Raw genomic sequence first — 72,089 nt, 5'->3', positions numbered from 1 at the left:
TTTTCTTTGTTTCAGTTTTAACGTTTTCTTTACATGGTCATAGATCTGCTTAGTTCTGACTCCATATATGACAGGGTTGAGCACTGGCGGTACTATGACATAAAGATTGGCCAGGAGTATATGGATATAGCGGGGAACATTTTGTCCAAAGCGATGTGTCATGAAGGAAAAGAGGGCTGGTGTATAGAAAGCAAGAATCACAAAAACGTGAGAACCACAGGTGCTAAGGGACTTGAGTCTGGCTTCATGGGAAGGAAGACGAAAAACAGCACGGAGTATCTGAATATAAGAAAGGGCAACGGCTATGATGTCACACACTAGATTACAAATTGCACATAAGCCATAAACAATATTGATCTTGATACTAGCACAAGATAGGCGAGCAAGACCCATGTGTTCACAATATGTATGAGGGATGACATAACTCCCACAGAATGGCAATCGTAAAATGAGAAATACAAATGGAATCACAAAAATAAATGCCCTCCCTAACACAGCAAGACCAATCTCAGAAACAACCCTGTTGGTGAGGATGGCACTATATTGGAGGGGGTTGCAGATGGCTACATAGCGGTCATAAGCCATTGTCAAGAGGACTGCTGACTCCATAAGTGTGAAGCTATGAATGAAAAACATCTGGGAGAGGCATGCTTCAAAGAGGATCTCCTTGAGACCAAACCAGAAGATCCCAAGCATCTTAGGGATGGTAGCTGTGGAGAGACCCAAGTCAATGGTAGCCAGCATGGCCAGGAAGTAGAACATAGGCTGGTGTAGACTGCTCTCAGCCTGGATCACGAACAGGATAGTGAAGTTCCCTATGAGTGCAGTGAGGTACACAGCACAGAAGGGGAAGCCAATCCAGATATGGAGAGTTTCCAGTCCTGGGATTCCCAGCAACAAGAAGAAGGAGGGGTGAAACTGGGTCTCATTGGGAAGGGACATCCTGCTGGGCAATGCATATGTCTTCAGAACTGTAGACTCACACAGTCTATAGGACGCCAGATAGTTTTCTGTAGCTCTGAAGACCTAAAGATAGTATAAGAATACTTCATTAGCTTCCTTCTCTCATTATCACAGTCATCACCAACAGACAACCCTCATTTTGACCATTTTAAAATTCTGCAATCTCTAAATACAGTTATGGACATGAATTCCACTTGATGGAATGGCAACGCAAGGCTTAACACACATGATGGATAATAACATTTCAAAAAGCATGGAGATTAATCAAAATTTATAACAAAATATTAAAAATTACTTTAAAAATTAAAATGGATTCATTCATTAGTATTTAGTCATGAATACTATAAAATAAGGTAGGGATAATAGTGAAAACAGCAACATCAACTACCAATTATTGAGGTGCTCCTACTATTTGTAAGACTTTTTGCAAAAATTACTCCTAATATTTAAAAAAACACCTTTTAAGAAGAGTACATTTTACATATAAATTGTCTAAAAATCAATGTGTTTAAAAGATTTATCAGAAGTTTAAAATGTTTCCAAAGGAATATCTGGGAGATTAAGCTAGAGAGCAAAGTAGCGAATGAAAATGGAAGAAAAATAGAAATAAAAGCTATGCCTTATCTTTGTTCTACTGTACACAAACACATAATACTCCACACATATTATATAAATACACAAACATTTTTAAAACTCACAACATCTACCTGAATAAAATATGTTAGTATTTCTCATTTACAGCTGAGTGAGTTACAATTTTAGGAGTTTAAACTAGATGTCAAAATGCCAATCAAAAATGAGAGAGAAAATTAGGAACATTAGATGTTCCTAAAAAATTAGGAACATTGTTAAATCAGGCACATGACAATTCAATAATTTTCAAGGTTCCCTGTATCTTTCTTTACATTTTCATGTAGTTTGCTTATAACATTTGATAGGAGATTTCCAAAGCATCTATGCATTCATGTGTTTAATTATTTTGTAGTGAAAAGTCTCTCTTCTGATTATTTGAAGATTCCATGGCAGCAATACTAATTACGACCACATTTTCAGTAAGTAAGTTAGGATATCATCTAGGTGCTGATATAAAGAAGGGAAAAAAAGAGTGTAATAAACATGATGTGGAGGAAGCAGTTGAGTATGAATGGTAAACCTGAAGAGAAGCAAAGTTAGGAGAAGGAGGCACTCTGTGGCAGTTGTGACAGAAATAAAGTCTATTTCCCTAGGGTTATGTCATTGCAACAGAACTGTAAACACTTTCAAAGGATATGGCAATGAATGACAGGAGGAGTCAAAGTAGAACTCATTTATGGAGGCAAGTTGTTCTGTGAATCCCATGGGTGAATACAAGCAAAAAATGAAAAAACATTTTCCTTTCTTTTCCAGTATACAAATATGCAACACTTTAAAAGCTAATGAAAATTTACTTTGAGTACTAAAGGGTAGATTTGATTGCTAAAGGGTAAAAATAAGCTACTTCTCTGGCTTTTCTAAGAAGGAAGGAATAATACTATATTATTCGATTGATAATAATTTAAGTGAAAATTATATCTCCCTGGACATATATAATCATAACCTATGGTGGTGCAGAAGGTAAATATCAGGGAAGTAGCCAGAAAGTGATATGATTAAACCAAGTGGAAGACAAATATAGACAAGGAACACACACACACACACACACACACACACACACACATATTAGAGTAGAAACAAGGAATATATAGAAAGGAGTAAGATCTGACTTCTCAGCTATATAAACTTTAATGTTCCTGTGGACATTAAATAGTTTTGCTTCAGTCAGTCAGTTCAGTTGCTCAATTGTGTCCAACTCTTTGTGACCCATGGACTGCAGCACGCGAGGCCTCCCTGTCCTTCACCAACTCCCAGAGTTTACTCAAACTCATGTCCATTGAGTCGGTGATGCCGTCCAACCATCTCATCCTCTGTCATCCCCTTCTCCTCCCGCCTTCAATCTTTCTCAGAATCAGGGTCTTTTCAAATGAGTCAGTTCCTCAGATATATAAACTTTAATGCTCTTGTGGACATTCAAAAGTTTTGCTTAGCTGATTGTTAAAGAGCAAATTTTGTAAAATCCCAAGAACAACGTGTAGCATCTATGGGCATGTGAAAGTGGGAGGGGATAGTAAAGGTAGTCTTTACCTGTTGACAAGCCTTCAGGAATTACAACAGTTTAGATGGGACAACAGTCTACAGTGAGCTGGATGTGTTGAAGGAAGGGTTGTTAGTGATCTTGGTTCTTGTCACTGAAATTGAGGACATCTACAATCTTGTGTTTAAACCATCTTAAACTTTCATTCTTGCCCAGAGGTATTCTATCCATTTGATGTTACCATGAGAACACCCTGATATTTTCTCCTTGACTCCCTTGTATTTAAATTGGTAAAAATATCAGTGTTATGTCCAAGTCTCTAATGGACGAAAGCACATAAACAATAATGGAAAGTTCCATCAAACAAATTTTAAAAAACACCCTTCAAGACATAATTGAGATATATACTTAGGGTAATGGTGAATAACCTCATACAGACTAAATATCCTTTTGTTCTGTGTTCTTAAACAGTATAGGCTAATAGTATATATAGTGAAATATTGTACATATGAATAATCCACAACTTCATGTCCTAACATGTATGTATATTACCAAATGATGATGAGAGAAAGAAACTGGCTATTTATATAAAAGTTTAAAATAGTAAAAACTATTCTAGAGTCTAAGAAGTCTGGATAATTGTTACTTTATGGAATACTGGTAGTCAGCATGAGTGGGACTCCCAGGGTGTTGATAATGTCTGTTTATTTACTTATATACTGGTTATACAAATGTAATCACTTTGTAAAAAATTGAGCCATGCTTTTATGATGTATTCCTTGTTTATGGATATGAAAGTTCAATAAAATACTTTCAAAATATGAATTCTTTAATGCTGAAAGAATATATGTCATTTATTTTTGTATCCCTGACATCACTTAGTACAGCCTATTGCATAGTAAGAAATCAATATTAAAATGATTAATGGTCATAAAGATATCCTAGGCTAGATATAATTTGCTCTCTAATCATGTTAATAGTTTCATGCATGTATGTATTATTCATTAAATACTCATTATTGGATGCATTCTGTGTTGGAAACTTTTCTGAAACATTTCAAATTTGAGGTTTGTGCAATCATGAATAAAATGTTATGCAGTTGATCCTTGAACAATTTGAGGGCTGTGGCACCAACTATCCTTGCAATAAAAAATAACATGTAACTTTATTGTTACCTTTCCATTTCTGCAATTTCACGTTCTCTGATTTAACTAATCTTGGATCATGTAGTACTATAGTATTTATCATTGAAAAAAAAAAACTTACAATTAGACTCACAAAATTCAAAGATCAACTGTATATAATCTGATGTAGTACTGAAAAACAAGGATATTCAAAGGAAATAAATTTCTAAAAATTAATAAAGCTATTCCACAAATAGGGAAACAAGTTCTACATCAATATGTGAATTCAATCATGTAATCTACTCTTAAAGGGCTTCCCTGGTAACTCAGATGGTAAAGAATCTGCCTGCGATTCAGGAGACCCAGGTTTGACCCCTGGACCAGGAAGATCTCTGGAGAAGGGAATGGCAATGAGTACGGTATTCTTGCATGGAGAATTCCAAGGACAGACCATGGGGTATTAAAATAAAATGGAATAGAGTTTCTCAAAATTATAAGACATCCTTAATCATACATACATAGCACCTCTCAGTAGCAAGATCAAATGCTTCCCTGTAATCATCATCATTGTGTGAGGCAATTCTATAAACGTAATTTTGTAAGCTCTAGAAAGATAAGTCCTGTGATATTGAACATTTCATATTTTATTTCTATTTTCAATTTCATATTTTCCTTTAAAGACATCTGTTCTTCTGATTAGTAAATACTGGTGATTCTTAACCATCAGCTTTCACTCCTGCTCTTTCTCATTTAATATTTCTAAGTAATCTTATCCACATCCATTGCTTTAAAAACTTTCTTTATAATAAAGATTACTAAATGAATGTCACTAGTCCTCAGGACTGTGACAAATTCAGATTCATATAACCAAATTCCTGAGTAACTACCTTCACATTTTCATATGCAAAAATATTACAAATAAAATATTTCTAAAATTGAATCCCCAATCCTGCTTCTACAGAACTCCAACTCTAACTTCATCTTAATTGTGCTGTTATCAGTCTCAGTAAATGGTATTACTATTCAGTTATTTGTCCAACCCAAAAATATGAGTATTGCTCTTTTCCCTTCTTCACCTATGGAAAAAAGATCAACACTTGATTCTATTTCTAAAAATGTTATTAAATATAATACCCTTGTCTCCATCCTAACTGGGATGGTTTAAACCATCGATAATTTTTATAGCACAGTCCTTTCCAGTGCATAAGAGCATGAGCTCTACACTCAGACTAATTGTGTTAAAAGCCAGCTTCATGATGTATTCACTCTAGAGTTGAGAGAAAGTAAAAATTATTTCTTATTAGCTGTGTGGGTCTGCACAAGAACTTTAACATCTCTGTACCTCAATTTCTTCATGTAGAAAATAGAAATAAGAAGTGTAAATAAACCCTTAAAATTAATCTCTATTTAGAACATATAATTCTTTCAAAACACTTTGAACTATATTTCAAAGATACTTGCTACCCACCTGTCTTTAGATATCAGGCAGACATTTTTTTTTTTTTTTTCTGAAATGTACGTTGAATAGATTTAGGCTGAAATCCAAATAGATGCCTAGGATTACATGGTCCTTCCTAAATGTGATAATATTCTTTCCCTAAACTCCATCATTTGTCTCCTTTCCTCAAAACTTATCCCATATCTCTTTTTCTTTCTTTTCCATTCTTCTTTCCTTTCACCCATCACTGTGTCCTATAGATGCAGTCTAAGTTGGGGGACAGAGAAGACTCACTAACTAAAACTATCACAACATTGTTAATCAGCGATACTTCTATTGAAAGCAAAAAGTTAAAACCAACAAACCTACCAGACTGAACACCAGGATCAAATCCTGTCTGTTTTGTCTCAGTTTGCTCAGTCTTTATGAGGAGATTTTCATGAGAAAATCTCCCAGAGCCAGCTTTGTAAAGGACATAAGGTCTCTGAGGATTCTAGTTTCCAATCTGGCCCTGAGTCATGATTAGAAAGCCATGATTACTAAGAAAAAGAAGACAGAAAAAAGTGAGGTTTCTTGATTACCTTGTGAATCTCCATTAACCTTTCATTATCCTGCTCCATCTTACATCATACAATAATAAATGCAGCTCATTCTCTTACCATCTCAGATCTTCATTTAAGGAGACAGTATGATTTTGTGTTCAAAAACAACGACTCACATCAAAACACTTCTGTTCTACTATTTATCTATTTATATGTTTACCAATCAAAAGTGATATTGGATCTATTGTTTAACCTCTTCATTTTATTTTACTTCTTTTTCAATTGTTCTTTATGTTTTACTATAGCAACTCACTTCTCATTCATAATTAATCTCAAATTCTCAATAATTTACTCAAATTCTTTTTATTGACTTTGCTTGCTTGCTTGCTAAGTCGTTTTAGTCGTGTCCGACTTTGCGACTCCTTGGACTGAATCCCTCCAGGCTCCTCTGTCCATGGAATTCTCCAGGCAAGAATACTGGAGTGGGTTGCCATTTCCTTCTGCAGGGGATCTTCCTGACCCAGGGACTGAATCTGCATCTCTTTCATCTCCTGCCTTGGCAGGTAGGTTCTTTATAACTAGCACCACCTGAGACTCTTGGTCTTATTGACTTTAACACTGCAATCAAATTTTGAGTTATATTCAACAGGCAGAATTAATAAAATTTTAATGAATTTTTCAAATGTATCAATAATTTTAAGCAGATGTTCATAATGTGTTTTAGATGTTTCAACTAAGTCGAATTATTATATAAAAAATAAAAACTTTATTAGTGCATTTATTGACTTACACAGTCCTCTTGCCTTATTTTTTCCCAGAAATAGCAACTAAGCAATATATCACAATCATTGGACTTGCAGAGGCTAGGTAATGCCAATAAACTTTTTGTGGGTATTTGACCAATACCCACAGTACTCAACATCTTGTTTTAAAAGAGGGTCCAATGTGTGGGGGTTAATAATTTGCTGTGCTTGGGTTTTTTAAACACTTTTATCTTTGAATTTGGAAGTAGTGACAGATTTTATTTTCTAGGGCTCCAAAATCACTGTAGACAGTGACTGCTACCATGAAGTTAATAGAAAATAAACTCCTTGGAAGAAAATCTATGACAAACCTAGACAGCATATTAAAAAGCAGAGATATCACTTTGCCAATAAAGCTCCATCTAGTCAAAGCTGTGGTTTTTCCAGTAGTGATGTACAGATGTGAGAGTTGAACCATAAAGAACACTGAGAGCCAAAAAATTGATGCCTTAGAACTCTGGTGCTGGAGAAGACTCTTGAGAGTCCCTTGGACAGTAGAGTTCAAACCAGTCAATCCTAAAGGAAATCAATCCTGAAAATTCATTGGAAGGACTGATGCTGAAGCTAAATCTCCCATACTTTGGCCACTGGATGCAAAGAGTCGACTCACTGGAAAAGACTCTGATGCTGGGAAAGATTGAGAGCAGGAGGTAAAGTGGGTGACGGAGGATGAGATGGTTGGATGGCATCACTGACTCAATGGACATGAGTTTGAGCAAGCTCCCCAGGACATAGTGAAGGACAGGGAGGCCTGGAGTGCTGCAGATCATGAGCTATGGGATCCCAAAAAGTTGGACACTGACTGAGGGACTGAACAACAGCAATCTTTGAATTTATATTCTGGAATTGAAATCTTATGTGAAAATGAAGCAGATGATAGGGTTTGAAATCAGACATATACCTTCATACCTGCTATACCCATTGTATCAGACTCACATACAATCATACCTGCTGTACTCCTCCTATCTCCCAAGAATGATATTTTGCCACTTGTTACCCTACCCTGGCCCAGAGACTGCTGCTGCTCTCTCTTGCCCTTGGCCTGCTTTAAATTCTGAAGTTATCCACACTGGTAACCAGTACTCCACTTCATAAGACAGGGGCCCTGTGTTCCTGTGCAAGTTTTCACTTATCCGACAGTTATCCTCACAACCCAAAGAAAGAACAACAGAAGATAAAAAAGAACCATAAATGCTTGAAAAAGAGAGATTGTTATGAAATGAAAATATCTCCTGCCATTACCAATAAATACGATATGTAACCACCATCAGCAATTTCTGGCCTCCAAATGTGAATGAGGGATCCCCAAACTGTGGTCCAGCGGATTCTGCCGCCACCACCCCAAGATGACTGTGGAAGAGCTGGGGGAATGCAAGAGAAAGTCATCTGCCACTTCAAAAGGTGAACAGGGAAACAGGATTGGCTCCAGATAGCTGAGGTGCATATGAAAGAAATAAATTCAGTGAGCCCAGAGGCTTGCATCTTCCCATACAAAGAATGCTAAATTTGATGTTCAGACTGCCTGCTCCTTCTGTTGCAATGTAGCATAGAGCCTGACTTCCCCTCCTGCCTCCTTGGAGCAGTTTTCTGAGTTACTAGGATGCTGACTACTAGGCTCAGAGTCCTAAACATTCCCACCAAATAAAAGAACTCTCTACTTTTAGGTCACGTCTTTTTTTTTTTTTTTTTAAGTCAACACTATCAAAGAAAAACAAAGCTCTTTATTTCCCTCCTGCATTTTCAACAAGGACCCTGTCAGAGGAGTGTGTAATTTCCTCAGTTTTGTCTCATGGCAGCAAAAATTTGAAGCGATAGATGGAGCAGTGTCACAGCTCAGTTTTATTTAGAAAGCAAAGGAAAACACATTCTCAAGGTGTGAGGGCAGGTTGACCCAAAAGAGAAGAGAAGAGAAGAGAAAAGAGAAGCCCTCCTCCTCAATTTTGGCTCTTCTTATTAGACGTCTTTTTCTCCTCCCCATGGGCCTGCCCTATGTAAATTGGGCTAGCCAGGAGGGCTGTTTGTTTTACCTGAGGTCCTCACTTAGGTCCTTGGACCTTCCTTTCTATTTTCGGGGTCTTTTCCCTTCTTTGTCTTTTAGCCACCTCCATTCTGGACTCCTTTTTCCTATACTAACTTCGTAACAACCCCAAGAACTTCACTTTGCACTGGGCTTCTCAAATTCTGCAGCCAGCAGTGGTTAAGACTGAGGATCACATATAATATCCTGCAAGTTCAGGGCACTGTTATGGACTGAAAGTTTATAGACACTTGATGTGTTGAAACTCTAACTCCCAATGTGATAGTATTTTCAGATGGGGATTTTGGAAGGTAATTAGGGTTGGAGCAGGTCATGAGGGTGGGGCTCTCATGATGGGATTATTTGCCTCATAAGAAGAGCTTCCCTGGTAGCTCAGATAGTGAAGAATTTGCATGCAATGCAGGAGACCCAGGTTCAATCCCTGGGTTGGAAAGATCTGCTGGAGAAGGGATAGGCTACCCACTCCAGTATTCTTGGGCTTCCCTGGTGGTTCAGCTGGTAAAGAATCTGCCTGCAATGCAGGAGAGCTAGGTTCGAGTCCCAGGTTGGGAAGATCTCCTGATGATGGGAATGGCTACCTACTCTGGTATTCTGGTCTGGACAATTCCATGGACTGCATTGTCCATGGGGTCACAAAGAGTCAGAAATGGCTGAGGGACTTTCACTTTCAAGAAGAGGAATGGCCATATGTGGACAGCAAGGAGGCAGATATCTGTAAGCCAGGAAGAGACCTCTCACAGAAAGCTGAATAAGCTTGGCCCTTGATTTTGCCCTTATCTGGTTTAGAAATGCAATTGAGCAAACTGTAGAACAGTTATGATTAGAATCTGAGCCTTTGTTTGTATGGCTTCTACATCTTCCACTGAAGTATTATAATTTTATGTGCAGAGTCTAGCCTCAACTATTTGCTATGATGACTTTCCATCACAACTAGGAATTAGAGTGATGAACATAATTTGTAAATGGTCCCCTTTTTCCTCTCAAACTATTTTTTCTAAACAACATTTTCCAGATTCTTCTGAGGAATACACTTGTTCTCTCCTTCAAACTCCTCTGAGTTTTACCTGAATACACCTGAATGCATACTGTCTCCCCACTTTTGTATTTCACAAAATAAACACACTAACAAAAACCTAGAAGAAAGAGGGGAAGACGAGGTAATTATTTGGAAGAAAAATCTTTTGCTAAGCAGAAAGGGAAGTAATGAGGAGAGCTGTGAGAATATTTGCAGCCAGAGCACTACCTAAGTCAGTTGTTGGAACCCAGAAAGCATTAAGAAAAAGAAGGAAGACAGAAATCTAGCTGTATTTTGATACTTCAACTCAGAGGGATAGAGTCCTAACTTTATGGTGGCTATCCAGTTGTGTTGGCAGATTGAGGTATTACTGCTAAAAGGAATTGAGCCCCAATGAAGTCAAAGAGAAGAGCAGAAAGTTCCCATACTAGATACTTAGTTCAGAACCTTATAACACTGTGAAACAGGTGGAAATTCCTAAGTGAGAGTTGAAATCTTAGAACTTACAAGTGGGAAAGTGTACAAATGTCTGGTTATAGAACTGGAAAACAAGTGAATGAATAATATCACCCTTTGAGGATTGTAGATCATCTGGAATTATCTATATACATATGAAAAGGATTATACCAGCACAATAAAGCTTATAATCTGATTTTTCTCAGCTCGTCCCTGTAATCTGTTATCCTACCCAACATCCTGCTAAAGCTGAAACAGCCTTAGTCAAGTTGATAAACGACCTCGTCACCAAACCGAAGCAAATGCCCCTGCCCTCATCATAACACAACTCTCATCAACATATGAAACTGTTGACCATTCTTTCATTTGAATCTTGATGGTGTATATATCCAAAATAAATTAAAACATGATACTGAAAAAGATAGCTGTTTTCCCATGTTTCTTGCAGAAATATTCACAAGGGTTGAGATATGAAAAAAACAAACAAACAACACAAAACCCTGTTTGCCAACTGAGGATGGATAAAGAAGATGTAGTGTATACACACAATGAAATATTATTCAGCCAAAATAAAGGAGAAAATCCTATAATTTTTGACAAAGTGGATGCACCATCAGGACATTAAGTGAGAGATAAGTCAGACAGAGAAAGACAAATACAATATGATATCACTTATATGGGGGAATCTAAAAAAGCTGGATTCATAGAAACAGAAAGTAGAACAGTGGTTATCAGGGACTAAGGATGGGAGAACTGAGGAGATGTTGGTCAAAGTTACAAACCTGTATTTAGATGAATAAATTCTGGGGACCTAATGCACTGTACAGTGACTACTGTATTATAATAATACTATATTATGTACTTTAAAATGGGCTTCCCAGGTGGTGTTAGTGGTAAAGAACTGACCTGCCAATACGGGAGACATAAGAGAAGTGGGTTCAGTCTCTGGGTTGGGAGGATCCCCTGGAGGAGGGCATGGCAACCCACCCCACAGGTTCTTGCCTGGAGAATCCCCAGGGACAGAGAAGCCAGGAAGGCTACAGTTCATAGGTTTGCACAGTCAAACACTACTAAAGCAACTTAGAATGCATGCATATACATACTTTAAAATCTCTAACAGATTAGTTTTTAACTATTCTCACCACAAAAAAGAGATAACTGTATGATGTGACAGAGTATTATCAATACTAGTGTAATAATCATATTACAGCATATAAGTGTATTGAATAAAGTTCTACACCTTAAACCAACACAATGTTTTAGGTCAATTATATCTCAATAGAAATTAATTGAGATTGTATGGATAAGGCAATTTGTGCATGGATTGTGATTTCACAATTTATAATAAGAAGTATTCAGCTTTAGTCCTTGTTTCTGGCACAGAGCACTTAAAACTCGGAATTTCCTAAATGATAAGAGCCACAAAAGTGTCTTTTTTATGTTAATGGAGTGACTTTTAGGCCCTCACCTAAAATGGGGGTGTGGGTGGGGGAGATGTTTGTTAGCAGAGACAATCCTGAAATTAAGAGGATTGTAAATTTCCACCTTCACCCTCTGGGAGGGGAGACTCTGGGAGCTAGAGATTGAGTTCAATCCCCAATGGTCAATGATTTAATCAAACATTATCTGTGTAATAAAGCTCCCATAAAAACACAAATGATGGGATTTGGAGAACTTCTGGATTTGTGAAGATGTGGAAATTTGATGAGAGTAGTATGCCTAAAGAGGGCATTAAAGTCCAAGGGTTTTAGGAACTCTGTGCTAGAAATAGGAACTAAAGCAGTGTCCTCTTAAGTAAAATTTTTCTCTGAATTCTGTAAGCTGCTCTAGCAAATTAATTGAACCCAAGGAGGAGGTCATGGCAATCCATCCCGGTATTCTTGCTTGAAAAATTCCATGGACAGAGGAGCTTGGCGGGCCACAGCTTGTGAGGTTGCAAAGAGCTGCACACAACTGGAGTGACACAGCACACAAGCACACAAGGAGGAGGGCATGGCAATCTCTGATTTACAACCAGTCAGTCAAACGTACAAGTAACAACTTTAACTTGCAACTTGCCACTGAGGTCAAAAGAGTGAGTTTAGAGCTTACAGTCAGCCTACAATCTGGTCTGTATGCTGGTCCGTCAGAAGCATGGATGATAACTGGGCTTGTGACTGGTATTAGAGGTAGGGCAGGGGAAAATCCTGTAGAAATGGATTCTGACCTGTGTGATCTGATGCTATCTCCAGGTGCATGCATGTGTGCTCAGTCACTCAGTCGTGTCTGACTCCTTGGAAACTCATAGACTGTAGCCCATGACAGACTTTATTTTCTTGGGTTCCAAAATCACTGCAGATGGCGACTGCAGCCATGAAATTCAAAAAGAAGTAAAGCTATGATCAACCTAGACAGCATATTAAAAAGCAGAGACATTACTTTATCAACAAAGGCCTGTCTAGTCAAAGCTATGGTTTTTCCAGTAGTCATGTATGGATGTGATAGCTGGACCATAAAGAAAGCTTAGCACCAGAGAATTGATGCTTTTGAACTGTGGTTTTGGAGAAGACTCTTGAGAGTCCCTTGGACTCCAAGGAGATCAAACCAGTCCATCCTAAAGGAAATCAGTCCTGAATAGTCATTGGAAGGACTGATATTAAAGCTGAAATTCCAATACTTCGGCCACCTGATGCAAAGAACTGACTCATTGCAAAAGACCCTGATGCTGGGAAAGATTGAAGACAGGAGGAGAAGGGGACGACAGAGGATGAGATGGTTGGATGGCATCATTGACTCAATGGACGTGAGTCTGAGCAAGCTCTGGAAGTTGGTGATGGACAGGGAAGACTGGTGTGCTGCAGTCCATGGGGTTGCAAAGAGTCGGACATGACTGAACTGAACTGAAGACTGTAGCCTGCCAGGCTCCTCTGTCCATGAGACTTTTCAGGCACGAATACTAGAGAGGGTTGCCATTCCTCCTCCGGGGACCTTCCTGACCCAGGGACTGAAGCCCCATCTTCTGTGTTTCTTGCATTGGCCAATATTGAATCAAAATGGTAGCTATACAATACTGAGAAGAGAGATCCAAATTTAATGCAGCTATTGCTTTATACATCATGTGGCCTGGATCAGTCCCAGCCATCTCAAGGAGTTAGGATTGAGAGCTTAGAACCAATCCTAAGAACCCTGTTGTGAAAAGTTTTTTAATAATTTTAGAAGATAAAAAAATAATAATAATAATTTTCCTTTGAAAATAAACAATACTAAATTTGAAAGTCTGGGTCCAGGATCAGGATGTGGGCTACTTATGTCTGGTGATGTTCTATTTCACTGAAAAAGGAGTTATTTCAGATCTCAGAATTTCATTTTTTTCCTCTCTCCCAACCTTAGAGTGTTCCCAATACAACCAAAGTGTCACTCTGGAGGCTGTGACCACCAAACCATAAAACCTCCCACCTAAGCAAAGGGAGTTCAAAAAGATGCAAACTTCTCTAGAAATCTCTTCAGGTAAGTTAGTTTTTAGAAGCAAAGATCTTTTTCTGTGGTCAGCTGAGCACAAGAAAAAGAATGGTAGGTGGTAGGATAGGGGGAAGCAAGCAAAGCTTTCTGACTGAGGGGAGGGGATAAGGGAACTGACTATAAGAATGTGTTGGTATAATCCTTTATGTACACTTGAGCAGCTACTGTCCTCATTTCTCTAATACAATATTAAACATTCTCTGTGTGCAGCTCATATATTTTTTGATACTTGTGACATTCTTTCTGTGCACTAGAGCTCTTTGCTAACCTGACTCTTAGTCTATTTACTTATCTAGCAAAATTCTCTTTGTGTTTTCTTTCTCACCATCAACCCTTTCCAAACCAATATAAATGTTGGCGAAACGCCCCCATCCTGAGATTATATTCAACACAGAGGGAGAACTATAATTGAACTTAAACTATTCAGAAATGATTCCTCACCAGTTACATCCTAGTAAAACACAACCAAACAGCTGTCTAATTTCCTCCAACTAGAACACAGTCCTAATCATTTCAGATGGGACAATCTCCAAGTATGTAATGCAAATATCTGTGAAAATGTCTAATGATAAGGGTAATCCAATGTACTTCATTATAAATATAATGAACTCTATCAAAATATTTATATGCAAGTGAACTGAGTATCAGGATTTAAAGTCTGCCCTGATGTAAGAATTACCTGACAAGTAGAGATATGCAGAACCAAGTTCAGTATAGCTCTCCATTTATCACGTTCTCATCAATAGGTTAATCAGTAACTGTAGCTACTTTTTTGATGAGCACATTATGACCCATGTAAACCTTGCAACAACCAGTGATGTCAATATTTTAACCTCATCTCATAGGGAAGGAATTTCAGACTAAAAGAAGTGTAATTACTTAATTAAATTTACATGGCAATGAGCAATAGCATTTGGCTTCAATTCCTAATATCTATGCCTAAATAATATGCTGTTTCCCAAACACTAAGCTCTAAGCTGAACTCAAGTCACAGAAATGATATTTGAAGATAGGATTCTACCTTATTTCTTTCCCAAATCCCCTCAATTTAAATACCATTCCTTAATACAACATTGTAAATCAGCTATACTCCAATATAAGATAAAATTTTAAATATTCAATAAATAAATGAATATGACTCCTTATAACATCATCCTTCTGGATATTATGTATTTTTCCTACATAGTTCTTATTTCTTTCTTCATATTCCTTTTCTTTTTTCTCAATCTTATAATTTGCTTGCTTTTGACTAATTATCTTAATTCACAGTTTTATCTCCTTCCTGTATCTGGGATCAAAGTCTCCTTTGTAGAATTTCTCATGCAATATGTCCAAGGCTGAAGCAGCAATGTGCCCTTTCCACACACACACACACACACTTTCATGCCTAGAAATATTGTTCTAATACAGTTTACCTGTCTAATGCAGTGTCTCCCTGTTTTACATAGGCATATGGCCCTTTTTTATGTATATGTCTATCCATCTCTCTCTCTCTATTGAGAGACAGAGTATGTGAGTGTGAAAAAGAAACAACTCAAATACAGTGTGCTCAGACTTATTAAGGTGATATATCATAGTGACAACTTTGTATAGTAAAATTAATGGTAAATTTGGTTTCAGAGAGTGATGTGTATAAATTAACTCATTTTACTTGACCATTTTTTGATCTTTTATAAACCTGAACATTAACATTTGTGTGTATGTATATATATCAGTGTTTCTGTCTTGACACAAAGACACAAATAGCAGGCTCCATTTGCCTACAGTCAGAAGAGAAATGAAGAGAGAAATATACATTCCACACTAAGCAGACCCAGTTTAAGAAGATCATCCAGAGATGAAGTTTTCTGTGACTTCACTGATAAAACTTCAATGAAAGGTTATTCTTTGATGTTAGAACTAACAAGAAAGGAGAGACCAGAAGATGACCACGACATAAGGAATGGTTTTGGGTCACTTAAATAGTGAAAGGCCAGCACAGATCCAAAACTGCCTTATGAAGTTCCTGTTACATTTATAGTTCCTTTTAATAAGGTATTGTGTATGTTCAAGTCAGAAATGTGGTATATTCAGAATAATAATGGTTGTCATCATTTTTTAAAAGATAGCTTTTTTTGAGATATATTCACATACCATACATTTCTCATTATAGTTAAGATGTATTCCTACTTTGTATATAAAATATATAATCATTAATCAACCGGTTTTCCTATAAAATAACAAAAAGCTTTCAGGAAATATTTTGTGTACCCAAGTAGCAAAGGAACAACTCTATCTTAAAATTATTTTATTAATTTGAATGGCCTATTTTATGACTCTTTCAACCATTAACAATTTAAGTTCCACCAGGAAAGATACCTGGTTTAACTCATCTTTTGCATTCAGTCTTAGCATAGAACTCAGTGCATATATGGTAGATATGCAGTCAATGTTTATTGAACTAAAATATAAAATTCAATTGAATGGATTTGATGAAGTACATTAAAATCTTGTGGCCACGTTTTACCATTAAATTCCATAGACTTTCAGGCCTCTATGATGCAACAAAGCCAGCAGTTAGAGTAGAAGTTTCACTGATTTCTTCATTTTCTCTGTAGGATGAGACATGTTCTCTGACTGAGAAGATCTTGGTCTCTGATATATTTCACTACAAAAAGATCCCCAGATGATGGTCTCACTCAATGCCACACTGTTTCATCCTTCCTCCTTCTTTCTTCTGGGGATACCTGGACTGGAACATATGCATATATGGATTGGTTTTCCTTTCTTTGTTGTGTATCTGACAGCTGTACTTGGGAATACTAGCATCCTTTCTGTGATTCAGACTGAAAGTAGTCTCCATCAGCCCATGTTCTTCTTCCTAGCCATTCTGTCATCTGTTGACCTGGGCCTGTCCACATCCACCATCCCCAAGATGCTTGGCATCTTCTGGTTCAAGCTGAGAGAAATCTCCTTTGAGGGCTGCCTTGTCCAGATGTTCTTCATTCACCTATGCACTGGCATGGAGTCGGCTGTGCTCGTGGCCATGGCCTATGATCGCTATGTGGCCATCTGTAACCCTCTTCACTACACACTGGTGCTGACAAACAAGGCGGTAACCATCATCGCGTTGGTAATCCTCCTGAGACCTCTGACTTTTGTCATCCCCTTTGTTCTGCTCATTCTAAGGTTACCATTTTGCGGGCACCAAATCATACCTCACACTTACTGTGAGCACATGGGTATTGCCCGCCTATCCTGTGCCAGCATCAGGGTCAATATCATCTATGGCTTATGTGCTATCTCTATCTTGGTGATTGACATTGTAGCCATTGTCGTCTCCTATGTACAGATCCTCCGTGCTGTATTTCGACTTCCTTCCCATGATGCCTGGCTCAAAGCTCTCAGCACCTGTGGTTCCCATGTGTGTGTCATGTTGGCTTTCTACACCCCTGCATTTTTTTCATTCATGATCCACAGGTTTGGCCGGAATATACCACGCTACACCCACATACTTCTGGCCAATTTCTATGTAGTCATTCCACCTGCTCTCAACCCTGTAATCTATGGTGTCAGGACTAAACAGATTAGAGAGCATGTGCTGAAAGTATTTTCCAGGAAAAAAACATAACTCCGGTAAAGAATCAAATCTAATGAAAAGGAAATATTTGGAAGCAATAGAGGCCTATCTTAGAGGAGGCCTGTCAGCTTCCTTCACAAACCCAAAATTAGAAAGTTAGAATCATGTCAAATGCATTAATAAAGGTGTTTTATAATTTCCATTGTTTGAAAATGATTCAGCCTCTTCACATGGAAGAAAACCAACATTTTGTTTTGCTTCTACTATGACTGAACAAAACACATCACATTCCATAGTCACCATCAGTTTGAGACTAAACCATGCTGCCCCCACAGCAAAAAAAACACACAAGCAAACAGAAAAGGTCTTTATATCCTGATTTAAGCAAAAATAAATGAGTTATGCTGATAATCGCTAGCTCTAAAATAATAGATGCTGGAGCACTTCCCATATGCCTGGAATCCCTGTTAAAAAGAATGCTGCTCTTGACTTTGCCATGTTAATGTTAGAAGACATGAAATTGACACTGTGTATATACTATGTGTGAAGATGAGAATTTTCCATGAGCAAAACTGAGGAAAGTTGGCAATCTTTGTAAACATGTAGCTGGAGGATGGTGTTGTCTTCTGATTGTTCTGTTTCAGCCTGTCTTAGGCAGGTGCAGTGTTCCTGGATATTGAAAGTGCAGATTTCTCTGTATTCTGCCCCTCCCCTAGTACTGCAGGAGACTTCTGATGAACCTGCTTCAGCCTGGGATTATAGAGTCTGTTTCTACTCCTTTACCTCACAGGCAATGATCTTCATTTGACACTTAGGGGATAGGAATTGGGTGAGATATAGTCCCCATCCTACAGTGGATGCCATTCCCATCTACCAAGTCTATTCCACGATGAAAGTCTTCTAAGGCCTCTAGTCCTACTTTCCAAGAGTAGGCTTTCCAAGAGTACCAGGCTGAGGTCTAGGGAGAAAAACCTGGGTATGAATTCTCATTTCTGTCATACACAGACGGCCCTCAGCCATTCTATATTCTCAGTAGGTCTACACTTTGTTGTGAGGAATTTGCTTGAAAATTTTAACCAATTCTTTTTTAGAGACTTGTATGGCATATGGCATCTTGCCTGGTAAGCATGGAACTGTGTTCCACATATCATTGGCTCTGCCTATCTTCTCTGAGGTTTTGTGTTGGTTAGTTGCTCTCTAATTTCAGTCATCTGACATTTTCAAGAAAAGTATGGATTTTGTTATTAAGCAATTTTTTTAAGTTTTTAGAGACACATCTTCTAAGTTTCTATATTCTAATGAAAAGCTATAACTCCTGGTAGGAATTTTAAATCATGTTATATCATCTAAGTGGAAGTACCTTTATGTGTCCACAGTCTCCTCTAACAGTATTTCTCAAAGCTTGGACCATTGAATCATAAGTACTCAGTACAATCTATCAAAAGAAAATAGGATTTTATTTATGAGACATGCAACAGAAGTTCTGAATCTTAATAGCTTTAGAGTAGGTGTGAGCAATCTGTATTCTTAAGACACTTCAAGCCTTCTTAATCTTGAGAACTATTATTCTGGAAAGTTGAAATTTGATTATTAATAAAAATGGTTCATTGCCAGAGGGGGGAAAAATCAGATAATCTTTAGGAAGTGAGATGCTTGAATGTAGAATTGGCTAACTCAAAACTGGACACTTCCCTTTATCCAATGCACAAGTGCATGTGTGTGCACACACATAAACACACACACACAACTGACTTGACCTAAACCACACTGAACTTTAATTATCTACCTAATGTTCCTGATGTTCTATCCTTCTGGAATACTTTTCTGACTTTCTAAACTCCATCAGTTCAGTTCAGTTCAGGTGCTCAGTCATGTCCGACTCTTTGTGACCCCATGAATCCCAGCATGCCAGGCCTCCCTGTCCATCACCAACTCCCAGAGTTTACCAAACTCACGTCCATCGAGTCGGTGATGCCATCCAGCCATCTCATCCTCTGTCGTCCCTTTCTCCTCCTGCCCCTAATCCCTCCCAGCATCAGGGTCTTTTCCAATGAGTCAACTCTTCTCACGAGGTGGCCAAAGTATTGGAGTTTCAGCTTCAGCATCAGGCCTTCCAATGAACACCCAGGACTGATCTCCCTTAGGATGGACTGGTTGGATCTCCTTACAGTCCAAGGGACTCTCAAGAGTCTTCTCCAACACCACAGTTCAAAAGCATCAATTCTTCAGCACTCAGCTTTCTTCACAGTCCAACTCTCACATCCATACATGACCACTGGAGAAACCATAGCCTTGACTAGATGGACCTTTGTTGGCAAAGTAATGTCTCCACTTTGTAATATGCTATCTAGGTTGGTCATAACTTTCCTTCCAAGGAGTCAGCATCTTTTAATTTCATGGCTTCAGTCACCATCTGCAGTGATATTGAAGCCCAAAAATATAAAGTCTGACACTGCTTCCACTGTTTCCCCATCTATTTTCCATGAAGTGATGGGACCAGTTGCCATGATCTTAGTTTTCTGGATGTTGAGCTTTAAGCCAACTTTTTCACTCTCCTCTTTCACTTTCATCAAGAGGCTTTTTAGTTCCTCTTCACTTTCTGCCATAAGGGTGGTGTCATCTGCATATCTGAGGTTACTGATATTTCTCCCAGCAATCTTGATTCCAGCTTGTGCTTCTTCCAGCCCAGCGTTTCTTATGATGTACTCTGCATGTAAGTTAAATAAGCAGGGTGACAATATACAGCCTTGACGTTCACCTTTTCCTATTTGGAATCAGTCTATTGTTCCATGTTCAGTTTTAACTGTTGCTTCCTGACCTGCATACAGGTTTCTCGCGAGGTGGGTCAGGTGGTCTGGTATTCCCATCTCTTTCAGAATTTTCCACAGTTTATTGTGATCCACACAGTCAAAGGCTTTGGCATAGTCAATATAGCAGACATAGATGTTTTTCTGGAACTCTCTTGCTTTTTTGCCTTGGCTAATTACCTATTTTGTATTAATATTTCTATCATAGCACTTGTCACACTTACATATCAGTGTGTAATATAATTAGATATAGTGTAGTGGCTAAGAATGTAAATCTATATATGGATTTACTGTGAGATTAGAAGAAAATCATGGTTTTAGAGCTAGAAAGACTTCCAATTCTAGCTCCTCCACTCACTAGCCCATTGAATATGAATTTGTTGAGCTATTTAACATATGGATATTTATGATAACTAACTCTAGAAAATATTATAAGAGTTAAGTCATTATGTATATAAAATACACAATGAAAAGCTTGGAACCTAGCAAATGCTTAATAAATGCTTAATAAATGTTGATTCATTTCACATTTTTAGCTTGAATGGTGAAGTACTTGACTAAAATATTTCCACATTGGTCAACTAATTTCTCTATGCACAACCAAAGTTGAATTTTAGCTGCATGTGTGGATTACCTAGGGAACTTGAAAATATGAATGCCTGAACATGATCCCTTATAGTTTTACTTTTCCTAGATTTTCATTTACATTTAACCATATAGTATGTATTCTCTTGTGTCTGACTTTTATCAGTTAGCCTAATGCCTATGAGATTTACCCATGTGAACCTGTCTGGTGTATGCTCAGTTGCATCTGACTCTTTGCAACCCTATGGATCCCACCCACCAGGATACTCTATCCATAGGATTGCCCAGGCAAGAATACTAGATTGGGTTGCCATTTCCTTCTCCAGGGGATCTTCCTGGCTCAGGGACTGAGCATCTCTTGCATCTCCTGCATTGGCAGGCAGACTCTTTACCACTGAGCTACATGGGAAGCCCCATGTGAACCTATAACATATCAAGAAAAGCAAAAATTATTTCATGACAAAGAGAAAAGATAATAATTAAGGATAATTTGGTCAATGATGAGCCTATTCAAAGTAATAATAGATTCCAAAAGACTGTAGGAGAATAACTTGAAAGGGCTAATAAAATGTAATAACTGGAGAATAGAATTGCATAGTTAGAGAAGCACCATTCAAGAAGAGAGTGAAATGAAGAAAATTTTGGTGAACAGATAACAGAGAAGGTAGCACCAAGAGACTCTTACTAAGAAAGCATTAAAGCATATGCTTGAGAATGAAGTACATTTAGTCAATAAGGAAGAACTGGCACAAAAAATGGAAATTTCTAAATCTAGTAGTAAATTTTATACTATAAGTCAAAGATGTGATTATATATCATGTTGATTTTAAATTTCTCTTATTTTTCACCTCATATGATTCTCCATTTTTGAAACAATATTTTATTATTTTGACAAAGAGTCTTACTTGGTACTATACCTGCCTTAATGACTATGACAACATAGATATAATAATGTAATAACTCATCTTTGGATAAGTTACTTCCCATGGAAAAACCTTAGCCCTCAAACAATTAAAAGAAGTTCTTGATGAAGAAACCACACACTCACAGTTGGATAATATAATGTTTGTTCAGATATTACTTATGCATAAAAAATATTTATTTCAGAGACTTTGAAAAATTGAAGAAACCTGTCTCGTATCTTCTTGGTCCTTACCCCATAGATGATGGGGTTCACCATGGGAGGGACTAGGAGATAAATATTGGCCACAAATATGTGGACATGGGGTGCCACATGGTGCCCAAACCTGTGAGTAAGAAAAGAGAAGAAGGCTGGAGTATAGGACACTAAGATTACACAGACATGAGAGCCACAAGTACCCAAAGTCTTGAGTCGGGCATCCTTGGATGGGAGATGGAAGACAGTGTAGAGTATGAGGACATAAGAACAAATGATCAATATGAAGTCCACTCCTCCTGTAAGAAATGCAACAATGAGGCTATAGGCTCTGCGGATTCTGGTCTCAGCACAGGCAATCTTGATGAGCGCCATGAACTCACAGTAGGTGTGGGAAATGATATTGGTTCTGCAATAGGGAAGCCACCGTAGCAAGAACGGATGAGGAAACAGAAGTGCTGTGCCCCGGAATACAATTGCTAGACCCATGCCCCCAACTGTCGAATGTGTCAGAATAGATGCATGTCTTAATGGATTACAAATGGCTACATAACGGTCAAAAGCCATTGCCAGGAAGAAGCCAGACTCCATGGTGGAGCAAGAGTGAATCAGGAACACTTGGGTGAGGCAGGCTTCAAAGCGAATCTCTCCATCATGGAACCAGAAGAGGCTGAGAAGTTTGGGCACAGCTGTAGTGCACACAGTAAGGTCAGCCAGAGCTAGCATGCAGAGGAAGAGGTACATTGGCTCATGGAGGCTAGAATCTGTCTTGATAATAAAGAGAAGACAGCAGTTTCCCAGTAGGGCCAAGAGATAGACCACACAAAAGGGGATGGAGATCCAGATATGGGCAGTCTCTAATCCAGGAATGCCGATGAGAATGAAGGTTGATGGATAGATATCAGTCTTATTATATGCTGACATAATCGTCAGATGTTTCAGTTTTCCCTTCATGGATTTTTATCTAATGCAAACAAATCATAACATAAATTTTGAAGACTGAGAAGTTGTTAGCCAAAGTGCAGAGAATTATAGTCTATGGAATAAATATAACATCTGTAAATATTTGATAGAAATAATTTCATTATCTGACAGTGTGAAATATTATTTCAGAGTTATAATTTTCAATATGGCTGCTCTGTAGATGCTAAATGAGTAAAGATATCTAGGTATCAAAAAACTGGAGTTACATAATATGAAAACAAAATCTTCCATTGAGAAGAAAACGATCAGTTGAAAGCTGAAGATTATGTAAGAGTCATGGGTTTGGATGACTTAGTAACAAACATGCAATTTTAAGATACAAAATAGAGTGAAACAGGAGGGGTGATAGAATATTTTGAATAGAAAGTAGACTTTACTTTAGATTTTAGTTATAATAGTTTGGGCACATGCCAAATTATAGTGGGTAGCTTTGAGATTTAAATATTGCAATTCTGGGGGACCACTGTGGAGTAAACAGAAGGGGGTTAATTCAGACCAACATGGGATTCACGAAGGATGATGGCAAGAGTGAGCCTGATGACAGTGTGTCAGAAAATGAACAGCTCATTGCATTGTTCGTGACCCACACCCGGCCCCAGAATTTGTGTTTACTCTAGTAGGTAAAAATTACAATATTATTATAACCTGTATTCTGAGCTTCCTTCACTTTCTTGTTGTTTAGTCATTAAGTTGTGTCCACCTCTTTTGCGACCCCATGGACTGTAGCCACCAGACTCCTCTGTCCATGGGATTTCCCAAGCAAGAATCTAGAGTGGATTGCCATTTCCTTCTCCAGGGGATCTTCCCAACCCAGGGATTGAATTCATGTGTTCCGCATTGGCAGGTGGGTTCTTTACCACTGAGCCACCAGGGAAGCACTTCCCTTGCCTACCTTTAGGTTTATGTTTACATTCATTGAGCTAAAATGAGTTTTGACAAACTTTCCCTTTTTGATTGATCCTCAAATGAAACTTTGTATCCTTTTATCTATAGTTGTGTTTCCATCAACATTCTCATATTACTCATACACTTTAAGTTTCATTCTTTCTATTTGTTCTACCTCTTTGCACAATTTAAATATATTTCCCAGTAGAAAATAAGTGTATAAATTATGCAGAGAAAAATTCATATGGAAGTGAATGCAATTTTTCAATTATATAAAACAGATTTTATCCCTACTTGCAATCAGGAAATTAAAAATGAAAATGAATATGATAGAAATCATAGTTTATATTTTTAACCAACATAATATCATGATTGTTGATATCAAGCATTAGAGAGATTTGGGTTAATGAGCAACTGGTATGCATAATTGGTAGAAGACAATCGACCTAACTGTTAGAGAAAAAATTGTATAGTAACCATTCTTATGAAACAAAAGTTTTGGCAGATCAATTTAACTATTTGCCATCCTATGGAATAATGTTCATATAAAAACATGGAGGGAAGATCCTCTGGAGGAGGGCATGGCAACCCACTCCAGTATTCTTGCCTGGAGAATCCCGTGGACAGAGGAGCCTGGAGGGCTACAGTTTATAGGGTCGCCAAAAGTTGGACATGACTGTGACTAAGCACATAGACATAGAAGCCTATACAGCAATTCTCATTGTAAAAATGCCTATAATAGAAGAAAAATTCAAGCATCTAAAATATCCATCAAAAAAGTAATATCAAGTTAAAAAATCTGTAGCATATTATAGAGTACTCAGAAGCAATTAGAATGAAGTTATTTATACATATTTACATATAAAATAGCCAAATGAAAAATGAGATAGAAATTTTATTTTTCCATTAACACAAAAACACAAGCAAAAATGAAACATGTATGCTTGTGTGTATATATATATATATACACACACACACTATATACATATACATATACACACACACACAAAAAAAAACATTTATACTAAGGCTTTTTATAAACACAGAAAACAATCAAAAAGGGTATGCTTAGGAAGCACAGACTTAGAAAGAGTCTAAAGTTTGGGACTTTAGTCCCAAAGTGATAAGAATATAATTTAGCTGTATCACTGTGGTTAACTTTTTTAACAGTACCAGTATCATTGATAAATTCATGTGCTATATATACTTCAAGGTAAGTAAATAAATAATGCAGAGTTACAATGGCATTCATTATAAAAATATAAACCATGAAATTACAGAGGAGATGAGGCTTTCCATGTCTTATAAAATATTAAAACATTTCTCTAACCTTCTGAAATATCTTTCCCACATCTCTCTCATAGAGAATTTGTCACTTACTCAGTTTGTGAAAGTGGTGACCTGGTGTCTTTGTTCTTCATGGTGGTATTTTTTCCACATAAAATCCCTCAATAACTCAAGATTTTACTCATATATTACTCCTCTGAGATTACTTTCCTAGCTATTTTGAACCATCATTTCATATCCCTCCTCAGCATCCCTATGATGTGTACACTTACATGTTTCTATTTTGCCATACTGTATTTTTATTTGTGTACATCTTTCACATTTATTATGGTACAAATTCTTACTTGGCAGAGTTCATCTCTCTTCATATATTTGTTTGATGTTCCAATGAATGAATGAACAAAAAGAGAAAAAGGAGAACATAAGGGAGTGCTATTATTTCTGGTAAATAATTTTATTTAAACTTAAGACAAACAATGGAATCACTATAAACTGGTTCACACTAATCCCCAAACACTATAGTACATTAACAGTTTATACTATTTTCATAATGTTTATACTATTCATACTATTAAAATTTTAACACTATTTTAATGCTGTTTATACTATTTATTTTATAATATTAAATATTTAAGACATATCCAAGGATCACTTTACAACAAAATTAAATTATATCAATATTTTTTCCTTGTCTGATTATAGGGGAAAAAAAAGAGGGCATGGAGGAGAAGAAATATCCGATTTTGAGGAGGAATAAAATAAATGACCTATAACACCTTCTGGTGAAATTCTGCACCTCAGACTTTCTCCATGCTGTTAAATATTCTATATAACTTTTTATTCTTGTTGGTTTTTAAACTTTTTATTTTAAAGTGGAATATAGCCAATTAACAATGCTGTGATAATTTCAAGTGTGATGCATTGATATATGAAAAAATATCAAGTTACAAAATAAGAGTATAGTAGATCCTGATATTATAAATCAAAGCCCAAAAGACCTTGTATGAACACTTAGAGAAGTCAAGAACATGATGTACATATAAGTGAAAGATAGTGTATGAAGTAAACACACCCAAAAGTAAAAAACAAAACTTATTAATAATAAGTTCTACTTCTCTATCAAGCTTATAACAAAAATAAAATGAATCAACATGAACTGAGCTTCTACTAGATATTATATTTCTTTATGTTGAAGGCATTATCTTACTGAATCCTTAAAGAGACTTTCTAGGTAGGTACTCATACGTATGACACAGATATGAATACAAGCAAATGATATTCACTTTAGGTTCCCAAAACTCTTCTGCCATGAATTCAAGGAGCTGGAATTGGAACCCAAGTGTAATTACAAGGTTTGCAGTTTTGTAAAATGTTATAAAGTTTATATTAACCATTAAGAGGCAAGTGCTCCACAGGATTCTGTAAATGTAAAATGACATAATGCATGTTAGCCAGTTTGGGGCAGCATGAAGAGCTATTCAAATACCAGAGATCTCTAAGGTTTGTTCAGAATGTAGGGCTGACACATCTGCACTCCCATCCTTTCTTCATTGCCTTTCTCTGAAGGCCTGATCTAAGTGGAGAAGCCCATGCACAAATTTATTCTCAAGGAAAGCTGCACCCTGAATCACCTCACATCAGAGTAAAACAGGGGCCACCTATTCAGGCTTCATAAATCCAAAGAGGCCTCAATTGCTCCAAGAAATCTTACACAAGACATTTTTCACAGCCTGTTTGCCCTGATGAGAGTCCTGAAACTTTCTATATGGCTATTGTCAACCTAGCCTGTGACACAAATGAGAGCAAACTGCATTGCATTACCTCGCCAGGGGTGCTCCTGGGATGAGGATGAGCACCCAACTCACCTGAAGAAAACTTGGTAAAACTTACAGCTTTTCATAATGAGCTCAGTTATAGACATGTTTCCCATTTTCTGAGGGTCCCATGGGCATTGAGTGGGCATAATCTCCCTATAGTGTCAGGGAAAGATACCACTGGGAGTTAAAGATTTGAGTTCAGGAATCAGGTTATAAGTCTCTAGAGCTGACATCTTCATAACAGGAAAATCCAAGAAAAGGGAGAGGGAAAGAAGATGAATCTTCCTCAATTGCCTAGAGTCTGCCTTTCAGCAGGATTGCATCTCAGAATTGCTTGTTTTTAAAACTATATGTATGAATCTAAAAAGTAAAGATAATGTCTAGCTCCTTTGTTTTAAATAATGCCTTTTTTATTTTTAATATAAGAAAAGACAAAGAAAAATTAATATCAATTCTAAAGTCACCTTGATATTTAAATTATAAATCATAATATTCATATTAATATGATTATAAATATTTAAATATTTGACTAAATTTTATAGGATAACCTATTTCAAGACATGATATATACTTTATTCCTTTCATACTAATCAGAATAAATTTCATTGTTTTTTTTTAAATGCACATCATGGTAATTTGATATATAAATACATTTTGAAAGGATTTCCCCTCCTCCCACATCTAGTTATTTAACATGTCTGTAACCTCACATATTTATTTCTATGTGAGAACATTTGTGTGTGTGTGTGTGTGTGTGTGTGTCTGTGTCTGTGTCTGTGTGTAAAAGAGAGAGCATTTAAGTTCTGCTGCTGCTGCTAACTCACATCAGTCGTGTCCGACTCTGCGACCCCATAGAGGATAGCCCACCAGGCTCCCCCATCCCTGGGATTCTCCAGGCAAGAATACTGGAGTGGGTTGCCATTGCCGTCTCTAGCATTTAAGTTCTACTCCCCAGCAAATTTTTTGTTTATATAATACAGTATTATCAACTACAGTCCTTAAGTTAGATACTAAATCCTCAGACCTTATACATCTTATAGCTGAAAGTTTGTACCATTTTACTAACCTCTTCCCATTTTTACCCCTAACATAGCCCTTGGCAACTCAGTTCAGTTCAGTTCAGTCGCTCAGTCGTGTCCGACTCTGTGCGACCCCATGAATCTCAGCACGTCAGTCCTCCCTGTCCATCACAAACTCCCGGAGTTTACTCAAACTCATGCGCATCGAGTCAGTGATACCATCCAGCCATCTCATCCTCTGTTGTCCCCTTCTCCTCCTGCCCCCAATCCTTCCCAGCAACAGGGTCTTTTCCAATGAGTCAACACTTCTCATGAGGTGGCCAAAGTATTGGAGTTTCAGCTTCAGCATCAGGCCTTCCAATGAACACCCAAGACTTATCTCTTTCAGGATGGACTGGTTGGATCTCCTTGCAGTCCAAGGGACTCGCAAGAGTCTTCTCCAACACCACAGTTCAAAAGCATCAATTTTTTGGCTCCAGGTTTCTTCACAGTCCAACTCTCACATCCATACACAACTACGGGAAAAACCATAGCCTTGACCAGATGGACATTTGTTGGCAAAGTAATGTCTCTGCTTTTTAATATGCTAACTAGGTTGGTCATAACTTTCCTTCCAAGGAGTAAGCATCTTTTAATTTCATGGCTGCAGTCACCATCTGCAGTGATTTTGGAGCCCCCAAAAATAAAGTCTGACACTGTTTCCACTGTCTCCCCATCTATTTCCCATGAGGTGATGGGACCAGATGCCATGATCTTAGTTTTCTGAATGTTGAGCTTTAAGCCAACTTTTTCACTCTCCTCTTTCACTTTCATCAAGAGGCTTTTTAGTTCCTCTTCACTTTCTGCCATAAGGGTGGTGTCATCTGCATATCTGAGGTTACTGATATTTCTCCTGGCAATCTTGATTCCAGCTTGTGCTTCTTCCAGCCCAGTGCTTCTCATGATGTGCTCCGCATATAAGTTAAATAAGCAGGCTGACAATATACAGCCTTGATGTACTCCTTTTCCTATTTGGAACCAGTCTGTTGTTCCATGTCCAGTTCTAACTGTTGCTTCCTGACCTGCATACAGGTTTATCAAGAGGCAGGTCAGGTGGTCTGGTATTCCCATCTCTTTTAGAATTTTCCACAGTTTATTGTGATCCACACAGTCGAAGGCTTTGGCATAGTCAATGAAGCAGAAATAGATGTTTTTCTGGAATTCTCTTGCTTTTTTGATGATCCAGTGGATACTGGCAATTTGATCTCTGGTTCCTCTGCCTTTTCTAAAACCAGCTTGAACATCTGGAAGTTCATGGTTCACGTATTGCTGAAGCCTGGCTTGGAAAATTTTGAGCATTACTTTACTAGCATGTGAGATGAGTGCAATTGTGGGGTAGTTTGAGCATTCTTTGTGATTGCCTTTCTTAGGGATTGGAATGAAAACAGACCTTTTCCAGTCCTGTGGCCACTGCTGAGTTTTCCAAATTTGCTGGCATATTGAGTGCAGCACTTTCACAGCATCATCTTTCAGGATTTGAAATAGTTCAACTGGAATTCCATCACATCTACTAGCTTTTCTCATAGTGATGCTTTCTAAGGCCCACTTGACTTCACATTCCAGGATGTCTGGCTCTAGGGGAGTGATCACACCATTGTGATTATCTGGGTCATGAACATCTTTTTTTGTACAATTCTTCTGTGTATTCTTGCCACCTCTTCTTAATATCTTCTGCTTCTATTAGGTCCAATTTTGTACTATCCGTTTCTATCACAGAAAATTTGTTTCATGAAACAAATGAAAATGTGACTTTGTTGAAAACTGAATTGCATTTAAACATTATTGTGGAAACTTTGACATCTTTAAACAATCAAGCCACTGAGATTTATTGCTTGATTATACATTTATGTATTCCAGGCTAGCTTTTGACCTTTAAATATTTTTGAATCTTTATTGTGTGTGTCAATCTCATTAATTTCATTCATTGTACAATTTGGAATTTTATCATTTAACTTTAAATTTAGTTATATTCTTTATGTTATTGTTAGTGTGTCTTATGTACATTACATATACAAAGTGAGAGGGGAACAGGCAGGAAGGCCAGGGGTCTCCAGACGGAGGAATTGGCTGCAAGTGTCAGATATTTTTATCTCTCTCTTAAGCAGCAGGAGGAAACAAACTAGTGTTATATTTTTTCCCCTTCTCTATACAGATTTAAGAGACTTCCTTGGTGGCCCAGATAGTAAAACGTCTGCCTTCAATGTGGGAGACCTGGGTTCAATCCCTGGGTTGGGAAGATCCTCTGGAGAAGGAAATGTCAACCCACTCCAGTACTCTTGCCTGGAAAATCCCATGGATGGAGAAGTGTTGTAGGCTACATACAGTCCATGGGGTTGCAGAGTCAGACATGACTAAGCGACTTCACTTTCACTTTATACAAATTTAAAAAGAGGTTTCTCTTAAAATTCTGTGTTGCCATAATGACACCTGGTTCCACCTGAACTTAACTTTTCTCAAACCTTGAGCTAACCAATGCATTTTTGTTAGGGAAATGTTTGTCTTAAGCTATGTTAATGTACTATACATTTACCCTAGACTTTGTCAATTTCCGCCTAAAGGGTCAGAACCTGTATGTTTTACTCACACATTGTTCTCCTAATCTATGTTAATAAAACTATACATTTGCTTGGAAATCTGCCTTTCTTCAAGATTCATGTCAATCATTTTATGGCCCAGGATGACTCACCTGGTGCCAATGTTACCTCAATGCATGTTGTTGGTGATGGGCCTGGTGCCATTCTCTGAGCTTTGAAATACTTCCTGTCTCTAATTAGCAGACTGCTAGTAGCTATATAACATCTGGCTAAAGACTAGCAGTGGGGCACTCTTTCTGCCCCCTTCTGATGTCTATGTCAGAAACTTTCTCTATCTCTTTTATACTTTAATATAACTTTATTACACAAAAGCTCTGAGCGATCAAGCCTCATCACTGGCCCCGGATTGAATTCTTCTCCTCCGGAGGCCAAGAATCCCGGCATCTTACATGGTTCAGCAAAAACATTTCAACAGTGCAACCCCATTATTTGGAAATTCTATAGTTGCAAATTTGCCTACTCTCAAGAATTTATTTGTAACCTCATTTAAATAGTTATGACATTTTCACAGTCATCTAGAGACATGCAAAGATCTGGGACAAATTGAATTGCCTGAGGTGGACAAACTGAATTCTCAGCTGAGGTGGACTTTTCATTTCCTCTTTCACTTTGTAAACAAGTTCTATTTTTGCATTCTATTCAGTGCCATATTTTTCTTATTTTCATGTTTCTTGTTGATAATCTTGCTGTTTGTAATAGCTGTCAAGAGTAGTGAAATGCACTAGAATAAATAAATACTTTAAATATTTACTTCTGAAGTGCACTAGAATAAAATAATATTTATCTAGTGTTCCCAAGTACAATAAATTTGTGATGTGTCTTATGGAGAAAATAACTTTATTATTGTCAGGGATGAGTTAAAATTAAAAAAAGTATTGTATACCCAGACAAAAGAAGATAAAATCTGCCTATCTGTATATGAAGCTACTCTGGAAAATACTATAGAAACATCTAGAGTGCATGACAAAGAAATGAAAAAGATGTTAAATTTTGGCACACATGAGGTGACAACTAATTTAAAAAGTGTAGTGAACAGCATTGTTGTGAGGTTAAAAAATCAACCAGGCCACCCAGAGTCAGAAAAATATCAAACTATTCTTGACCAGTGCTGGCTGGCTTGTACATCTCATGAAGTAAAGCATGACAGATATTAATCTTAAAGCTGAGACAAGTTCTGTTTATCAATAGGCTACAGACGAATTTTTAAAAGTGTGTTCTGTGTTCAGGAAAATAAGTATGTGGAAGAGCACGTGTTTAACACTGCTGAGACTGGTTTAATACAATGATATTGGTATATGGCTTCCTGGATGGCACTAGTGGTAAAGAATCCACCTGCCAATGCAAGAGATACAAGAGATGTGGGTTCAATCCCTGGGTTGGGAAGATTCCCCTGGAGAAGGAAGAGACAACCCACTCCAGTATTCTTGCCTGCAAAATTCCAAAGACAGAGGAACCTGGCAGGCTGAAGTCCATGGAGTTGCAAAGAGTACTGAACACACACACATTTATTGGTACATGAACATATATAACAAAAAGAGACCCCCTTAAGCTCCCAGATTTTAATCAGTTAAAGATCATGCCATTAAGCATTAGTGAGAACTATGTATTAAATGTGATATTGTTAAGCAGAAACACTCATAAAACAAGGTTGCATATTGATCAATTGACAAAAATGTTGTGATGAGGGAGGAAAGGAACAGGCCGAGCTGACTCCATCTTGAAAAAGAAGGAAATACCATCTTGCACTTTCAGTGAGCATTGGACTATGTACCTGGTAGCCATGGGGATAATACACCTATGGCTGAACTGGCCTCCCGGACTAATCAACACCAGATTCCATACCAAGATTTCCCGTTGCCAAAAAGAATGTAATAATCCCCTATGTAGTCAATCACCTTTGTAATCTTTATGGCTCCCACTGGTGTAAGCTACAGTGTATAACCAGTGTATAACCATACTCTGACTATGAATCATGGCTGTAACCTGACTGTATCTCTCTTTAACACTTTCCAGCCTAAGTTTAAGCAATTTGGAAATGTGGGCTCAAGTAGTACACTTAAGGTATATAAGGTTTTCACAAAAGTTGGTTGGGATCCTTGGCTAAGAGGAGACTCTGCCTTGGGCCTGCCGGTGTAATAAACTGCACTCCACTATCTGCACTGTCCTTCTGAGTGAGTTTGTTTCCTGGAACGTGTGGCTACAACAGTGACAAGAAGCTTGTAGCAACCTAGATCTGCCTTTCCTGTAGGAATGATATTTTCCTATATTTTAATTCAGTGTCCATGGTGACTTTATGGAAAATAACTAAAGAGAATAATGAGAAAGGACTATGCCTGTGCATGAATACATATCATATGTATAGGTACACCGCCCTCGCCCCCACCCACACACACACATTCATCTGGAGTTGGGCTTACTCTCTCATGCCCCCATGGGAGAACTCAGGCTGAGGAAATTTCTTGGTACAGAGCAGTACCAGTCTGAGGAAAGGCGAGTGATGTGGGTAAAGTGAAACATTTATTCTTATTCTTACTAATCTGTTTTGTCTTGTTTTTTGCTCCACCAGGGTCCTATAACCTCCCATCTAGATTTTGGAACTCTTATTTTCAGCCATTACTGGTTGCTGAGCAGGTGTTCCTGTGAGGGAAGAGTACAAGGACTTCCTATTCAGTCACCTTCCTAATGTAAACCTGACATCTTTGGTTTCTTTTCCTTAGAAACCACAGCTCCCTAATGGCACTCTCTCTCTCTCTCTCATTTTTTGACTCAAAACCAGATTAGAATCTTGAATCCTCAGAGATCTTTTTTGTGCTTTATACAACTGGCTTTGGGGAATTTCTACTGCAAGCTCCTCCAGGCAAACAGCAGTGTTCTCATAAAGACTGAGTGGTCTGAGACAAAACAGAGACAGGATTCCATCCTGGTGCTCTGTCCGGTGAGTCTTCTCTGTCTCCTAATTCACAGTGTATTCAGAGGACACAGTGATGGACAAGAGAAAAGATGAGAGCAAGAAAGGAAGAGAAGAGACACAAGATACGTTTGAGGGAAAGAAGACTGAGACAGAGGCTTAGAGAAATGGATAAGATCCTATTTAGGAAGGAGCATGTAAGCATAATATACACATTTGGATTTCAGCCTGAATCTACCCTGTGCATTTTAGAAAAATCACTCTCCTGACATCTGAAGAATCATGGATAGCACGGTATCTTTGAAGTAGGCTCAAAGTGTTCAACATCTATCTAAAACTAAAAATATATTATATTTAGGGCTTTAACTTTATTCCTTATTTTATAGATGAAAAATGCTTGTCACTTAACTTTTCTTTGATTACACTGTAAATAAGTCATGAATCTGAGTTTCAGCACAATTAGTCTGAGGGCAGACTCATACTTTCAAGTACCGTAAAGTACTGTGCTGTAATAAATCCAAGAAATGATAATGACTTAAACTAATTTCATTATGAATAAGACAAATGCACTGATTTTTAAGATACTGAAGAGGTAGAATTAGTTGTGCTGTTTTATAATGTGTGAGAGAAGAGGATGCTATTCAGATATTTTTCTTTCTTTTTTAAATTTAGGTAAAATTGACATATAATGTTAATTTGTTTCAAGTGTACAACAAAATCTGCATCTTGTGAAATGATCACCACAATAATCTGATTAACATCCAACATGATAGATAGTTACAACTTGATTTCTGATCTAGGAATACAAAAAAAAAAAAAAAAAATTAAGACTCTGTCACTAACTTATGGTAATGAATCACAGAAAAATTTGCTTCCATAATTGAATCCTACTTTCAATTATCTATATCACACATTTTTAGAGTATTCACTACTGCATTTCAAGGCCACAATATTATGGAAGAAAGAGTTTATTCTTCAAGACATTTCACAGAGTGCCTCCTACAAATAACATCTATTGCTTTCAGCTTCTCTTGTTTTCATGTTTGCCATTTCCTCCTAGGAGTTCCCTGCTTTCTCACACATATCATCAGGTCTAGATGATACCTGATTGTCTTAGTGAAACTGTTATAATTTTCATTGCTCTTATGACATTTCCCAATAATACAAAATGATGAAAAGATGCTTCTTACTACAAAACCACTAAAAGTAATGAATGATCAAATTTTTAAAAATTCAGTTCAGTTCAGTTGCTCAGTCGTGTCCAAATCTTTGTGACCCCATGAACCACAGCATGCCAGACCTCCCTGTCCATCATGAACTCCAGGAGTCCACCCAAACCCACGTCCATTGAGTTGGTGATGCCATCCAACCATCTCATCCTCTGTCGTTCCCTTCTCCTCCTGCCCCCAATCCCTCCCAGCATCAGGGTCTTTTCCAATGAGTCAGCATTTCGCATCAGGTGGCCAAAGTATTAGAGTTTCAGCTTCAATATCAGTCCTTCCAATGAAGCCCCAGGACTGATCTCCTTCAGGATGGACTGGTTGGATCTCCTTGCAGTCCAAGGGACTCTCAAGAGTCTTCTCCAACACCACAGTTCAAAAGCATCAATTCTTCAGCACTCAGCTTTCTTTATAGTTCAACTCTCACATCCATACATGACCACTGGAGAAACCATAGCCTTGACTAGATGGACTTTTGTTGGCAAAGTAATGTCTCTGCTTTTTAATATTCTGTCTAGGTTGGTCATAACTTTCCTTCCAAGGAGTAAGCATCTTTTAATTTCATGACTGCAATCACCATCTGCAGTGATTTTGGAACCCAGAAAAATAAAGTCAGCCACTGTTTCCACTGCTTTTTTAAAAAATACTCATCTAACAATTGCCATAAGTAAAATACATGAAAATCTGTAAGAACAGCTTTGGTAATTTTGAAAAGGGTAGACTCAGTTTGCTCAACAGGTATCTATTTAGTTTTTTCTTCAGCGTATTTGCCATGAATCTTAAACTGTTACAACTATGATCTCCTTAGATTTATAATGAAGATATGACATCTTATATTCAGATGGATGTGGGTTTAAAAGAGATGATGTGTTTGTGTGAATGTGTGTAAAGGAGAGGGAGCTATGCACATATGATATGGGTTAGGCATGTATTAGCTTTTCCTTATTTCCATTCTCTTTTCATTTCAATTTGCTATCTTCTCCTCTATTTTCTTCTATAGCTCTGTAACTATAAGCATTACAAGTATTTGGCAAGTCTTTTAAACTATATGAGGTTCAGATCCATACATAAAGATGACATTAATCTTCTCCTATTTGTGTTTATAAAGATTAGAGGTAATATTTGCACATGTTCTGAAGCATTGAAATCAGTAGGCAAGTACCTTAATGAATGGTAGTGGATGCTGCCATTTTAACTGCACTATAATATGTTTTAATAATAATGAATAAATATTAACACATGTGTTTACCTGAATCCTTTAGATTTATTTTGAATCTTTTAGGTTGCATCTTAATGAATATGTGTTCATTAGCACTTATTACAAAAAATGTTTTAATACTTGTGTGTTACCATCTAATCAAATGAAACTACAGACAATTTTAGAGGCTGGCAAAGCCCCATGTATGTCAATATTGAAAATAAATTATGTCGATGATGATGAGAGAAGGTAGTTAATGAATTATTAATATTAAGGGAAAATTTTAGCATAATACCAGTGATAAAACCATCGCAAATTAGCAGAGAAGAAAAGTGCTAACAAAATGAATACATTATGTAGAATTTGTTATGACAATTCACTGCAAAATCTCTAAAACCTTCTCAAGAATTTGCCTTTTCACACTGATGGTCATGTATTGATACTACATTTCTTATTGTGTGAATTAATAGAGGGAGAGAGTATACTAAATTGTATGGTATTCTTATTTTCCTTAGGTTTAAAACATTGCAGAGCTTTACTCAGTACTCTGTAGATTGGTAAACACACATTTGCAAGGAACATGGACTTATGCATTGCCCAGCAGGATGTCCCTTCCCAATGAGACCCAGTTTCACCCCTCCTTCTTCTTGTTGCTGGGAATCCCAGGACTGGAAACTCTCCATATCTGGATTGGCTTCCCCTTCTGTGCTGTGTACCTCACTGCACTCATAGGGAACTTCACTATCCTGTTCGTGATCCAGGCTGAGAGCAGTCTACACCAGCCTATGTTCTACTTCCTGGCCATGTTGGCTACCATTGACTTGGGTCTCTCCACAGCTACCATCCCTAAGATGCTTGGGATCTTCTGGTTTGGTCTCAAAGAGATCCTCTTTGAAGCCTGCCTCACTCAGATGTTTTTCATCCACAACTTCACTGGTACGGAGTCAGCAGTCCTCTTGGCAATGGCTTATGACCGCTATGTAGCCATCTGCAACCCCCTCCGATACAGCACCATCCTCACCAACAGGGTGGTTTCTATGATTGGTGTTGGTGTGTTAGTGAGATCATTTATTTCTGTTATTCCATTTGTATTTCTCATTTCACGGCTGCCCTTCTGTGAGAATCAATTCATCCCTCATACCTACTGTGAACACATGGGTCTCGCTCGCCTATCTTGTGCCAGCATCAAGATCAATATCATCTATGGCTTAGGTGCTATTTCAATCCTAGTGTTTGATATCATAGCCATTGCCCTTTCTTATGTTCAGATACTCCGTGCTGTTTTTTGTCTTCCTTCTCGTGAAGCACAACTCAAGTCTCTCAGCACATGTGGTTCCCATGTTTGCGTAATTCTTGCCTTCTATACACCAGCTCTATTTTCCTTTATGACACATCGCTTTGGCCGAAATGTCCCCCGTTATATTCACATACTTTTGGCCAATCTCTATGTTATAGTGCCACCAATGCTCAACCCTGTCATATACGGAGTCAGAACCAAGCAGATCTATGACCGTGTGAAGAAAATGTTATTACAAAAATAAGGAATTAAAATGGAACAGTACCTAATATGTATGAGATGGAACTTTTGAGCAGGGAAACAACTTATTATATTAAATTATGTACTTTTAAGAGTGATTGACAAAATATGTATTTTGGCTCCCTTGTATAACTATTTTAATGAGTTCAGAGACTGAAAAATCTAAGCTTTGTTATCCAATTCAAACAGCAAGTGAAGGTCCATGACAGCCTTTATATATGAAAGTTGATCACTGGTATCAGTAGTTCAAAGTGGACATACAGAATGTACCATTTTTTTTTGTACTGTATCATTCATGTGGATTTTTTTGATGATTCTCACTCCCTCTTTATCTCCAAGTCTCCCTGTAAGTGTTTCTCCCTTCTTACTTTGCAACCCTCTCATTTCTCTGTTTCTTATTTTCTCTACCTTCAGAACTCAATCATTTTTAAGGACTGAAATATGATATCCTATGATTTTATCATAAATATTATAAACATTCATAATTGTGTCATAGATTAGGTACTTATTTTGCACATAAAATTGAACTAGGGAAATGAATGCCTATAAATCTTCATTATAAATGTTTGTGTAGAGTTTGTCACAGATATATTTAGGTTTCATAAACCAAACTATGACATAAACGTAAATAAAGAAACCATCTACAGCATAGAGAGGTTGACTACATTCACATTCTTAGTTCTATATATTCTCTAACTTATTTTTAGACTAATTTTGTAGTTGCTGTTTCCTTTGTTCATTAATAGAACTTGTTTGGTCTTAGTTCTATCTTTAATATACATTTCAATGATCCTCAATTTCCTTATTTTATAAACATTGCCATAGTTTTATTTCAAAATTAAGCATGAAGACTTAATTACATTGCATAATGTTTGTACAATAATCAATATAGTGCCTGCATGTTTTTTATAGTAAATAAAAATAATTATTAGCCATTAACATTATCATCAGACTTCCGTGGTGGCTCAGTGGTAAAGAATCCACCTACTAATGCAGGAGATGTGGGTTTGATCACTGAATCGGGAAAATCTCCGGGAAAGAAAATGGCAACCCACTCCAGTATTCTTGCCTGGGAAATCCCATGGACAGTGGGACCTAACTGGCTACAGTCCATGAGGTTGCAAAAGAGTTGGACATGATTAGGCAGTTAAACCACTACAACAGCAGAATCATCATTATCATTTGTGTTATCATATTTTGTTATTGATGCTCACCTTTGACAACAATGTTTCTATTACAGATGTTTATGTGTTTTTATTTTAATATTAGCCTTATTTAAAATACCCTGAAGCTGTAGCGACACAACTAAAGTTCAATTAGTGTCAAATGTAATATATATTATCCGCAAATTTAATTTATATTTTTTATATTTATGTTTAGCTTTACCTCTTAGTCTTTAAAATAGAAATTTATAATTTGGAAATAATTACATAATTTATTTTTCTCTTTATCCATATATAATGTGAGGAAAGTTATCTCTCCACAATCTTCTGTCATTTCATTTATATCTGTTACTTTTAATCATATGTTCCTCTTTCTAATTTCTTGTATCCTAATTTCTTATATCATCTATCTGATGACTCTATCACTGAAGCACCTTTATCACCGGGCACTTTCAATCTTCCAGATCAGCTGATTTTACTTCATTTGTTATTGTTGTTTAATCACTAAGTTGTGTCTGCCTTTTTATAACCCCATGGACAGTAGCCTGCCTGGCTCTTCTATCCATGGGATTTTCCAGACAAAAATACTGAAATGGTTTGCCATTTCTTCTCCAGCTAATCTTCCTAACCCAGGGATTGAACCTGCATCTCCTGCATTGGTAGGCAGATTCTATACCACTGAGTCACCAGAGAAGCCCTTTTATTTCAGAATTATCTGAAACATTTTAATTTTTGCCTCTGATATTACTTTCTTACTGTTTCTAGCAATCAGCATGTGATATTTGTACTTTTGCTACATACTCTATGCCAAAAATCTCTCCCAGTTTCAGTTTTGCTATTACATTTAACATTCTTCTTGGTCATCATTTTGTAGAGATATGCCTAGTCCTTAATAAACTCCTCTGCAATCCAAATATACCTACTTTATAAGACTTACTGACTTGCCCTCCCTTCCCCAACAACTAAATACTAATATTACACCAATTTTGTGACATTTATGTTTTAAAATCTACTCCTCAAATGAAATCTTATTTCAGAAAAAGAAAAACACTGGTTTACATGGGAATGAATTTCTATATACTAGCAAACTCTAGGGAAATTTTTCTTACATTATTTAAAGTAGAATAATGCTTACCTTTTTCATTTATTGTTCATTTATTCAAGGTTCTCTTACAACTTAATATAATATCTTGCAATGACTGCCTATCATCCCCTCTCCTCCCAGATCATATGAAATTTATGCTACTTACTTATCTGTTAAGTGACTCACAAGCTACTCAATAAATGTCTGCTGAATGAATCAATCTAAGAAAGAATAAAAGAACTCATGTGCTTATTTATCAGTAATAGCATAATACAAGAAAGTTGATATCAAATATATGTATTGGTATCAGTTATTATGCCAGAAACTATTGAAACAGGCTGGGTAAAGGATACATCGTATTGAGAAGAAGAGTAACTGATTTAATTACGAAAGCAGGGAGCAAGTAAGTTGGCAAAGCTTTCCAATCCAATGAATTTATTCATGCAAAATGGAATATAAATTGGCATATTATTTGTGACAAATAATAGCGACATTAGGTAATAATTGTCTTAAATTTGTTTACAATTATCATCCTGGTTAGGACGTCTCATCACTACAAATAAAAAAGAATCATAGTATAAATTAACTTCAGTGTAATGAAATGTACTATTTTGTATAACAATAAGCTCAGTGAAGAACAGGATCAGCTGTCCAAAATGTAATCAAGGTTTCAGTTTCTATGCAGCTTTTTAGGAAGTAAAAAAATTCTCTCCATAGGTATATTGAAGTTTTCCTTTCATGATTGAATCCCCAGTTGTGTTCCTGAATTTTTCTATGATTAAATATTATCTTTTTATCTTTATGCTCTCATTATGTTAAAAATACCTTTTGATTTATGACTTTGAAATGTTAGAATAACATATCTTTTCTTTCTTTGGTTCCCATTCATTTCATTTATCTAAATACATTCCTTTTAATTTTTATGTTATTTATTTTTTATTATCTTTTACCCAGTAAGACTAGCACTGCATGGGAAAAAAAATTAAAGGCTTTGTCTTATAGGAAAATCATGATATGTCAATAAACTATTGATGAGTGCTAAGACATGGATGTGGGAAGGGAAGATACATGTACCAGTGATCGATGCCCTAAACTGCATTTTTACATTTAACAAAATTGTAATCCAAATTCAACCAGTAAGAGCTTCTCTTCACTTCATTCTGTTCACTTCATATGCATAGGTTTTGATGGTATTAGTTTTGTGTCTCTGACTTCCTATTAACAATATATGCTTGCACTGGGGGAAAGGTGTGGACTAAAGACTATGTCTGCCTCCACATCAGTCCCTTTGCCCCAGGTACAGATAATGGAATTTTCCTCAGGAGACTCTGAGTTGTTAATCTTGATTCCCATAGGGGATTTGAGTTGGCTTTGCTTTCAGACATGACCCCAAAGATCCTAAGTACAGGTAGTATAAAACTATATCCTTTTTCGTAGGTGTTTTGGAGTTCTCTAGCCCTATTCCTCCTGAAGGTACGTTTCCTTTGAAATGTGTGATGGGAGACGGATAGTCATGAGAGATTACTGTTCAACAGTGAAGGAATGAGCTACAGTTGAATTTATTAAGCTCTATATCACCATTGTAGAAAGATTTTCTGACAGAATTTTTCACTGGGTCATGCTGATTAAATTTTTAAATAATCACCTATAAAGGGAACTTAAATTATGCTATAAATGATGATCTCTACTGCCAGGGATAATTGTGTATTTGGGCAATGTGTGTATTATAATAATTTAAAAATAAGATCATTATAGATCCAGAGTTAAGTGCTAGTTTATAAAGCTTATTACCAAGAGGGAAGCAGAGAAGTAAGAAATCTGAAGACGGAGATTAAGTACAGTCTAGAAGGATTTACTGGCTGGGGATTCTCTATTTTAGTCATAACACTATTAATATACTTCCCAAAATTTAGACTTTTGTCTCTCATTTTAATCAAGAGTTGATTAACCCGAGACTCCTCTTCCTTCTTTCCTTCCTTCCTTCTTTTCTTTATCCCATCCTTTCTTCCTTCCTTTTTACTTCCATCTTTGGTTTCTTCTTTCCCTTCTTTAAGCTTCTCTTTTCCTTCCCCCACCCCTTTCTTCCCACACTCCTCTGCCCTCTTCTTTTCTTCATTAGTGCTGTACTAGCTCTTTTTGTTTTTTGTTCCAGAAAGAAAGATGAGAGAAAGAAAAGGGGAAGAAGAAAAAAAAGATGGATGAAAAGAAGGAAAAAAATGATGACAGAAAAGAAAGAGAATGAAAGACAGACAAGGTGAGGAAAAAAGAAAGAATGGAAAACCATAACTATAGTGTGGTAAATTAGGAGTACAGATTTCATCAGCCTGAGGCTGACCCTCATAACTGTGATTTGAAAGGTGTTTTTATTCTCTGAAATCATCTCCTTTCAACAAAATTTTCATTGCTTGCCCTCAAATTCTCCCCAACACATGACAAGGAAGTGTAAAGATTTTAGATATTTTGAGATATTCTTAGCAAGATGGCAGCCAGTAGAAACCCTGGAGATTCTTTATTCTATATATTCCATCAGACTATTAATATCAAAGAGACATACATGTCTCCTGGAGGTTATTTCAGGCTGTAACATTTCCTCATTTTGTGCAACTATCTTCATACTCGATGTACAGTACAGCTTGTCTATCTTTGTATACCTTTTTTTCTATATCTTTTATCTTTTCTATATCTTTCTATCTTTGTATACCTTTTTTCTATATCTTTTGTCATTGGGGTTTATGGATAAATATGAAAGGATAACTAAATGAAACATATCTCTTCATTTAGGATATGGTATTCAGTGTAAATATTGATACTGAACAAACTGGTTTAAGAAATTCTGCTTGATATGCATTGCTCTGTATATCTTGGTGCAACTCTGTTCCTATATATATACATATATATATATACGGTTTATTTGCAGGTATCTGTATCTGATGTTCTGTGATTTGGTGTTGATATGTTTAATTAAGGTATACTTTGTCTTCAAAAAGACTAAAATCTCAATATAAGCATAAAACCCTTTATGTTCCATTAATGAATTCTATGTTTTGTATGAGGTTTGAGCAAATGAGCCTGAGACATTACTGCCTAATATTCAGCGAAAGGTCTTTCATAAAGTTAATTTTCCTTCCACTGAAAAATAGTCTGTCTGTGACAATACCTGCTTTTGTATGTGTTTTAGCATTAACTTTAATAATAAAAATACAGATAAAAATTAAATCTACTGGTGTGAGTTTTTATCACTCCTATTTTCACTTCCAGAGATGGTCAACTCTTTGTCTTCTCATCGATGGTAAGATGCTCCACACCAACACTTCCACTTTCCACCCAGACACCTTTTTCCTTGTAGGCATCCCAGGACTTGAGGATGTCCATGTCTGGATCTCTCTGCCTTTTTGCTTCATTTACTTAATGGCTCTGCTGGGCAATGCTACCATTTTGCTGATTATCTGGTCTGACCACACTCTGCGGACTCCCATGTTCTACTTTCTAGTCATCTTATCAGCCATAGATCTGGCCCTCTCCACATCTGCAGTGCCCCGGATGCTGGGGATATTCTGGTTTGATGCACATGAGATTAGCTTCTCAGCCTGTGTGGCTCAGATGTTCCTGCTACATACCTTTACAGGAATGGAGTCTGCAGTTCTGCTGGCGATGGCTTTTGACCGCTACGTGGCTATCTGTGCACCACTCCACTACACAACCATCCTGACGCCCCGAGTACTAGCAGGCATTGGTATTGGTATTATAATGCGCCCAATTCTACTCATGTTTCCCATTCTCTACCTAACCCATCATCTGCCCTTCTGTGGGGCTCGAATTATTGCCCACTCCTACTGTGAGCACATGGGAATTGTCAAGTTGGCCTGCGCCAGCATTCGGATTAATGCCATTTATGGGCTTTTTGTGGCTTCTTTCCTCATTTTGGATGTAGCACTGGTTGGAATTTCTTATGCCTACATCCTCCATGCAGTTTTTCGCCTCCCATCTCGAGATGCTCGCCACAAAGCCCTGAATACATGCGGGTCCCATGTAGGGGTCATGTGTGTTTTTTATACACCTTCCCTATTCTCCTTCCTCACCCACCGTTTTGGCCAAAAAATTCCACCTTACATTCACATCCTTGTTGCGAATCTCTATGTGGTCATTCCATCTGCCCTCAATCCTATTATCTATGGTGTGAAGACAAAGCAGATTCGTGCACATGTGAGTCATGCTTTCAGCTCAAAATAGGATTGTTTCCTTAGTTCTTGAAAGCATGGATATAACTGAAATAGTAACTTTCAGTCTACTGTAGACTGATCATCTTTTTAAATGTTCCTTATATCAAAAGGTCTTGCAGATACGAAAAGAACAAAACTTTTGGTCTTAAATCCCAGTGTTTCCTTTTCTTATTGGTGTTGAGTATTTATTCTTCTGAATAAATTACATTTATTCATTACAGTAGGGAAACATTCCATTGGAAATCCTTTCATTTTTAACTATGGAGACTGAATGAAACTCCATATCCATCTATTTGAAAATGACATAGCATTTCAGTGGAGAAAAATTACTTTATTATGTATGCCTTGGTTTCCTCTGAATAAAATAAATAAATTTAAATATAAAATTTAAAAAAGATCTTGGGAGAGCTAATCAATAAATTTTTAAATGTATCTGATTTCTTTAAGGATGATACTGGCTATTAAATGAGTTGTTGAAAGCATCTCAAGTTCTTCCCTTTAATTTTAGTTCTTTTGTCCTTACTCATCAGGGAAATCTATAGGCAATATGTGTCCTCACTATGTCACTATACTTCTCTTTCTGGAGGCATATGAAATGAAAGAACCTGAAAAAGTACTTATATTAAAGTATGAAAATTTTGTTATGAGAAGACTGAGTGTACAGAATTCTAACAGGTGGATTTTGAGTCAGGTTAAACTAGGTGTATTTTGCGTCTGTGAGGGAAAGATGTTATTTTAGTCGCAAAGTCATGTAGGACTCTTGTGACCCCACGAACTGCAGCCCACCAGGTTCCTCTGTCAGTGAGATTCCTCAGGCAAGAATATAGGTGTGGGTTGCCAATTCCTTCTCCAGGGGATCTTCTGACCCAAGTATCAAACCCATGTTCCTTGCACTGGAAGGTTAATTCTTTACCACTGGCCACCAGAGAATTGGAAGAGGGGTGGATAGTTTGGTGTATCTACATATGTTAAATGTATTTAGGAAAGCTTTTACCTAAATAGGCCACTTCTCCTCCAAAGACCTCTTTATTTGTGGAATGTAGAATGCATTTATCATTTTGGTTGATGCTTTACAAAAGTAGTTGAATTTCAGGCATTAGGTAGAAACAAGTTTTGAAAGTCAGCTATTATAAAGGAATTTGATGAATATTCTTGCAAATACTTTTTGTTTTCTCATAAAAAACATATTTCCACTATGACTCCAAGGCATTTAAGGCATTATTGATTAATGTTTCTAAATTAGTTGTGGCAGAAACTAATTTCATAAAAATAATGAAATAGAACACAAGACCAACTGTTTAATAAGAGTCTAGGAACTAATTTTCTGATGGTAAGCTCACAAAATGATAAGAGAAAAATGACTGCACAATTTTATTATATCACTAAATGGATTAGAACACATATTTTCAGATTGGAAATGTGAACGATAGGGTATATATCAGCAAGGCACAGGGACTGAAGATTCAGCAAAATCTTTCTTGAAGGAATTAATGTAAGGTGACACAAGGCACATCTAAATATGATATATTTGAAGAATCTGTTTCTTGTAACACCTTAAGTACTTAAATGCTCTTTTTTCTTAGAGAATTGAAGATACGCAAAATGAATTTTAATGACATCTTTGTCAAGAGATCACCCAAGAGCAGTCTTTTGAGTGTTTTTGTTCAATTGGATGTTGTATCTCATTTACTGCACAACTTAAATTTAATATTACAAAAGACAACAAAAACTAAAAGATTAACTTTTATTATTAATAAGTTATTAATTTGCTCTTATTAAATTGACTTTAAATCTTCATTTAATGTGTGATCCCACCTTTAAAGTCACCAAGAATTACCGAAACCATTTGCAAAATAAATGCGGTATCTATCTTTAGAAGGAAACATGTACATATTTCTGGAGATTGATAGGATTCATATGCATTAATCAGTAAGCCATGACATTCCCTATTAAAATTTTAAGAGTAGCTTTATAGTCAAATCAACCTAACAATGTTTTTACAGTTTTAATGCTGACTCCAACCACAAATTAAAATTATGTCTGCATTGTTTCCCTTTACCTAGATGACTGTGACTAATAGTAAGAAGCAGCCTTTTGTTATTTCTGTCATTTAAAATCACTTTTACCTATAAAAACAAACCATTCAAATGCTTGTCATTTTCCTCAGGCATACATTCTAAGGAATACTTAACAAATTATTAACAAATAATTAATAAATTATTAAATAATAATTTAATAATTATTAAATAAAATAATAATAAATAATAATTTTAAAAAATCCTACCCATCATTTGATAACCTGGAAGTAAAGATTTCTAAGAACTGAAGCACATGACATCATATGAGACAGCTTTCTAAGGATATCTGACCCAGGGCTATTGGTGTTTGTCACGAAACCTTTGATGATGACATTATGGTTCAGATGATCGCCAATATCTATGATCTTGATAACCTATGGACTTTAGACCAAAAGTGGCCTAAGTGTTCTTCCTCTAACCTTCCTTGTTACCTGAATGAGCCCTGAATATTTGTCTAACCTGCATACTTTCCCTCTAATATAAAACAATGTACCAGGAAAGAGCCTTTCTGGCATTTGAGGGACAATAAACTGCTGAAACTGGGAAACCTGACTCTTGATCAGCAGTGCTTTAGAGAATTTCAATAAAAAGGGGAAATGTAAAAAATAATGATAATAAACAGAAACCTTATTTAAATAGAGTCAGGAGACTAGAATGGGGAGTGCTCATCTCTTGGAGCAACAGTAGAACCCAACAGGAAGAAGCAATGCTCTTCTTCCTTGGCAAAAGCTCAGTCAATAAAAAGCCATAGACTCTTCATTTACTATAGCCAGAACAGAATTCCTTTTTTCTTATGTACATAAAAATGTTCTCCTTCCCTTGCTTTGTGGGACCTGGCATACGGTTCTTTATAGATCCCAAATCATAATTCTTTACTGACCATCAATAAACCCATTTTTGTTGGATAAATATCTGGCAGTCTAATTGTCTTAGGTCAATATATGTCATTGAGAAATCTTTTATTTAGACTTCACATTTTGGAGTTTTCCAGTTATCTTTCTATTAGTGATTTGTAATTTAATTCAATTTTTGTCAACAGAACTTTTGTATAATTTGAATCATTCATTGATAAGATGTTCTATAGGGCAGAATATATTTTATCTTGGTAAATAGTATCCCAGCACTTGAAAATAATTTGTACTTGGCTCTTTGAGGGAAACTGTTCTAGTAATGTTAATTATATCAAGGTGTTTAATAGTGTTTGTGACTTATTTATATTCTTACTGATTTGTTTTTCTGCTTGTTATACCAATTATTTATTTTTCTCTGCTTGTCATACCAACTATAGAGATTTTTAATTATGATTTTATGTATGTATCACTACAGTTCTATGTTTTTTCTGCACATATTTTGAAGGTACTAAAGAAAGTATATTAAATTTTTGTGATTATGAGGTCTTTAAGATAAAATAACTTATTTTAATTATAAAAAGTCATCTTTATCTCTGATAAGAGAGTTACTTGGAAATCTACTTTTTCTAGTATAGTTACTTTCTTTTGATTAGTGTTAGTACACTATAAAGTTTTGCATCATTTGATCTGAAGAAATTTATTTCTTTATATTTAAAGTTATATTCTAATAGAGACTTCTAATAGTTGTAGTATCAAAAGGTGTGATATTACCAAAACGTGTGATTTGCCATAGATGTGTGGAATAGAGTGAAAGCTCACAAAATCAACCATATACATAGACTCAGTTGATTTTCAATGAGAATGCCAAATCAATTCAATGTGTGAAAACATTCTATGCAAAAAATAGTCCTGGGAAAACTAGATACTCAAATGAATAATAATTAAATTGGACATCTATCTCACACCATGTAAAAATTTAAGTTAATTAATAACCTAAATATTAGGGCTAAAAAAATAAAACTCATAGAAAAAAATTTAGGAGTAAATTTTCATGACCTTGGCTGTAACAATAGATTCTTAGAACATCTAAAGTGTGATTAACGAAATAAAACATAAGTAAATTGGACATCCTCAAAACAAAACCAACCAACAACAACAAAAACAATTTTGTTCATCAAAGCATGTTATGATGAAAAAAAAAAGAAAAAACCTCCAGAATGGGAGAAAACATTTATGAGTCATATTTTAATAAGTTTATTATCCAGAATATATAAGTATAATATCTACATCTCAACAACAGGCAAAAAAAAAATTAGTTAAAAAATGGATTGGTAGGGGGCTGTATAGACATTTTTTAAATAACATGTACAAATAGCTAATAAGCACATGAAAAGAGACTGAACTTCACTAATAACTAGGAATATTTAAAAACCACAATAAGATAGCATTTCACACCTACTAGGATTGCTTTAAACAAATAAAGAAGTAAACAAAATAACAAGTGTTGGTGAGGATGTGAATGAATTGGAACTCTTATGCAATGTTGGTGGACATATAAAATGGGGCTGCTGCTAGAGATATCATTTCAAACTACCTCAAAACATCAACCATAGATTTGTTGTGTGCCATAGTAATTCTACTCTTAGGTTTATATGGAAACAGGTAATTGTAGGTCAATGTTTGTTGCAGTATTATTTACAATATCCAAAAGGTAGAAACAGTCCAATTGCCACCAAAAAATGAATAAACAAAATGTGATATATACATTGAATGGAATATTTTGTTGTTGTTCAGTCACTAAGTTGTGTCTGACTCTTTGTAACCCCATGGACTGCAGCTCCCCAGGTTTCCCTGCCCTTCGCTATCTACCAGAATTTGCTCTGACTCATATCCATTGAGTCAGTGACACCATCCAACCATCTCGTCCTCTGTCACCCCCTTCTCCTCCTGCCCTCAATCTTTCCCAACATCAGGGTCTTTTCCAATGAATTGGCTCTTCTCATCAGGGGGCCAAAATGGTGATTCAGCATCAGTCTTTTCAATGAATATTCAGGGTTGATTTCCTTTAGGACTGACTGATTTGATCTCCTTGCTAACCAAGGTATTCTCAAGAGTCTTTTCCAGCACTACAGTTCAAAAGCATAAATTCTTTGGCTCTCAGCCTTATTTATGGTCCATCTCTCACATCCATACATAACTACTGGAAAAAAACATAGTTTTGACTATATAGACCTTTGTTGGCAAAATGATAACTCTGCTTTTTAATGTGCTGTTTAGGTTTGTCATGACTTTCCTTCCAAGGAGCAAGCTTTAATTTAATGGATGCAGTCATCATCTGCAGTGATTTTCAAGTCCAAGAAAATAAAATCTGTCATTACTTCTACTTTTTCTCCTTCTATTTGCCATGAAGTGATGGCATGGTATGCCATGAACTTAGTATTTTGAATGCTGAGTTTTAAGGCAGCTATGCCACTCTCCTCTTATACCATCATCAAGAGGCTCTTTAGTCCCTCTTCACTTTCTGCCATTAGAGTGGTATCATCTGCATATCTGAGGTTGTTGATATTTCTCCCAGCAGTCCTGATTCCAGCTTGTGATTCATCCAGCTTGGCATTTTTTTTTTTTTTAATTTCCTTTATGGATCATTGCTTTGCTGTGGCGAAGACTCTTGCATAACTCAATGAAGCTATGAGCCATGCCATGCAAGGCCACACAAAATGTATTATTATGGGAAAATGGTCACTTGTAAAAAAGCTTGCAAGTTTCTCACAAAGCTAAATATAGTTTTACCATATGGTCCATCAATTATATCCCCAGGAATTTATCCAACTGGCTTGAAAACTATGTCCAAACAAAAACCTACATGTGGATATTTATACCAAATATATTCATAATTGCCAAAAACTGGCAGCAATCAAGATGACACTCAAAAGATAAATGAATATCCAAACTGATACATCTATTGAACATAATATAATTGATATTATTCAGCATTATCAAGAAATAAGATATCAAGAGATAAAAAGACATTGATAAATCTTAGATGTATATCCCTAAGTGAAAGAAGCCAATCTGAAAAAGCTTCATATGGTGTGACTCTAAAGAATATTCTAGAAAAAGAAAAACTATAGATACAGCAAACATATCCATGGCTGCCAGGAGAAGGAGGAGTGAAGAGATGTTGAACATGTGAAGAACATGGGAATTTTCAAGTTAGTTAAACTATGCTATATGATCGTGTAATTGTGAATGTTTGATGCTACACATTTGAAAAACACATGAAATTTTACAACACAAAAGATGACTTAAGTATGCAAATTAGAAAATCATTTAGGAGTTCAGAGGATCCCATGATGAAATGCAAAATCTAACAGACACAATGTACTACAAATGTAGGTTAAAACTTCACTAAAGTTGGTGGAGGAAAGTGTATCAACCTAAATAACTTTGGACATGAGTGGAGTCTATGAGACTAAAGGCAGAAAGGACTGTATGTATACATAAGTGCTATACTTTAGCAGATACATTTTCACCCACAGGGTTATAGGTTAATAATTCTATGGTATTTACATGTAAATGCTGCTATTGAGCAATTATTCAAATGGATGGCATGTGGTGGGATCCAGGTTTCTCATTGTTAGAGTGGTATTTTATAGATAAGCATGAGTGGATACTAGAATAATTCATTTGGTAATGAACTGAAGTTAAAGACATCACAATGATATATTCAAATAGATGATAGATGTGTAGATCTTTATAGATATGTATTGAATATAACATGCACAGGTTAATATATACATATATATTTCCTTGCTCTGTCAACTGAGAGGGTCTTAAAGCAATGACATCCTAGTAGTAAAGCAAACCCAGCCTTTTCTAACACCGTTATCAAAGTTAAAAAACCAGTGATACTTAGAGAAATATCATATTCTAAGTTTGGGGTAGGTGATACGCAAGATAAGTATTACAGCATGATGTGGCACCAGAAAGTAAGGAAGTTTGCCCCCTTCCCCCTCTGCCCCAAATAAGAACCTACAATTATAGGGGTATGTCAAACGGACATAGTAGTCAACTGAAAGAGTTTCCAATAGCCACAGCTAAAAAATGTGAGAATATAAAGTAATACTGAGTATAACCTACAGTATAAATATGATTCCATATTGATATAAATAAATGATTGAATACATAATCAAATGGGAGAAATAGATATATCTCTTATTAAAAAAAAAAAAAAGTCCCAAACAATATATGTGGATACTCTGTCCTCAAGGAAGAGGAGTAATACACCTCACTTAAAGGTTCCACATTACTTACTTCCAGAGAGTAATTTTCTTCCACAGAGCAAACCTGGAAATGGGGGAGAAAAGAGATCCTGACAAACACTGCCTCAGATGGTAAAGCCATGGGGATAGTAAGTACCCTTGATATATTCTGGTATAATATTTTACCTCACTGATTTTCCTCCCCAAATCTCATAAGTATAGTCTAATCATGAGGAAAGTGTCAGACTAGTCTCAATTGAGGAACATTTTACAAAAATCTGGCCAGTACTTCTGAAACCAATGAAGTCATCAAAACCAAGAGAAGCCTGAGACACTCTCATGGCCAGGAGAACCCTAAGAGATCTAACTAGACAAAACTAGTAAATGTAATTTGGTATCCTGGATGGGATCCTATAAGCGAAAAAGGACATTAGGTAAAGCTAAGGAAATATAAATAATATTTGAACTTCAATAACATATGAACTTTGGTTAGTATGAGTTCATTAACCATAACAAATAACCATACTAAAGTACAATATTATTGATGGGGGGAATTATGAATGGGTCATTTGAGAGATCTGTTTACTGCATCTGCATTTTTCTTTACAACTGTTCTATTTCTTTAAGTTTATTTAAAACTTTTAAAATAGTTTATAGAAAATCAATTAGTCTAAATTACCTTTCGGACCTTCAAGAGGTAAACAAGACATGATCTGTGAGAGAGAAAGACTTTTAATATACTGCTGATATTATGAAAGATGACAATTGACAATGGAAAAAAACAAAAAAAAGATGAATATCCTGAATAGAGACTCCAGAAATACAGAGATTTATTAGATTTATTTGTCATATGATAGTGCTGACATTGCAGATCTCAGTGTCAGTCTCCAAAATCCATGAATTCTAATAAGCTTTCTAAAAACTTCTGTTTCTGCTTCTGCAACCAAAAACCTGAGGTTTTCAGGTAAGTTAAGGGTGTAAGGGGATTCCCAGGTGGTTCACTGGTAAGGAATCTGCCTGCCAATGCTAGAGAACACAGGAAACACAGGTTTGATCCCTGGACCAGGAGAAAATGGCAATCCACTCCAGTATTCTTTTGGGAAAATCCCATGGACTGAAGAGTCTGGAGGGCTACAGTCTGTGGTGTTGCAAAGAGTCTGACATGACTGAGTAACTGGGCATGCACACAAGGAAGTAGGGACAAAGATTTGTCAGACCGCCTACTTTCCCAGCTTAGATGCATAACTAAGGCAAGAAAGGACATGCAGCTTTTACTCAGTATTAATTCTGATGTTCTAAAAGCCATTTGTTTGACCCAGTGATTTTTTCATTATTGGCAATAAGTCTAGGCAAGGGATATGATGACATTTATTGACTCCCCTATAATTCCAGGTTTGAACTCTAGGAGACATCTTCATGGCAACTCCAATGAGTATGAGCTTCCACAGAATATCACAGCTTGAGAATATTAAGTATTAACTAAGTAGCTCAACACATAGTTACAAACTTCTTACTATATATCAGGAAATGTTTTAAGTGTCACACAAGAATCAGTTCTTTTAGTCTTCACAGCAATATTTGTACTTGGTATTATTCTGCTCATTATAGAGAAGAAAATGGAGACACAGAGTTTAAAATTCTTACCTAAACTCTTATGTCTATTGAGTAAGGGAGATGAGATTCAAATCCATACAATCTGTCTCAAAGTCCATCCATTTAGCTAATTTCTTATATAACATATTTCTTTCCTTAGACCTCTGCCTTTCTATCATTAAATTTAACCCTATCTTATTTACTGTTAATAAGAATAATAAAGAATAAAGTATTTGTGTTTGAAACAACTGGTCATTGTTTTATTATATTATCATTCCCATTTAAGTTCTAACATATACCTCATGAAGTGATGGCTACTAGCTGAGCTTCAGTTTTTTGAGATCATATTTAAGGTTGAATTGTGCTTAGCATTGGGGTGTGAGAGGCAAATAAGTGGAAAGTGAGCCTTCCTCAAAGTGTCTCCTACTTAGAGATAAGACAATTCATCAGTAGTCACCTCAAGCTTGGGAATCAGCATCCAGATACAGGACTTTTTTTTTTTTTTTTTTTTTAAATCATCAATGATGCTAGACTTCATATTTATGAAGCATCTAGCTCTGTACCTCTGGACACTTCTGTTCTCCAGAGAGCACTAATGTTTGGAGACACTCCATTTTAAAGGCATTGTTTACAGTATAAATCTCCCATTGCAGTCAGAGTGCGTGAAATGGAAACATTCTGGAGCAGCTGAACTAGCTAATTCAGAAAGCTTTGCTGGTAAGTCTGGCCTTGGGCCAGAAAGGATGCTCTAAGACAGGAACCATTTTATTATGGTCATTTCATTGAGATCTAAGATGAGCCAAAATAGATGACAGAAATGTAGAAAAAAGGAAAGCTAATTGAATATAGAAGGTATCACCCCAAAATGTAACAAGATGATAATTTGCATAGATTTGGAGCTGTACTCCAACAAAGATTTTATTAAAACATCATTCTTAAATATTTGGATAAGTGATGCATATGTGCATATGCAAATACATTCACAATTTCCTGTATTGTCTTTCTCTAAGTCTTTGTCATTTATCTCACTTTTTCCTTTGCTGTTGTGGTTGTATCTTCACCTTCAACATTGTCTCCCTTGCTTTCTCTTAGCATTCTGCAATTATTTTGCAGAACTTAACTTTGTATATTCCTCTAGCCTCCATTCAGCTCTCAAGATAAAAAGACAAGACAATCACAATCTAGTTGACTGAAAAGTTTTGACCTAAATTACCATTCCTCCTATAAACGGAGTAAACAAACAAACAAAATCCACATATCAGTTGGTAGTTTTGCACAATAACTGTGAAATTCATGGAAGTTTCTGCCTAAGAGTTGGAGAACAAGTAGGGCTCCAAGAATTTCTGAACTTCAAGAGTCTTCAAACAACAGAAAATGTCTCATCTACACAAGTCTATTTATGTTTTTTTCTTATCTGTTCTTTTTTAACAGAGGAGCATGGCCATAGGGAAATAGCTGATGATTATATTTACCACATAACCTGGTAGCTCAGCTGTAAAAAATTCCTCCTGCAATACAGGAGACCCTGGTTTAATTCCTGGGTCGGGAAGATCCCCTAGAGAAGGGTTAGGCTACCCACTCCAGTATTCTTGCCTGGAGAATCCCCATCGACAGAGGAGCCTGGGGGGGCTAGTCTATGGGTCGCAAAGAGTCGGACACGACTGAGCAACTAAGTATACACTCATTCTACCTTCACGTGCTTCTTTAGGAAGGGACCAGTGCATGCTTTTAAGTGCTTAGAAGATGTACATGTAACAAAGCAAAAGATTTCCCACAAGTAACTCCAGTTGAGGAAAGGGATGAAGCACTACAAAACCTGTAAGTATCATAGTTCTGGGTGGAATCAGTGACTATATTTTGTTTTGAGAATTCAAGGAACGGTAAAGGGCATATAAAGTCAGGGTTATGAGATATTGAATTACATACCATTTTACTAAATGCACACATATTTTTAACACATTCTAACTCATAAATGCTTATGTACATTATCTTATTTTGCAGCAGTTCCAAATGACAAAAACATTGAATCAGAATAACTTGAGGAACTTCACTGAAATCATGAGGTGCTATACCATACCTGATGATTCAGAGTTTGGACTTAAAACTTGTATTTTTATGTAGTTCTCCACAGGCTGTAAAGTCAGGATGAGAAGCCACTGCTGTGTAATCCCTCTTTCAGTGTATTTATAGGAAATGTAGAGAGCTTTGGCCTGCCGGGTCCAGCCCCGGCGGGGTCCAGGGGTTCCCTTCGGACGAGAGGCGTCAGCAGAGAAAAGGAAGCGAGTCGAGTCTTGGTTGAGTGCAGAATCAAGACTACTTTATTATTTTACATCAGTGCTTATATACCCTAAAACCAATAATCCTTTAAAGAGGTTTAAGGAGGGGGGAATGATAAGATTGTATCAGGTGCATAATCATGAGTTACATCATAAATAACTTTCCAGAACAGTCAATCCCTACACATAACTTTTAAACAATAATGGCAGCAGCTAGTCAACTGTGAAAAGCCATCTACAAACCTTATCTTGGGAAGCTCAGCCCCGGGTGGCCTTTGTAGCTTCATAGGTAGCGTGATATTTGACTTTTGACCTCTCCCCCCTACTTTGGCAAAGGTAAAATTTACATTATGTTTATTTTGCTATCCATCTAAATCCCTTTGTATACTTCTTTTGTTATTTACTCTTATCTCTGTGTCTGCTTCTAGTATGCCCCCAGGCACATTACGGACAGGGGGCAGGGAGGTGAGGGGCAAGCTCTGGTATGTAATCCTAAGGGTCAGAGGTCTCATGAATTCCCTCCTGATCACACCCTAAGGAATCTTTTCAATCTGTAATGGACTCTTTATCTACTTTTGTTTATGGGATAAATAGGCCTGTTGCTAGCAGATTTGGTTTTGTGCTAGAAGGGTTTTTGTGCAATTATGAGCATTCCAGATTCTAAATTGGCAATAATAATTCCAACAGAGCCAGAAGAGGCAGGATATTCTGTGTAATATTTTCCTTACCTCTGGCCTGTTTATCGGGACCCATGTGCCCCTAGGGACTGTGTTGCTGCCATGCAAAGGTTTCAAGGAGGGATTTTAGGTAAGAGTCAGACTAGTTTTTAGGGAACATAGAAGAACTCCAAGCATCAGAAGATGAAAGGACAAAGGCCTGGGAGTGGATGGTGGGGCGGTTCCCAGAAACCCCCGGAGGTCCGGACGCCTTTGCATGCCAGGTCCTTGAACCCAAACCTTGTCACAGGCAGGGTTTCTCTCGCTGGCTCCGGACATTGGCCTACTTCCTGACTACCTTAATCTCTGACATCTTTAAGGAGCAGTTCAACTGTTGTACATTAACTGCCTGGCAGAGTGCAGCCCAATGTGAGCAACTGATACAGCTTTGAAATCTCCTCCTTTCAATTTCTAAGCACAGTGCTAAGTAAATAATTGCTAGAATACATGACAAGACGGTAACATTGTACACTAAAGAAATGTGACAGGTATTTTTGAAGGGTAGTCACAATCTGACATAGAGAAGTGAGATAAAGTGTAGGCATGAAAGGAGAGGGAAAAGGATGAAGAAAATAGTGATCCAGACTTCTGTGTGATCCAGAAAATCCAAATGCTATGCTCTTCTCAACTATGATACTTTAATACTGAAACTTCCCTCTCCTATATTAAAAATCCCATCACCTTGACTCTCTTTCCAATTTAATTTCATATGCTCTACTATTGTGTTTTCAGGAATATGTCTTAAATATCACTTTGAATAAGTACTTAAGAAGCTGCATGCTGCTGGGAACCAAGATCTTACAATTTTCATCATTGTCTCTTCTGCTATTTTCAACAATCAATTATAAAATCTAATGGTGAGGCCAAGTCAACTCTGTCAACTATATACACCATGAGTCTGCATTTCCTACATTCAGTACAGTCTACCCAAACTACAATGGTGGTGTTTCTGATGACAGAGATATAGGAGTTGATTGAGTGGCTTTCTCTACTGGGTTTGGTACTTCTAAAAAGATTTTGTGCAAGTTCTATCTTCACAGGTTGTGGCAATTAACTATGAGATGGTAATTGCCTAGGATAAAAGGAAAATGTACCTGTTACAATCCCAAAGAAACCATTTTATTATTGTTTTAATTTTTAAGCTATAATTGAACTTCCTTAAGAGGAGTAACGATGCTTAATTTATCTCTGCACACGAAATATCTGGCCATTTGCCTGATAAGCTATTGATCTTTGATAAAAGTTTCATTAAATTAAATTAAGTTATTACACTAAAAATATAAAAGTATAAAATTAAATTAATCATTAAAATTATTGAAGAGATTAATGAAAATAAATGTAATGTCTGATAAGCTACATAAAAATTAAACAAGAATGATGCATTTTAGTTTTTATAAAGGTCACACAATTATGTCATGATGGGCTTGGTGACTAGAAAAGACCACACATATTTTTGTATAATTTTGTAGGAAATCCATATAACTGGACAAGAAGTGTTGGAGCCTCTCAATGAATGAGACATCCAGTATGAAATATGCAGCTGTCACAGTGCCAGAGAGGCATGGTCCCTCCTAATGACACACAGTTCCACCCCTACTTTTTTCTCCTACTGGGGATTCCAGGGCTAGAAGATGTGCATATGTCGATTGGTTTTCCATTTTGTATTGTATATATGACTGCTCTACTGGGAAATATTACAACTCTTTACGTGATTCAGACTGAACACAGTCTCCATCAGCCCATGTTCTACTTCCTGGCCATTCTGTCATCTATTGACCTGGGCCTGTCCACATCCACCATCCCCAAGATGCTTGGCATCTTCTGGTTCAACCTGAGAGAAATCTCCTTTGAGGGTTGCCTCGTTCAGATGTTCTTCATCCACCTATGCACCGGTATGGAGTCGGCTGTGCTTGTAGCCATGGCCTATGATCGCTATGTGGCCATCTGTAACCCTCTTCACTACACACTGGTGCTGACAAACAAGGTGGTGTTAGTGATAGCATTGGTCATCCTTCTGAGACCCTTAGCTATCGCGATTCCCTTTGTTCTGCTCATCCTGAGGTTACCCTTCTGTGGGCACCAAATCATCCACCACACATACTGTGAGCACATGGGTATTGCCCGCCTGTCCTGTGCCAGCATAAAGGTCAACATCATCTATGGCTTATGTGCTATCTCTATCTTGGTGTTTGACATCATAGCCATTGTCGTCTCCTATGTCCATATCCTGCGTGCTGTCTTCTGCCTACCTTCTAGGAGTGCCCGGTTAAAGGCACTCAGCACATGTGGCTCCCATGTCTGTGTCATATTGGCCTTCTATACTCCAGCATTCTTCTCCTTCATGACCCATCGTTTTGGCCGAAATGTTCCTCAGTACATCCACATTCTTCTTGCTAACTTTTATGTTGTCATCCCACCTGCTCTAAATCCTGTTATTTATGGGGTGAGAACCAAGCAGATAAGAGAAAGGGTAATTAGAACTTTCAGAAACAGATTATGAAATTTGCTCTTCAGAGATGAAGAGGCTTGAGTAGGAGAAAACAAAACTTCATCTCTCTGCAGATGATTGAAATAGTACAATGTCAGGGGAAGATGATATTCTATGTATAGATTTACAAAGCATTTCACTCATTTTAGAAACAAAAGAGACAATAATAAATATTTAATATATGCATAGATATAATCACATACAAATGTAAACAACTGCATAAGTAAAAGAGAATTTACATGAAAAAAGCACATGAGGTTGGCAAAAATTGACTAATAATATAATAACACTCACATACATATATTATGAGCCATACTTCATAACTTTTTAAGTATTAACTCCTTGAATTCTTGTAGCTATGATAAGAAGTAGCTACTAATTATTCCCTTTCTATAGCTCAGGAAATGGGAATAATAATTTGGGATGAAGAAGAGTGTATATAGAGGAGGTAACTGGAGAAATCCATCTATCTGAAAAGACAGAAGGGTTAAGCATGGGGAGGTAGCTGTGTTTTAAACAGGACAAAAACTCAAATTTTTCTACCAGAGAAAATATTATCCCAAACTAATGAAGGTAGACTTTGAGGAAAAGGTGCAAAGGCAACTTTTTTTGTAGTTTTCTTGTTTGTTTTTTCTTGACCCATGTCAGGATAAGATCAAGCCCTCACAGTTTGGCTTGAATGACAAAGTCTGAAAGTAAGAATGAGCAGTGGAGGGAAGATGAATACTTTAATAAAACTAGTTTTTACAGCTAGTGAAACAGAACATAAAAATATTAAGCTAAATGTTTATGTATTCAATAAATAAAAAGCACATATGCCCTCAGACTTTTCTTTACCAGTAGTTTTAGCAAAATATTCAATGAGCCTGTGAAAATGAAAGCACCAACATAATATGGTAGATCTATACATTAGTAGAAGTGGTATGTGCCATGCTGTGAGCTGTGCTCCGTCACTCAGTTGTGTCCAAAACTTTTTGTGAGCTCATGAACTACAGCCCACCTACCTCCTCTGTCCATGGGATTTTCCAGGCAAGAATACTGGAGCAGGTTGCTATTCCCTTCTTTAGGGGATATTCTGACCCAGGGATCTAACCTGCATCTCCTGTATCTCCTGTACTGGCAGGTGGATTCTTTACCACTGAGCCACCTGGGAAGCCAGAGTGGCCTATGAACAAGTAATTCAACAAGCACCAAGAAAAAAAACACATGCAATAATAATATTATACATTGACATTAATATTATATTGGAGAAATAGCATTTTCAAAACTGGAATAGAAACTGCCTTATTCCTCAACTCAGTAAACAAAAATATATAACATGAATGTATTCAAAAACTGTGGGACAAAAATAAGTATATAGGTTTTACATGTAAATAGGTGTAAGACACAACTAGTAAGAAAAATTGATTTCTTATATAAGGTACAGACAGGGAAAAGTACCCCCCATTTCCATATGACAAAAGAATCATAAAAAAAAAAAAAATTATGAAACATGAGGTAATAAAACCACTAATAATGGAATTTAACATTTCTTGAACAATCACAATGTTATAGAAACTATATTTGGTTCTATAGGTAGTTCAAGTTTTAAAAGTAAGTAGATATTTAGGAGTGAAGTGACTTACACATAGCCACACAATTATCATGTAACAGAATTTTAAATTTAGTTTCAGTACAGTTTCTTTAGCTTCTCTCCTATGACTTAATATAGAAATAGATGATGACACTACAGACAAACAAAAGCTAAGTAAACATATAGGTGTTGAGAACAAGATGGCAGAGGAGTAGGTGGACATGGAGTACATCTCTCTCCATGGATACGTAAGGAATACACCTTCAGACACACAAGTGAATGCAGAACACCAGCTGAGAGCAGACAGGAGGACCTGACCTGTAGAAAAGAATATATAGAATCACGGAAAACTCAGTAGGATGAAGGAACCAGGGGGAAAAACAGTGTAAGCAGGACTGGACCTGCCCTCGGTGTATGGGGGAACTGAAGCAGGGGTCCAATCCCCACATTGTGGCAATTGTCTGAATCAGAGGAGAAACATTTAAGGCTGAGAGTGAACCAGCTGATCGGTGGCAGCCTAAATGGAATGAGAATCCGAGAGTTCTTGCCACAGCCATACAAACCCCAGATAGGCAAGCGAGTCCCCTAGATGGTGCAGTCGCTGGGAGTTGGAGTTTAGGGATTGTGGAGTAATCCCAGGGCGAGGGTTGCTGTTAGCTGTGAAGAGACAGAGCAAGGGGATGTCAGGGAGGAGACTGTGGTGGGAAATGCCTGTGGAGGAAAGCCAGGCAGCCATGGGAGCAAGGCGATACTGCTGAGTCATGCGGAGGGGTGGTGCCATCACCATAGCCTCCCTCTCCCCACACGCCAGCATTGGCAGCTGAACAATAGAGAGGCTGGCCCATCAAACACCTGACTGCACTGAACTACAGAGTAGGACCCCACCCAGGGGCCCCTTTATGTGCCTGAAGTGCAGATCTAAAGAGTAGGACCTCAGTGAGGGGGGCCCCTCTATATGCCTGATGTGCCAAACAACAGAGGAGGACCCCAGGCAAGGGAGACCTCTAAGTGCCTAAACAGGCGGAGCCATAGAGAAAGACTGGCCAAAGAGGCCTTCTGATCACTAGACACAGGAGGCTCAAAAAAAGACTCTGATAGGGCCATAACTCCTGCGGCAGAGGCAGTCCGTGTGCCTGCACACTTGGCACCATCAGGGTCCCTGCAAGCCAAGCAGCTAGCCACCTTCACGGTCAACCCTCACTGGGGCAGAGCTGCCACAGGCAAGAAAAAATATCTTGCGTCTATGCACATAGGGTTGCTTCAGTCGTGTCCAACTCTTTGCAACCCTGTTCCTTGAGGCCTGCCAGGCTTCTCTGTCAGGGGGGTTCTCCAGGCAAGAATACTAGAGTGTATTGGCCAAAACTGGTTGCCATACCCTTCTAGAGCACTATGCTTCCTGCTGCCCTAGCTGCCAACTCCCCTAGCTGCCAACCTGGTGCTGTCAGAACCCCTGCAACCCAAGCAGCTGCACCACCTCCACACCTGACCCTCACCCAAGTCCTCCAGCACAGCCTCAGGAGCAAACTCCACATGCAGAGGTGGAAATAGACCACAGCTGAAACCCAGAGGCAGTGTGGCTAAGGAAGAAGACCCAAACCCTTCCCACTGGCTGTACAAACCTCAGATTAAATCCACATGATCCACTAGGCAGACTCCGTGTCCAAGGAAAATATAAAAGGACACTGAGGGCTCCCACAAAAGAAAACACACTAGTTCTGATAGCTGTGGACATTGGAGGCAGGAACACACAGGAAGAGGACCAGATTAGAATCTGAGCTGCACCCACAGCAGGTACAGAGATCAGCACAGTGTTGGAGGGCATCCTAGGGAGGTGAGCTGGACTGTGACTCCCAGTGAGGGAAAGGACTCTGACAGCAGTAACTCAAGAACAGCATTTACTATCCTTATGTTTTGACTTGTTCTGTAGATTCCTGTGGATTTTTTTCTTCTTTTTCTTCCCCCTCTGTTTTAGCTGTTGATTTTATTGACATTATGAAATCTAATTAATTTCTGAGTTTTTTTTCCCCCAGTCTCATTTTTTATTGTTGTTATCCACCTTTAGCCCTAAGTTGGGCTTTTGCAGTTCTGTGGAACTGTTCTTTATTGTTGTTTTCTTTTATCTTTTCTTTTTAAAATTTTACCTCTTAATTTTTAAAAACCTATTATTATTTTTTCTACATGTATCCTTTGGTTTGCTTTCTGTACAGTTATTTTCCCCTTGTAGTTAATCTTTAAAGTATACAAATCTTCTTTACCTACACCTATTTAACTTTGCATGTCTATTCTTTTATCTTCACTTTCTTTCCTTTCCTCTCAACATATTTGTTAGTTTTGTTTTCATTTTCATTGCTTTATTCCCCACTTGGCACCTTGCTTTAGTTTTGTTTTCCAGTTTATGCTTTACTTAGTTTTGTTCTTAACTGGTAAATATGATTTTTGATTTCCTTTGTTTGCTGAATCAATATACTGTATTTTATTTTTGTTGGACTGTTTGGACTTCACTCAAGAGTGTAAATGTATATTTGTATATTCCATTATTTTAATTATTATTTGCCTGATTTTGTAACTGCCACATGTCTGAGGTTCCTCTTTGGTTTCTCATTTTTGGGTATTTGTTTTATTCTCATTTAATGTCATAACAAACCACTTGTGGAATCTTTGTTCCTGATCAGAGATCAAGCTCTGAGTCTTTGGAGTGGGAGCACTGACTCCAAGGCCCTAGATTACCAGAGAACTAACCCTAGGGAGTGTCAAATAGTGAGAACTCACACAAAGGAAGCAACGTGAAGACAAGACTGGGCATCACACAACCACCAGTAGCACCCTTTGCAGGACGCCTTATCTAAAAAACAAGAAAAACAAAAATACAAACCCAATCATAAGCAGACAGGATTACCATCTCAGTCAACCTTGCCCATCAGAGGAAAAACAAAAACAAACAAAAAACCTTAGCACAAATCTCACCATATACAAAGCTTACACAAACAACTGGACCAACCTCAGGAGGGCAGAAACCAAAAGAAAGAAAGAATTCAACTTTGAAGACTGAGAAAAGTTGACCACAAACACAATAACTTAAAAAAATAATGAAAAGGCAAGCAATACTACACAAATGAAGGAACAAACTAGAAACACAGAAGTCCAAATAAATTAAGAGGAAATAGGCAAACTACCTGAAAAAGAATTCAGAATAATGATAGTAAATATGATTAAAAAACCCTTGAAAACAGAATGGAGGAACTGCAAGAATCAATTAACAAAGAACTAGAAAAACTAAAGAATAAACATACAGAGACAAACAACACTATTACTGAAATTAAAAATACTCTAGAAGGAATCAATAGCAGAATATATGAAGCAGAAGAACAAATCCATAGGCTGGAAGATAAAATGGTGGAAATAAATTCTGAAGAGCAGAATAGAATAAAAAGAATGAAAAGAACTGAGGATAGTCTCAGAGACCTCAGGGACAATATCAAATGCACCAACATTCGAATTACAGGGGCCCCAGAAGAAGAAGAAGAATAAAAGAGTGAGTATGAGAAAATTTTTGAAAAGATTACAGTTCAAAATCTCTCCAACATGGAAAAGGAAATAGTCAATCAAGTCCAAGAGGCACAAAGAGTCCCATAGAGGATAAACTAAAGGAGAAACATGCCAAGACACATACTAATCAACCTAACAAAGACTAAACACAAAGAAAGAATATTAAAAACAGCAAGGGAAAAGCAACAAGTAACATACAAGGAAAACCCCATCTCTTTAACAGCTGATCTTTCAGGAGAAACTCTGCAGGCCAGAAGGGAATGACAGGATATATTTAAAGTACTGAAAGGGAAAAATCTACAACCAAGATTACTGTACTCAGCAAGGATCTCATTCAAAATTGATGGAGAAATAAAAAGCTTTTCACACAAGCAAAAGTTAAGAGAATTTATTACCACCAAGCCAGCTTTACGACAAATGTTAAAGGGACTTATATACTCAAGACATACAAGAGAAGAAAAAGATCTACAAAATCAACCCCAAATAATTAAGAAAATGGCCACAGGAACATATATACCAATAATTACTTTAAGTGTAACTTATATTAAATGCTTCAACCAAAAGACACAGACTGGCTGCTGCTGCTGCTGCTGCTGCTGCTGCTGCTAAGCCGTGTCCGACTCTGTGCGACCCCATAGATGGCAGCTCACCGGGATACTCTGTTCTTGGGATTCTCCAGGCAAGAATACTGGAGAGGGTTGCCATTTCCTTCTCCAATGCATGCATGCATGCTAAGTCGCTTCAGTCGTGTCCGACCCTTTGTGACCCTATGGACAGCAGCCCACCAGACTCCTTTGTCTGCAGGATTCTCCAGGCAAGAATACTGGAGTGGGTTGCCATTTCCTCCCACAGACTGGCTGAATGGATACAAAAACAAGGCTCATATATATGCTGTCTACAAGAAACCCACTTCAGACCTAAAGACACATATAGACTTAAAGTGAGAGGATGGAAAATTTATATTTCATGCAAACAGGAAGCAAGAGAAAGCTGGAGTTGCAATCCTCATATCAGACAAAACAGACATTAAAAATATTACAAGAGATAACAAAGGACACTACATAATGATCAAGGGATCAATCCAAGAGGAAGATATAACAATTGTAAATATCTATGCATCCAACATAGAAGAACCTCAATACATAAGATAAACACTAACAGACATAAAAGGAGACATTGACAGTAACACAATAATAGTAGGAGACTTTAACACCCCACTCACATCAATGGATAGATCATCAAAACAGAAAATTAATAAGGAAATACAAGTCTTAAATGATACATTAGATGAAATGGATCTCATTGATATCTTCAGGACATTCCATCCAAATGCAGAAGAATACACCTTCTTCTCAAGTGCATATGTAACATTCTCCAGGATAGACCACATGTTGGGTCACAAATCAAGTCTCAGTAAATTTAAGAAAATTGAAATATCAAGTATCTTCCCTGACCACAATGCTGAGATTAGACATCAATTACAAGGAAAAATCTGTTAAACACACACACACACACACACACACACACACACACACGGAGGTTAAACAATACATTTGTAAATAACCAACAAATTACTGGAGAAATTAAAAAAAAATTCTAGAAACAAATGACAATGAAAACACAACTCAAAACCTATAGGATGCAGCAAAAGCAGTTCTAAGAGGGAAGTTTATAGCAATAAAATCCTACCTCAAGAAACAAGAGAAACATCAAATAGAAAACCTAACTTTACACCTAAAACAACTGAAAAAAGAACAAAAAGCCACAAAATTAAGAGAAATCATCAAGATCCTAACAGAAATAGATGAAAAAGAAATGAAAGAAACGAGAGTAAAGATTAATAAAACTAAAAGTTGGTTTTTGAGAAGATAAACAAAATTGACAAAACTTTAGCCAGACTCATCAAGAAAAAAAGAGAGAAAAATCAAATCAACAAAACTAGAAATGAAAATGGAGAGGTTCCAACAGACAATGCAGATATACAATGGAGCATAAGAGACTATCATGAACAACTATATGGCAATAAAAATGGAGATCCTGGAAGAAATCGACAGATTCTTAGAAAAGTTCAATCTTCCAAGACTGAACCAGAAAGAAATAGAAATTATGAACAACCCAATTATAAGCACTGAAATTAAAGTTATGATCAAAAATCTCCCCATAACAAAAGCTCAGGAGCAGATGGCTTCACAGGAGAATTCTATCAAACATTTAGAGAAGAGCTAATACCTATCCTCCTAAAACTCTTTAAAAAAATTGCAGAGGAAGGAACACTTCCAAACTTATTCTATGAGGCCACCATCACTCTGATATCAAAACCAGACAAGACAACACACAAAAGGAAAACTACAGGCCAATATCACTGAAGAACATAGATGCAATGATCCTCAACAAAATTTTAGCAAGCAGAATTCAGCAACACATCAAAAAGCTCATATACCATGATCAAGTTGGGTTTATTCCAGGGATGCAAGGATTCTTCAATATATGCAAATCAATCAATGTGATACACCATATTAAAAAATTGAAAGATAAAAACCATATGGTAATCTAAATAAATACAGAAAAAGCCCTTAACAAAATTCAGCACCCATTTACGGTTAAAACTCTGCAAAACATGGGTATAGAAGGAACCTACTTCTACACAGTAAAGGCCATATATGATAAGCCTATAGCAAACATTATTCTCAATGGTGAAAAACTGAATGCATTCCCCCTAAGATCAGAACAAGACAAGAGTGTCCACTTTCACCACTATTATTCATCATAGTTTTGGAAGTCCTAGCTACAACAATCAGAGAAGAAAAATAAATAAAAGTAATCCAGATTGGAAAAGAAGAAGTAAAGCTCTCCCTGTTTGCAGATAACATGATACTATATATAGAAAACCCTAAAGATGGTGTCAAAAAATTACTAGAGCTAATCAGCGAATTTAGCAAAGTTGCAGGATACAACACACAAAATCATTTGCATTTCTATATACTAACAGAAATCAGTTGCATTTCTATATATTAACAATGAAAAATCAGAAAGAGAAATTAAGTAATCAGTCCCATTCACCAGTTCAAAAAAAGAAAAAAATATCTAGGAATAAACTTACCTAAGGAGACAAAAGAACTGTACACAGAAAATTATAAGACACTAATGAGAGGATCATCGAAAAAGCAAGAGAGTTCCAGAAAAACATCTATTTCTGTTTATTGACTACGCCAAAGCCTTTGACTGCATGGATCACAAGAAACTGTGGAAAATTCTGAAAGATGTGGGAATAACAGACCACCTGACCTGACTCTTGAGAAACCTATATGCAGGTCAGGAAGCAACAGTTAGAACTGGACATGGAACAACAGACTGGTTCCAAATAAGAAAAGGAATACGTCAAGGCTGTATATTGTCACCCTGCTTATTTAACTTATATGCAGAGTACATCATGAGAAACGCTGGGCTGGAAGAAGCACAAGCTGGAATCAAGATTGCCGGAAGAAATATCAATACCTCAGATATGCAGATGACACCACCCTTAGGGCAGAGAGTTGAAGAGGAACTAAAAAGCCTCTTGATGAAAGTGAAAGAGGAGAGTGAAAAAGTTGGCTTAAAGCTCAACATTCAGAAAACTAAGACCATGGAATCTGGTCCCATCACTTCATGGCAAATAGATAGGGAAAAAGTGGAAATAGCGTCAATCTTTATTTTTTTGGGCTCCAAAATCACTTCAGGTGGTGATTGCAGCCATGAAATTAAAAGACGCTTACTCCTTGGAAGGAAAATTATGACCAACCTAGATAGCATATTACAAAGCAGAGACATTACTTTGCCAACAAAGGTCCATCTAATCAAGGCTATGGTTTTTCCAGCGGTCATGTATGGATGTGAGAGTTGGACTGTGAAGAAAGCTGGGCGCTGAAAAATTGATGCTTTTGAACCATGGTGTTAGAGAAGACTCTTGAGAGTCCCTTGGACTGCAAGGAGATCCAACCAGTCCATCCTGAAGGAGATCAGTCCTGGGTGTTCATTGGAAGGACTGATGCTAAAGCTGAAACTCCAGTACTTTGGCCACCTTATGCGAAGAGTTGACTCATTGGAAAAGACCCTGATGCTGGGAGGGATTGGGGGCAGGAGGAGAAGGGGATGACAGAGGATGAGATGGCTGGATGGCGTCACCGACTCGATGGGCATGAGTATGAGTAAACTTCAGGAGCTGGTGATGGACAGGGAGGAGTGCTGCGATTCATGGGGTTGCAAAGAGTCGGACACGACTGAACGACTGAACTAAACTGAATGAGAGAAATCAAAGATGACATAAACAGATGGAGAGATGATATTCCACATTCCTGGGTAGGAAGAATCAGTATTTTGAAAATGACTATACTTCCAAATACAATGTATAGATTCAATTAATCCCTATCAAATTACCAATGGAATTTCTCACAGGACTAGGACAAAAAAATTCAAAATCCATACGGAAACACAAAAGGCCCCAAATAGCCAAAGCAGTCTTGAGAAAGAAGAAAGGAGCTGGAGGAATCAATCTTCCTGACATCAGATTATACTACAAAGCTACAGTCATCAAGACAGCATGGTACTGGCACAAAAACAGAAATGTAGACCAATGGAAAAAGAAAGAAAGCCCAGAAATAAACCCATGCACCTATGGGTACCTTATTTTTGACAAAGGAGGCAAGAATAAGCAATGGGGCAAAGGTAGCCTCTTCAGTAAATGGTGCTGGGAAAACTGGACAGCTACATGTAAAAGAATGAAATTAGAACACTTCCTAACACCATACACAAAGATAAACTCAAAATGGATCAAATACCTAAATGTAAGACAAGAAACTATAAAACTCTTAGAGGAAAACATAAGCAGAACACTAGACATAAAGCAAGATCCTCTATGACCCACCTCCTAGAGTAATGGAAACAAAAACAAAAGTAAACAAGTGGGACCTGATTAAACTTAAAAGCCTTTGCACAGCAAAGGAAACTATAAGCAAAGTGAAAAGACAACCCTTGGAATGGGAGAAAATAACAGCAAATGAAACAACTGACAAAGGATTAATTTCCAAAATATACAAGCAGCTCATACAACTCAATACCAGGAAAACAAACAACCCAATCAAAGAGTGGGAAAAAGACCTGATCAGACATTTCTCCAAAGAAGACACACAGATGCCTAGCAAACACATGGAAAGATGCTCAACATCACTCTTTATTAGAGAAATGCAAATCAAAACTACAATGAGATACCACCTCACACAGGTCAGAATGGCCCTCATCAAAACGTTGACAAGAGATAAATGCTGGAGAGGGTGTGGAGAAAAGGGAACACTCTTGCACTATTGGTGGGAATGTAAATTAATATAGTCTTTATGGAAGACAGCATGGAGATTCCTTAAAAAACTAGGAATGAAACCACCATATGACTCAGCCATCCCACTCCTAGGCATATACTGTGAAGAAACCAGCGTTGAAAAAGGCACAAGTATCCCATTGTCCATTGCAGCACTATTTACAATAGCACGAACATGGAAGCTACCTAGATGTCCATCGATGGATGAATGGATAAAGAAGTTGTGGTGCATATACACAATGAAATATTATTCAACCATAAAAAGGAACACATTTGAGTCAGTCCTAATGAGGTGGATGAACCTACAGCCTATTTATGCAGAGTGAGGTAAGTCAGAAAGAGAAAGAGAAATATTGTGTTCTAATGCATATATACAGAATCTAGAAAAATGGTACTGAAGAATTTATTTACAGGGCTGCAGTGGAGAAACAGACATAGCGAATAGACTTATAGGCATGGGGAGAGGAGAGCAGAGGGTAAGATGTATGGAAAGAGTAACATGAAAACTTACATTACCATATGTAAAATAGATAGCCAATGGGAATTTTCTGTATGAACAGGAAACTCAAAAAGGGACTCTGTATCAATGTGGGTGGGGAAGGGGATGGAGAGAGATGGGAGGGAGGTTCAAAAGGGAGGGGATATATGTATACCCCTGGCTGATTCATGTTGAGGTTTGACAGAAAACAACAAAATTCTGTAAAGCAATTATCCTTCAATTAAAAAAAAAACAAACATTTAGCTGTCAATATGTTTTGCAACTTGAAATTATATAAAATAATGAGCATGTGTGCATGCGTACTAAGTCACTTCAGTCGTTTAGGACTCTTTGCAACCCCATGAACTGCCAGGCTCCTCTGTCCGTGAGATTCTCCAGGCATTGGGATCTTCCCAATACAGGGATCAAACTGGATCTCTTATGTCCCCTGTATTGTCCAACAGGTTCTTTACCACTAGTGCCACCTGCATAGCTGTTAATTCTGAAATGTAAGTGAAAGAAGGGAATATTATATATTCACATGTATATATAATGTGTATATATTCACATATATACACATGTATATATATATATACACACACATATATATATTAAGATATATGCAATGAAGATAAACTACATTCAAAAATATTCTGGACAAAATACAAAAGGAGTTAGTTCTTGACTGCCTAGATTGAGGTTTAAACCAAAATGGTTCAGGGTCAAAGCTTGAGTCAGCACTAGATGTTCTCAGTCCCTGAAGAGGTGGACACAGAATGTCCTTCTCAGGGGAGACACAACCTTTGTATAAAGTGTTCCTCTTAGGGACCGTGGGCAAGAAGGCCAGCCTGACACACAGGAGGAGGCAGCACATTTCCTTGGGAAGGTAGCCCAGGTCATACTTTATACTTGTGTGTATGAGGGGTCTTTCATAAAATGGCTCAGACTGGTGGGGCAGCTTAGCACTGTAGACATTGAGGAGAGTTTCTAGAGGTCACATCAGGTAGAATCACTTGCAGATATATCACAATATGACATGCCAGGCCCCCTTTATTTCAGTTATTGCTACAGAGAGGGAGCATCCAGACACAGTGTTCTGTACTTTCCCTGCAGATATGGGCCTGGGTAAGTGATTAGAGTCCAGAACCATGGAAATCAAAGTGATAGTCAGTAGAGTGACCTCTGAAATAGTTGCTGTATCATATGGATTGTAAGGCCTTAGGGATGACCTTTGCACTCTGAGCTACAAAACAGGGATGTTAATATTTGCTTTCTCTGTGTATTAACCCACATTCAAGAATCAGATTCTGTAAAGGCGACAGTGCTTTCCACAGTTTGTGTGATAAAACATGAGTTGACTGACAGCATCCAATTTTGTTTTCAATTGAATCTAACTCACATATTCTACATTTTAAAATGAAAAGCAAGTACTTGTAAATTTATCCCAGGTAGAAAGTCTTTCAAAACGAGTATCAGTAAAGGAGTATTAAAAGTTTTGTCATTTGTTTCCTAAGTGCAATGTTTACCTGAGATATTATAAAGATGCTTTAAAACACAGCTCCTTATCTAACTAGATGAAAAAATTAATTTTCAACCTAAAATGAATGGTGGGGCTCAGTTAACATATTCTCTCAGAAGGGGCCATGTGTATACTGTTTGTAAGCTATTGTATTTTATTAAAAAATCAAACAGTAGCACTGAGTCATATTCATGGATAATAATGTCAGATTATTTCAACTAATGTTACTAAGGGGCCAGTGTTAAGGCGTGTTTATGTTTCACATATACAACATCTTATTTTATTAACACAAGAGCCACTTGAAGTTGATACTATGATTATCTCAGACTAGACAGTTAAAATAAAGCTCAGGGAATGATTTTCCTAAGGTCATCAGAGTATAGGAGAGTGAAAACTTAAAACCATGTTTTGTTGGGTTAAAATGGAGTGTTCCCAACACCAAACAATTGATTTTTAGTCAACCACAATAGGCAGAATATTTAGACTTAATATAGGCTGTTTCTTTAGTTTATGTTCTTTGACTTTGTTTAATATTATTGTTAGATTTTAGGATTTTTAGCTCTTAGCAGTAACTGAGTGAAATAAATGATTCTATCTTTAAAATAAGCTCCAAAATTGAATGTTTTATTAATTCAAATTATACTGTAACCTGCAGTACAAAATGACTAGGTTTATATTTATGCTTTTTAATATGAGTCATTTTAAACATATATAATCAATAGACACACATAATACTCTTATCAGCAATTTCAAGAACTATATATTGAATTTTCCTTCAGATCTGAATTTGATTTTTTAAAGTAAAATTTACACACATTTACATGTGCATACTTTATCTGTATATTTTTAACAAAGGTAATTGTATATCCATTTATACCCTACATTCTTATAAATAATTTTTCTATCATGTCAAAAATCTTCTTAGGTTTCTTCCCACTCTGTCCCTGAAACCACTGAATAGATATCTTCAGCACTTATTTTATCTGTATAATCTAGAATTTCATAGAAATAAAATTATTTACTTAATACTCTTTAGTAGTAATTGGTAACTCAGTATGATGATTTTAGATTCATCTATGCTGTTGCACACATAAGCAGCAAATCCAGCTTTGTTGCTGAATAGAGTTGCATTATGTAAACATCCTCAAACTGATTTGTCTATTTACTTAGTGATGAGTAGTTGTGATGTTTCCATTTTAGGGTAATTAGGAATAAAGCTGCTATGAACATCCCTGCACAAGTCTTTGTGTAAACATATGCTTTAATTTGTCTTGAATCAACACCCAGGAGTTCAATTATTTCAGGTAATTTAAGAGACTATGTTGCTCCACATTATTACCAAAAATTGATGC

The 72,089-nt window shown here is 37.0% G+C and overlaps 6 protein-coding genes across 6 annotated transcripts in view; 4 read left to right on the top strand and 2 right to left on the bottom strand.

The window, feature by feature from the left end:
* Positions 1-942, bottom strand: part of LOC133054271 (olfactory receptor 52E2-like) — a 957-nt gene extending 15 nt beyond the window's left edge. The window contains exon 1 of the mRNA XM_061139110.1: positions 1-942. This exon is cut by the window's left edge and continues 15 nt beyond it. Coding sequence (XP_060995093.1) covers positions 1-942 — 942 coding nt within the window.
* Positions 943-16,652: 15,710 nt separating this feature from the next.
* On the top strand, positions 16,653-17,597 carry LOC133057826 (olfactory receptor 52E1-like). Its single transcript, XM_061144889.1, has one exon. The coding sequence runs from the start codon at positions 16,653-16,655 to the stop codon at positions 17,595-17,597; it is 945 nt and encodes a 314-aa protein (XP_061000872.1).
* A 4,422-nt stretch (positions 17,598-22,019) lies between these two features.
* On the bottom strand, positions 22,020-23,009 carry LOC133057767 (olfactory receptor 52D1-like). Its single transcript, XM_061144758.1, has one exon. The coding sequence runs from the start codon at positions 23,007-23,009 to the stop codon at positions 22,020-22,022; it is 990 nt and encodes a 329-aa protein (XP_061000741.1).
* Positions 23,010-36,611: 13,602 nt separating this feature from the next.
* LOC133054266 (olfactory receptor 52E2-like) lies at positions 36,612-37,547 on the top strand. The gene has a single exon (XM_061139098.1). It carries the CDS (start codon positions 36,612-36,614, stop codon positions 37,545-37,547), a length of 936 nt encoding a protein of 311 aa, XP_060995081.1.
* A 5,537-nt stretch (positions 37,548-43,084) lies between these two features.
* Positions 43,085-44,020, top strand: LOC133054259 (olfactory receptor 52J3-like). The gene has a single exon (XM_061139084.1). It carries the CDS (start codon positions 43,085-43,087, stop codon positions 44,018-44,020), a length of 936 nt encoding a protein of 311 aa, XP_060995067.1.
* A 13,327-nt stretch (positions 44,021-57,347) lies between these two features.
* Positions 57,348-58,286, top strand: LOC133054254 (olfactory receptor 52E1-like). Its single transcript, XM_061139071.1, has one exon. The coding sequence runs from the start codon at positions 57,348-57,350 to the stop codon at positions 58,284-58,286; it is 939 nt and encodes a 312-aa protein (XP_060995054.1).
* Positions 58,287-72,089: the final 13,803 nt, after the last annotated feature.

Source organism: Dama dama, chromosome 1 (genome assembly GCF_033118175.1).
Source record: "Dama dama isolate Ldn47 chromosome 1, ASM3311817v1, whole genome shotgun sequence".
In the NCBI taxonomy this organism is placed as follows: Eukaryota; Metazoa; Chordata; class Mammalia; order Artiodactyla; family Cervidae; genus Dama; species Dama dama.
The sequence above is the reverse complement of the archived record's forward strand: the minus strand, read 5'-3'. Positions and strand labels throughout refer to the sequence as shown.

Coding starts and splice junctions, on each gene's coding strand:
- LOC133057767 (XM_061144758.1), bottom strand. CDS start 23,009: ATGAAGGGAAAACTGAAACATCTGACGATTATGTCAGCATATAATAAG.
- LOC133057826 (XM_061144889.1), top strand. CDS start 16,653: ATGATGGTCTCACTCAATGCCACACTGTTTCATCCTTCCTCCTTCTTT.
- LOC133054259 (XM_061139084.1), top strand. CDS start 43,085: ATGCTCCACACCAACACTTCCACTTTCCACCCAGACACCTTTTTCCTT.
- LOC133054254 (XM_061139071.1), top strand. CDS start 57,348: ATGGTCCCTCCTAATGACACACAGTTCCACCCCTACTTTTTTCTCCTA.
- LOC133054266 (XM_061139098.1), top strand. CDS start 36,612: ATGTCCCTTCCCAATGAGACCCAGTTTCACCCCTCCTTCTTCTTGTTG.